General features: G+C 34.5%; 1 protein-coding gene and 1 long non-coding RNA gene across 3 annotated transcripts in view; one reads left to right on the top strand and one right to left on the bottom strand.

Moving 5' to 3' along the window:
• Nucleotides 1-50,990: 50,990 nt before the first annotated feature.
• LOC134472630 (uncharacterized) lies at nucleotides 50,991-64,575 on the bottom strand. 2 transcript variants are annotated; one of them, XR_010042519.1, is made up of 4 exons: nucleotides 63,778-64,575; nucleotides 62,804-63,003; nucleotides 62,349-62,407; nucleotides 50,992-51,550 (listed from the first exon to the last, which is right to left on the bottom strand). It is a non-coding gene; the product is annotated as an uncharacterized LOC134472630 (long non-coding RNA). The 2 variants fall into 2 exon arrangements; XR_010042518.1 differs by having other exon boundaries at nucleotides 50,991-51,550; nucleotides 62,349-63,003.
• Nucleotides 64,576-70,342: 5,767 nt separating this feature from the next.
• Nucleotides 70,343-72,089, top strand: part of Dgkb (diacylglycerol kinase beta) — a 645,864-nt gene continuing 644,117 nt past the window's right edge. Inside the window, exon 1 of the mRNA XM_063238955.1 lies at nucleotides 70,343-70,415. The gene's annotated coding sequence lies outside the window, so the exon portion shown is untranslated. The remainder of the gene's footprint in view (nucleotides 70,416-72,089) is intronic.

Raw genomic sequence — 72,089 nt, 5'->3', positions numbered from 1 at the left:
ATAAAGTTAAATAGTAAGTAAAATAAATAAAATAAAAAACATGGAATTAGTGCCATAACAAGTTAAGCCAGGGAAAGACTGAATGATAGGTACATTGAGCCGGGCCCTGTTTTACTGCCTTGTCAAGCTCGTAGACCACACCTGCATATTGGTTTATGCTTCTTTTTTCTATTTCTTCAACCGTGTATTTCTGAAGTCACATATCCTGCATCCTCTCTGATCTTCTGCTTCAATCCTACAAGAACTTTTGTGACCCCACTATGGCTTTCTGGGAAATCAAAGTGAGTCTGCTCACCTCAAGGTCTGGAAATAAATGACCTCTGCAGAGTCTCTTCTTCTTATAATGAGACAGTCAGAATTCCAGGGAATAGGATGTAGGTGTTAGGGGCCAGTATTCAGTGTACCATGTTTGTTTTGAGGATTAATTCAAACAAACTACATAGAGTACCTATCTTGATGTCTGCCACACACACATCAACACTTTGTATTTATTAAGTATCTGCCTCTTGCCTATTTAACCTGTTCACTAGTCTGTGAGACACTGTGGTTGTGCACTCATATACTAATGAGGCTTTGCTGTTTATCCGTAAGGCTAAGTGTAATTATAATATTCTCTCTAGAGATACAGTGATGAATGATATTGACTTATCTGTCCTCAATTCACATCTGAGGAAGCAATAAAACACACACATACACATGTAACCATTTTACAATTTTATATACAAAATAATGTTGACTATTATAAAATAATGAAGCAAATTTAGTCAGGAAATAAGAGTCATGCATGTCTTCTGTCTTGGTTTCTTTAGTATATGCTGAGAGATATCTTTGTAGAAAACATTTGATTGATCTAAAATTGTGCCCCTTTCACTGCACCTGTTGCTAGTAAAGGCAAGAAGAGTGATAATATCTTAGAATCCCCCCCCAGGGTGGGGGGGCTCCTTGATATAAGCTCAGTGAAACCAATGGGAGATTTCTAGATTCCCGAACTTGAAATGAATAAATTTGCATCTTGGCACATCACAAAATTAGGAGTAATTTCTTATGGCAACAGCTAAAACTTAATACAGCATCCCAGTTAGAGAATTCAGGAAAGGTTTAAATATCTTGCTCAATATTACAACTCCTCTGTAATGGAAAATGAGTTCTTTTTTCTTGTGCTCTCTGTCAAACCTTAAATGCTTAAAATATTAAAAAGAATTCACTTCCACACTTTGGAATGTTCAGGAGTCACCTTATTGTACTTAACACAATATAGATGCTAAATATTTTGAGCCAGGTGAATTTGTTGCATTTTCTACTTTGTTGAAAAATCTTTGGTAACCAGTGCTTCTCTTCTTTAAGATTTTCTGTAGTTTTAAGAAGAAAACACTGCATTTTATGCAGCAATCACCTGTAACACAATTAGCAGGAAGACTGAACAATATTGTGAAACGCTTATGAACCATAGAAATTCAAATACCTAGGGCCAAAGAAACTCACAGTCCTATCTTAGTGTTCTACTAATAACTTATGCAATTGAAGTTTTAGGTCAGGGTTTTCTGTAGCTGAGTCCACAGCTGAAACAGCCCACTACCTGAGAGAAAACCAAAGTCCAATGGATGAGGTGTTTAGCACTCTGTCAGAGAAAGTGGAACACATGCATGCACATGCAATCAAAGCAAATTCAGTATTCTTTAATGTAGCCTGTGAAAGAGGGAAGCCTGCCAGGAAGAGGGTACTCAGAGCGTGACAGCCAGACTACAATACTACACATTGTGTAAGCGCTGAAAAATTCACAGATAACCCTAAAATCATTTGATATGAATACTGCCACATGAAAGAAAGATCTGGGCATCTTTTACACCCACTCCCTTTATCTCCTGGAGGAAGCAGTAAAAAGAGATCAATAATGAAAAATGCAAGAAAAATCAGAACATCCTCACAAGAGGAGTTTAGGCCATTTGTCAGTCTCGAAATGTGAAGCAGAGAAGCTCTGAATGGAGTTAGAGATCAGAGCTCTGGTTTACACTGGAGTGGAGTTAGGGGCTACTGTGCTGCTTTACAGGGCAGTGGAGTTAGAGGTTGCAGCTCTGTTTTAGGCTGGAAGGAACAGCTAAATAACAGACGGTGAGTCATGCTGATTGAAAGGAAGTAGGAGTGACTTGGAAGTTATGAGATTTGCATGATGTGCTATTAGAAAGTGGAAAAGTTGACTAGTTGGAGAAAAATGAAGGTACTTCCTGCACACACTTCCATCACAGGTAGCCCACTCAATGAACTAGTCAACCTCTGAAGAGGTGGGATGTAACAGCATTCTTACAGAGTGATTGGGGAAGAGATCTACTGACTGCTGACCCTGCCCAGTGTTCCGTTCTCTCCCAACATCATTTTGTTCCTGTGCTCAAAAGCATGTAAAGACTTACACCCCAACTGATTCAAGACAGATTTTATAAAAAAATAAAACGTTTTCTTTTGAAATTTGAAATTGGAATTCTCAAACTTGTTGTTATGTGCGTGCCTTTTTTAAGCTCTATTTTTCTCTCGTATCTTTCATTATAATCTTTAATACTTTATTCATGCATTTGAGCATCTTTGTCTAGAAAATGTGGTGTGAGGGTGGAGGCCAGTTTTTAAAGAAATAGGGCAATCTGTAAGAAAAGAAAAAAATAATTAAAGAACTTGTATGATTTTACCCATTTTCCAATCACATGTGTATTACAAAGGCTTGTTCTATTTTATGACAAGTGAGGTGTTTAATCACTTTGATCCGCTTTCCATAATCACTTCTGAATTACACAGAGGAAAATAAAGTTCTTTGACAATGTAGTCAAATGTTATAACTTGGAAAAAATAAATGTTTCTATGGAAAAATGTAAATCAGAAGTTCCTAAATTACAGTCACTATAACAATAACATGGAAGTTGTTAAAAGTGGAAATTTTGGGCCTTACACTATATGTACAAAATCAATAACTCTGGTACTGTGGGCCAGGGACCCTCAGTATTAAACACATACCTCCTAGGTGATTCTGATACAAGCTAATATTTAGGTTCAGAGAGAAGTCTTTCAACCTAGGTTGTGTGTGTGTGTGTGTGTGTGTGTGTGTGTGTGTGTGTGTGTGCATATGTGTGTGTGTGCATATGTGTGTGTCTACATAGGAGTGGAGAGTCTGCATTTTTTGTGGCACTTAGTAATTCAGAAACCCCAGCCTGGGTAGCACTGAAATCCTCAACATGCATTAAAAGCAGGAAAGAGCACAAAATACTACATGTGAGAACTTTTACATGACAATTATAGTGCCTCTCACACATCTTTGGAAAGACATTCAATCCATGGTCATAAGCTACTTACAACAGAAGCTGAAAATATGATAAAGCTAAAGAAAAACATGCCCAGCTATACAAGCAGTGAGAAGGAATTTCACTGGACAGTTAATAGTCTCTGTAACAGTTAAATGATTATCTTTGCATGACCAAATGTACAATAGATATGTTTTATTTCTTTTTGTCTTATATTTCCATTGCTATAGCTTTAATTCAGTTACAAACTTTAATTCTGGCACTGGTCAGGAATACCACAGCATGGGAGGTCAGATAAGAGAATAATTAAAAAAGAGGAAATAACTGATGGTGTCATATGCTGATGAGAAAACATCTAAGGCGAATAACATGCTCTAGATTTAGTGAAAAGGAGACATTGCTCACTTTCGGAAAACTGTACCATAATATAATGTAGAGAATCTATGTTGATAAGGAGTATGTTAATAGGTACATGGGAGTTAAGAAAAGAGATAGCAAAATGTAAGTTTTTAACAGAAGAATGATTGTGAAGTAGAAGAGAGATAGAGCTATAAGTTGAGAAAGACATAAATAGTCAATGTTTACATTTTGCTCCAAAAGGTGTGTCTGAGATGGTGTATTAGTCACTTTTCAATCACGGGAATCAATACTAAGTAAAGGAGGACTTTCAAAGTAAAGGAGGTTAGGTTTGCTTTGGCTCACAGTTCCTATGAACTGAGTCTACGATTATGGCAGAATTGCCATGAGAGAAGGACAGGATAGAGCAAAACTTCTTAGAAGAGAGGAGCCACAGGCAAGATCACCTCCTTGCAGGTCTCACCCTCTAAGGACCTGCCTCTTCTTACAGGCACCTGGCTTCTAAAAGAATGTATATGAGTGTATTACCTTTGAGACCTAAGAGTTTTCAAACACATGAAACTTTGGAGGAGATACTTAGATCTGAGGCATAACAGATGGTATGTGCAAATATTCAGAAAATGAGTAATATTCCTGGGAAGATATAATGGGGTCCAAACAACAGATGGGGGGAGTGACAAAATGTAACAGGAAGCAGGTGATGCTTACAGATAGAGCAGACAGACTGGAAAATGGAAATCACCATTGGGAAATTGAAAAAGAAAGCTATACTATAACAAAACTAAACTGTCAAGTAGGGCTAAAGACCTACTTTAAGTCACATTGCAAAATCTATACAAAACCATCAAAAGCATGTATTATATTACATTGGGTTAACCTATTAATTTGGATTTTAAAAAGTCCTAGAAAATTTTATCTATGAGTTCCTCTAACTATATATTTTTAAATTTTAACAGTGTCTTCCTTTCCATGAGTAAATATCTAATGCTGTGATTTTTTCCCCTAAAACTATTCAATTAGTATAAGGAATTTCCTAGTCATAAGGTTTATAACAAATACAGAACTTTGTAAACTTTAGTGAATCTCCCAGAGCTTTAAAATATGCACTCATATGGAAGGTTTTAAAAGATTGACATCATTTTACTGGAATTAGAGATAATTCTAAAAATAAAATCATCAAATGAACCAATTCCTCATGTTTTTTTAAAAATAATTAAGAATATTGACTACAGGTTTTAACATTCAGTTTCTGTTTCAAGGAATGTAAAAACTATCCATTTCTCAATCGTGTAATATAATGGGTAACATATTTCTTTTAAAATTAAATTTCTTGATGTTTACAAATGTGGGGTGGCTTGGATGGTTTTCCAGTGTTAGGCCTAGCTCTTACAGTTTGAAGTTTTAAGCCTCCGAATGTGGTATGCACTTGAGAAAAGCTCATCATGCTGTTACAAAAACAGAGTCAAGATTAGGGCATCTCCGAGAGTCAATCAAGAGATTTTGATTCCTGTTTGAGTGTCAAGTTTAATATACTATGCAAATGCCAGAGTAATCGATGATGGGTCAATTCTCAAGCCACAGTATAGATGGTGCTTGACTTACAAATAGTTCCACTTACAAATTTTCAACTTTATGATACCATGGAAGAAAAGAAATTCAGAAAAACATACTTAATATTTTGAATTTCTATCTTTGTCTAAGCTATTGATATGTGGTATGATTCTTTCTAGATGCTGGGCAGCAGTATGGGGCTCAAGTCTGCAGTCAGCCTGATGGGACCAGGAGGAGAAACAACCAATATTCTACAGTACATTTCTGTTGCTAAGCTTTGATTTTCAAAGCCAAGTGAACGAGATGCATTCTCAATTCATACTGTCAGTATACAAGGGGTTTATCCAGCTGTAATCCCACTGCAATTCAGGAAGCATCTATAATTATTTATGTCACATGGACTTGTTCTTGAAAACCCTTGCCAATACCCTTACAATGTTGAACACTTCATACTTTATCTAAAATGCTTAATTTTATGTATGACACTATATTTCCATGTTCCTCATCCATCAAACTAAGCATATGGTCTGTCTTTGACAACAGTCTTTGAAACACTCTAGGAGGTGTGAGATGGTTAACAAAGTTTTCCAGATAACTGCTTGTGTTCCTCGAGTCATTACTGGTAAAGACATGGGAAATATTCTGCTACTTGAGATTTCTGTGATAGTTCTTTTTTTCCTTGGTCTCTACTTCTACAGATGAGTATCATATGAAGACTTCTTCACAGTTACACTTCTCAGAAACTTTTTATTTCTTTTGTAGACAGAGAACAAAAATGTTCTCTATCACATTACATTCTCAAAAGTTTTACAAATCAGTACTGGATTTGTTTGTTTGTTTATTTTGGTTTTCTTTTAGGGTCAAGGCTTGATGCCAGAACCTGATATGCATAAGGCAAGCGCTCTGTAACACTGAGCCACATTCCCAGCACCATATTGCTGGGAGCAAAACTGTCTGTCCCTCCAGTATCTAGGACAAGGTCACTGCTTCTCATGAGTTTGGCAGGGCCCCATGAGAAGTGTACACAGCTCAGAGAGCTCACACTCTAAGTGACCTGGCCTCTCCCTGAGATAATATAGACAACTCCTCTTTTGTTCCCTGTGTAACCACTAAGGCATAATGTTTTGTTGAAGATTAGGTGTTCTTCCTGTTCCAGATCTTACCCTCCTCTTCAAATTCTCTGTAAACAGCCTCTCATGCTGATTGTATGAGTAAATACACTGCAGTTGTTAGGCAGTCCCTTTCTCCCATCAGGAGAGTGGCCCCTCCTGACCTCAGCTTTCTGCATCTTGACTCTGGTCTTCATTTCTTTATCCTCCTCCATCCTTCGTCCAGAATTTCATGAGCTGTGCTGGACTAGACACTAAATGATTTCTCTCCACCACCCCCCGCCTCTTTCCTTTTTTTTTTTTTTTTTTTTTTTTTTTGAGACAGGGTCTTGCCATGCAGTTAAGGCTGGCCTTGGGCTCACTCTGTAGCCTGTGCTGGTCTCAAATTTTGATTCTCCTGCCTCAACATCCCAAGTACTAGGATAACAGTACCATCTCTAGGATAACAGTAACCATCTCTTCATGGTTTCTCTTTTAGTGAATGCAATGTAAAATTGCATCTCACAGACTGCATATATTGAAAAAAGTTTACAAATTTTCTAATATTTAGGTACAGTCTCAAGTATAATAAATCCCAGAAAAACCACAGAATATTACACGGAGTAATTCATGTAAATAGCTTACGTTTTTATAAGTAAATATTCTTTTGGAATGATTTTAACTCGCTTGTTTCTGGGGTTAAGAAATTAAATACATAATTCCCTCAAAAATATTAAATACAACAAGAGGAGAAAGTTATACACAGAGTAAAATTTAGCATAGTTTCATTTCATTTTTATGGGAACTGTGTTAAATGTTAGCTTGATTCTTGCATTGTTAAATTTCATTGAATTTGGATTATTTGATTTTTAGATCATGAATTTTTATTCTGCAATTTTACTTAAAGATTAGCTCTGTAAAGATTTTCTCCATTGATTATTTTTAGCTTTGTCTTTTAAAGAAGTTAAAACAGCCAAAATCCAGTTCAGAAAATCTGACTTGTTAATATAAATTTCATAAATATTTGGCATTCTTTATAACTTCTATGTCCAGTTACACATTTGACAAATATTTATGTAGCTCCACATTTTGTAGAAGGCATTTTTCTAAATATTGTTGCTACATAAAGGAAAAATTTAGACAAAGCCTTATCTTCATAAAACAAATATTATACTTGAAAGACACAGAATATATACAATTACATAATATTGGTAATAAAATAGGGAAGAAAACAAAGCAGAATAAGAGAACTGGGGGTTTATTGTAGATATGGTACTCAGATACAGTTGCTGATAGGAGACATTTAAGCAAATGCATGAGCAAGTATATTAATCAAGTTTCTGCAGTGAAAGAGAACTAATGGGATATGCATAGAAATGTATGAAAGGGAATTTACTGAGGGAATTGGCTCATGTGCTTATTGTAGCTGAGATGTTTTACAACAGGCCATCTGTTAGCTGGAGACATGGGTTTGCCAGGAGCATGTCTCAGTCCAAATCAAAGTCATCAGCTATAGAAGCCAATTGTATAATTCTCAGCCTAAGACCAAATCCCTGAGAACCTGCAGAGATGCTGCCATATGTCCTGAAGTCCAAAAGCTGTAGAGTCTAGCATGGTGGATTAACTAATGGTCAGCTTATAACACCCAACTGAACTGAATCAGCATGGTTCTGGGTGTGGAAGGCTTACCTGAGGATTGTTGTCAAAAGCTTAAAGAACTGGAGGAGAAGACGTTGTGCTATTGATTTTCCTGGAGAAGACGGTCATTCCAGTTTTCCTGATATGAATTCAGCTGTTCTCATGATAGAAGGAGTTCTGGTTTTAGCTGTTGCTGAGGATGGCTGTGGTTGTCTGCAGGAGAGCTCTTGTGCTTACCTTGAATGGCTCTTCCTGGCTCCAGTGCATATTTCTTAGCCTGCTGGCACAGATCCTTCACCCTCATAGCAGAGAAAATTTCTAGCTTGTACTCCTGCCTTTGGGCCTTCCCAGTGCAGATCCTTGATACAGATTTGCATGAGACATTGTTATAAGCTCTAGGTCTTCAGCTGAACTTATGTAGGACATTGCCATGGGATCCATGTCCTTAGCTAAATTGTTTGGGTCTCTAGAACAGATATGTTGCACTCTTCTGAATTTGACTTTTTGGATGAATATTATAAAATAATTCTATAAGTTATGTACTGTGAATTAAATCTATTCCCTTGAAAACCCTGACCTCAAAATTTAGAGTTCTACTGTTCAAGGCACCATGAAAGTTTAATCTGTTTTCCCTTCCTATAACAAAATACCTTACCCTAGACGATTTATAAATCATTACATGGTGAGATAAAAAATGTACTAACTGAAGAATCTCTTTTAATATAAAACCATAAATGCCATCATGGAGATGCCACCCTTTGGTTATAGCTTATCCTAGTTACTTCCTAAAGAATCTACCTCCAATTACTATTAATGTATACACTAGAGAGCTCAGTTTTTTGCAGTAAGACATAGTATTATTTAGTTGTAAAGCATTATTCTGGCTGCTGTGTGGAATATAGCCTTTTGAAGAATGAGTTAAAACAGAGAAACCAGTCAGAATATGTCAAGAACATTTGTGAAACATTTCCGTGACTTGGAGAAAGGAAAGAGGTGGGATAAGCATTCTATACATTTTGAGGTTGAATCAGCAGAATTTTATGATGTTTGCATATGGGGTAGGAGAGTAATACAGTAAGCAATGATGATATTACCCCGATTCCCCAGCAAATGATATTTATTTGTGTAAGTAAAATGTGAAAGTGGTTGGGAGTGGAGAAAGAACACTAGCTACATTATAGATATGATTAGTATGTAGAATGTACTTTGACATTGTTTAAAATTACACATATGTAAAATAGATAATTTGACATAGGACTCTGTAGTTTTGGATATGGACTAAATTAGAGATAAACATTTCAGAGATGTTAGTGTATTGATTTTTTTGGATGATTTTATTAGTATCTCCCAATCATCCCTACAGTAATAGTGGTAGGGACTAAGTCTCTTGACATTTGACATTAAAATGCTGAGAAAACAAGGGAACCTACTAAAAGAAACTGGAAGTGAAAATTAAGGAGTTACTAAAAGATTCTAAACAAGGTTATTGGGGGGGTCGTGGTACCAGGGATTGAACTCGCAATCTTGCATTCTCACGCTGAGCTAAATCTCCAACCCTTGAGAGTAATATTCTCAAAGTCAAAAGATCTACTACTATTAGGTTAAGAAAGTGAGACACGGAGTAGTGATCTTCAAAAAAAATGTGGAAATCACTACTTCTCTTGAAAAAAATTATAAAAAATCTACACTTTGATTTTTATTATGTGTCTGATGCAATCTTGATTTATTTCATCTAATTTTTCCTCAGATTTAATGTTCTTTCTGTATTGATGTTAAATTACATTCTATTAAAGAAGGAAACAAAATACTTAATACCCTTTACCAGATCTATTATTTTTGGTATTGCATTTTACTTTTGATTATAACATGCATAGCAGTACGTTAAATATTTCATATTTTCAACTCATATTAAAGTAGTGTTGTTAGCAAGTGACACCCCACTTATTGGAGCCACACATAAAGTTAATCATAGTAAGGAGTCATACTTATTCATTCATGCAGTCATTTATGGTTAAGTCCTTGGAATAAAATTGTATATTAGATTCTTTGTACCTAAGCAAATTATAAATTATAGCCTAGAGCAGAACATAGTAGTGCTATATTGCCAAGATATTTTTGGAGTAAAATCTCCTAAATATTATATCTTGTTACATATTTATACGATACACAACCAAATATTAGGTTTTATTCATAAAACAGTGCCAGCTTTTTTATATTCTGTCTTTAAAAATGATAATATCATGTATCTCTTGAGGTTTTACTATAGTGCAGCATGATTTTGTAGCTTGTATACATCATAGTGCTATTTTAATTTGCAAAATGTCATAATTATACCTGACTAGATTTGCATAGTTATATAAATTGTTACTAGGTCATATATTCATGGACTTCAAACCTATGCCTAACCTACTATCATCCAGTAATTTCTGTTCTATCTCCTCCTCTGACCTTCAATTACCATTATGGTTATTAATCCATTATTTTCATATTCTGTACACACTTTCATTTATTCTTATTTTACTTCTCTTTATGCACAAATGTGTTTTACATACACTAATCTGCACTTTATTTTACTGTGCAATATGCATGCTTATTCATTGTGCATTAACTATTATTGAACATTTACTGTATTTTGAATGCTGTTAAAGTATTTTGAGATACAGCATTGCACTCTAAGCATGAGCTCCAGAGTTTGCATGCTAGCATAATATACCTTGGAGGTTTGCTATTGCTTAAATTTTTGTATATTTTGGTATTTTTTGTTTGTTTTCTTTGTTTTTGAGTACATAGTGCTTCTTTTCATTTCTATAATTTTGGCATGGATTTAAAGATAACTGTAGAATAAATGTCCCACAATGAAATTCCTAGATAGGAGAAATTTGCACTTATAACTTCAGTATATTTTATCAAATTATAATCCATAGGTTATATAAAAATGTTTCCATTTATTCTTGATTTATTGAATATTTTTAAGAAGAAGTGTTGCAACAATTTTTTACAATTAAATTGGTATATGTCTGTCATACATAATGATTACATTTGTTTTGGGAAAATGGTGTATATATGTCATATTTTGACTATTTTTGGTATTTTTTCTTTCCCCTCCTCCTCTCCTCTCTGTCCTTCTACTGCTGCCCTTTCTCCATCTCTGACACATTGATGTCTTTGTTCCCTATTACCTCCAAATTTTTCACTTTCGATTTCTTTATATTTTGCATTTCTCATACAAGAAAACATGCGATAATTTATTTTCTGTATCTGACTTGTTTAACTTAACCTTAGAGTCTCAGATTCCATCTATTTTCCCACATATGTGTCAAATGTGACCTTCTGTATGAGTGAGTAATAGTCCATTGTATAAACATACATTTCTTTATCCATTCATCTGTTGTTGGTTATCTAAGCCACTTCTATGGTTTGGCAAGTGTGAATTTTGCTGCTATAAATAAACAGGCATGCACTTACCACTCTAATTTAATGTCTAAATTTATTTCTGGAAAATAACCAGCAGAGGTATAACTGGGTCAAATGCATTTTCTATTTTTAGTTTTCTGTGAAATCTCCTACTGATTTCCATAGTGATTGTACTTTTTTACATCCCCATCAACAATGTAGAACTATTCTTCTTCCCCACATCCTCAGCAGTATTTTCACATGAGTGTGCATATGAGTGTGTGTGGGCTCACTCTTGATGCCCGCCATTCTGACTGGAGGAAGATGGAACCTCAGCTGCTTTGATTTGCATTTTCCTGATGGCTAAACATGTTGAATATTATTTCTTGTACTTATTGCTCATTTGTGGAAATAAATGCTTCCTCTCAGCAACACCCTTGTATTAGTCACTTTCTTGCTTCTAGAGCAAAATACTTGACAGCAGCAAATTAAAGGAGGAGAATTTTATTTTGGCTCATAGTTTTAGAGTATCCATTTCATAGTTGATTGGCATCAAAGCATAAAACAGCATGATGGAAGGACATGGTGCAGGCAAGGTGCTCACGCCAGGAAGCCAAGAAAGACAAAGAAGGAGCCCAGGACTAGAGTGCTCTCTTCCAGGTAACACCCCCAGTGACCTTCCTCTTCCAACCAATTCCCACTCCTAACAGTATGGTCAGCTGTGAGCTCATCCAACAATGAATTAATCCAAGGATGATACAGGGCCCCCATGAAGCAGTCATTTTCCAAAAGCACCGCTTCCAAACACATGAAATATTTGAGAAATATTTTAGTTCTAAGCCATGAGAGCCCTCAGAATACCAACAACAGTTACCCAGTTGCTTAAGTAATGTAATATCAGTGCATGTGGTTGGTCCTTGATATGTGGTTCTATGTGGCAGTATGTGAAAGAACTGCCACTTTGGGGCTCTTCCAAGAAGCTGCTGTAGCTCTCAGGTGATACCCAAACCTTCTGAGATGAGCTGGAAATCTTAGAATAACAAGGAACTTCCTAAAAGCCATGCGACCAGCCACTTTCTCTATGCTTCTCCTGTAGGCTCTTAGATGGTCTGGACTATGACTTACTACATAGACAGAATCTGAAAACTCACAGCTTCAGGTGGCCAAAAGCCTGTAATTTTGGGCAGAGGGCCGTGCGTGGAATGAAAACATAAATCTAAGAGTCAGGAGGGAAAAATTACAAATGAAATGAATTACAAATGAAACAATAATTCAATACTACATGTAAAATGTGAGAATTTATATATATATATATATATATATATATATATCTAATTGCTCATAAAAGAAACTTATAAGTCATTCAAAATTTGACAAAATAGTTTTTGCTGCAACAGCAAACAGAAACACCAAAATGACGCCCAGGGTTTGGAGACAGATTTATTTATATTAACACACCGATCAGGATCATTCTCAATACAAGACACTGATCTCTGGTGGTCTAGGGCTTATATGAGATAAGCAAGGGGGCTGGGGATTTAGCTCAGCAGCATAAGCACCTGCCTTGTAAGCAGGCTGTTGTGAGTTTGATCCCTGGTACAGGTAAAAATGAAAAAGAAAAAAAAAAAAAATATATATATATATATATATATATATATATGAAAAAGAGTAAGCAAGCAGGAAGTACAGTGACTTGTCAGTTGGGATTGGTTTTTTACAATATGCATCACAGTGACTAGGTATGTATCACAGTTAACAGTCATTTCTAAGAGACAGAAGCAACCAGAACTGCAACAAGAACTATTATGTGGGCAACTCAGAAACTGAAGTATACTGGCTGGGGGCCTATTTTCTGATACACTGTAACAAAAAGAAAATGAATATTCTGGATATTTATACTCCTATGATGTGGGTTCTAAATAAATTTTGACATTTGCTAAAGTACACAGTGACAGAACTTAATAGATTTAATCTTACTAAATCTCAAATATGTCATGAGATCCAGCTGCACTGAAACATTATGGCATGTGATATTAACTAAACATCATATTTAGAAAGCAATTATTGCTCACTTTAACTATAGTCTATCCTCAATTTCCCAGAGCTATAGTATTTGTTGCCTTAAAATGTCCCATTCTGGGCATAGAAGTCTGAATATGATATGAAATAAGTTGAAACTAACTACAGATTTTGAAACAGAAAAATTAATTTGAGAAAAGGGATTCTATAGATTTTTCATGTTAAAATAGTTGAGATGGCTCAGTATAAATTGTAAAAATTATTTAAGAATTAAAACTAATTACATGAGATATTATTAATAAAGATGTAATTATACACGCTGAGTTTTAATTGGCCATTTTGCCTGTTAATAAATGTTTAAGAAGATAAAAAAGTAAAGAACAGCAGTTCAGGTGGTTAACTTAACTGAAATTTTGACACCACTATCCATGTCCCCATACTCAATTTCCAATGTTATGAAAACATTTTAACTTTATCCAGCCATACAGCAGTACATATCTTGTTATTATGAATCTTGCTCCTATGTTTTCAGTGGCTGCTTCAAAACCTTTTGAGCCATCACCTCTACCAATGGAGTAGCTCAGTGGCTTCGTTATTACACACCTGCTGCTGTACCCAGACAAGAGCTTCATTGGCATCCACCTTTCTCCAGATGTGCAGGTCTAATACCACACCCATGGCACCTTCTCGGGGAGTTTCATCTGGCACAGTCGCAGACATAACTGTCCATGATCTCTTAGCCCTTTTGGGCTCTGTGTCAGTGTATTTCTTATTTCCCAACTCTTCTTAACCTCTCTGGTACAGCTTCTTGCAAACCAGGCCACCTTAAATGTAGTTCCTCTAATAAAAAAGCTTCTAAAAATCTTTCCAAATTAAAATCAGATGGTCCTGAAGGGCATCGGGTAGAGTATCCACTGCTTTCACCTGGTTACCTCAGGGGACTGCACATCTTACTGCATGTGACTGTGATTCTAGTTCCTGACATCCTGGAACAGTGTTGTCTCTGTTCGCTGAGGAACGATAACCTGGGTGGGTAAGAGCTGAGTCACAGAACACACAGTGTGCACTTGTGTGATCATCACGTCGTGGGGAGATCACTTGCTTAGCATTATGACAAGTGTGGTGAAGACTTCACTAGGCGCTGCCATATGAATCATCACATCCTGATTGACACTGTGGAAATGCCTTTTATTTGTGCATTTAGCTGAAGTCATTTAAAAATTCAAAACAAAATTTAATTGGAAGAAAACTGTTGCATGTTAATGTGAAAGTCAGTGGAAGACACATGTAAATGATTTTGAAGGGTATAGAAGGAAAATGAAAAACACCAACACCTGAAAAGCCATCAGCGTCAATATAAAATGAATCACTATGCCAGTATAATCCTGAAGCATAAGGGAAATGCTTTGCCTCACCCTGCAGGCAGGAAAGACATGGCAGGATCCACAAGGGCAGTATATGTCAAGAGAGAAGCCCTTTGTGGCAAACCAAGGATGTATCATCCAAAATCCATGAGAGAAATTCATAAGAAGAGAATGATAAAAAGATGTCCTGAAAATTCAAATGCACAGTTATCTCCGACAGCCTATGAAAACTCTCAGCTCAGAAAAGGATGTATGCTAACATCTAAAAGAAGATAGTAGCAGAAATCACACAGCTGTGTTTAATCTCCAGAGCCATATTCTCTTTTCATGAAGGAAAGCACTCATTTATGTGTGAACGTGACAGCTGTGGCAAAAGGTTTGAGACAAAATAGTCTCACAAGGCGTGATTTCCACAGGAAGGGAAGGAAGATCCACATAAATCCTTCTCTTGATGATGCTGCAAGGCCTGCTGCTTAGATGAATATATTACTCCTAATAGAAAACAAGGACAGGAATTACCTTTGCCTAAAGGTAGTTATTGAACCCTGTTGATCTCAACGGTCACAATACTTTTTTTCAGCTAATGATCGAACTGCAGAACAATGAGCTCAGTCATTTTTTTCTCAAAACTACAGTTTTCTTTATTAAAATAATTGATTTAGAGGAAACTGCCCCCCCCTTCTGTTCTGTCTCAAACACCGCCTGTGAGGGCTTTGATCACCTCTTCACATGTCACTTAGAGTCTCCGGACCACCCGTAATGGCCTTAGGTTGTCATGGGCTGCTTACCTTCTGGCTCTTTGCTATGCACCAACAAAATAAGAAGTGCTGGCCACATACTGAGTTCTTCCAGACACAGAGACCCTCAAAGAGCCAAAGCCCATGACTCTCCATGCCCAGCTGTCGGTTCCTCCTTACATCTTAAAATCAGTACTCCGCAAGCTCAGAAGGGCTACAGAAACCTTGCTGATACAAGACAGAGATAAAGATCAACCTTCTGTCATATCCCCCCTGGAGGAGGGAGCGGCCTGTACTGTCCTAAGATGCCATGGTGCTGGAGGAAATCACCTTTACCCCAGGCACTTTAAGAATCTTGGGGAACTTTCTAAGGTCAACTGAGTGAGGAGCAACCACAGTTCAGACTACAATAGGTGGGTAACACTGCTAAGTACCGTAAGTGATTAGCCTTGGTGGAATGCTGTTACTTCCTACCCCTTTATCATGTCCCTCATGAGAGGTATGTTGTAGTTTATACCTAGATGTGTTCAAAGATGGGACTTTTGGAAGGTGGTTGGAATACAGAAATTTATACCTGACTTGTTAGGAGGTGGGGTGTTGTCTGAAGAAGCTTTTACTTGGTATGGCCTTCTCTCAGCTGCCTCTCTATGAGAGATGAACAGCCTTTCCTCCATCTTGCCCCCTACAATGCCATCCTGCCTTGGAGCCAGCTGACTTTGGACTGAAAATTGAGCCAAGATAAATATCTCCTCCCTTCAATTGGGGGTATTGAATATTTTGTCCTAGCAATGAAGAAAGTAACTAAGACGGGATAGGTCCTGAGCATCAGTAGAATTACCCCACCGGTTGTCCCAGCACTGTTTCTGCTCAGCATATCACCCCACCTGCACATTTGTAGAAATTCTTGCATAATTGCCTAAGAAGCATCACTTCATAGTAAAGAACTTCATGATGCTCTTGCTTTATGAATATCCAGAATTAAAGTTATACTCTATAGATCTCTACATGTACTAAGCCTACAAGAGCTCATTAAGAAACTCTTTAACCTCTCTGCACTTCCCAGCATCAGTGATAGTTAAAAGCACACATTCGACTTCTCAAATTTCCAAATCCTGTGACCTTGAAAACATAAAAGCCATTCAATGAAGCTTTTATTTCCCAAATAGGCCTCAGATAACTAGTTTAATTTAGAAGCCTAATGAACTTCTAGGAGAACCTTTCTTTAAGTTGTAGATTAACAAATCAATTCCTATACGGGCCTATGTCCTGCTCACATATTCATTATCTTTCAATTTTAGGCCCTTTATCTTACTCGAACCACATTACAATCTTAAAATCTGTTTCTCCTTCTTATATGCAAAGAAAGTGTGACGTTTCACTTCTGTGAATGGAAAGATTTATTATCTGTTTGGTTCTTCACTGTTTCCTTACAACTTTTACCCCATAAAGAAAAAAAAAGATAGATCTAAAATTTTTCTCTAGGAATGGTTAACCATATATCATTCTCATTGATATAGGAGCCACTAGATCCTAACTGCACCTTCTTCAATAGTTAGGTTCTAAAGGGTAGATGATGGATTCACTCTCTCCCTCTTATCCCTTTCAGGGACATAAAATTACTTTGCCAGGGCCATTTCCATTCCCTTAGTATAGACCACCAAGAAGACTGATAGAAAATGTCACTTAGTAAGTAAAATAAATATAATACTCACAAATAAAAATGAAATCAGCAACTTATCCCCCAATGTTGGAACCAATTTCCTCTTATTGATAATTTGTCATAAAGGAAAATTAACCTCAGACAGCTAAGCCCAGTCACAGGAAGCTATTTACCATCTGCTCACCGTTGGTCTCATTGGTATTGGTCTGGATGGTTTCACTGGTTTCCACTCCAGAGGCTCAAAACTCCAAGTGAACCATTGTCTCACCACGTCAAATACTGAGCAGGACAGTTCAGGGGATTCAGCTACAACTAAAGGACCAAGCTGACAAACCAGGAACTAACTCAGAGTGCCCATGATCTACTTTGGATGTTCTGGCTACTCTGACACTCCCAGCTCAGCCACAGGTATCAAATGTCCAAAAATGTGACACCCTATTAACAGTATGTACCTGAATAGGTTAAAGTATGCTTAGAGTAGAGATTTGTAGTGTCAGGAACTTTCAGGTTCAGCTGCGCTTATTGTGGCTTTGATGGTCCCAGTTGGCATTGCTTCAAGATTGTGTCACTCAGGGTCTGTCCTTTGGTCCAGTTGTAGCAGCATCTCCTTTTTCAGCTGTATATCCATCAAGTGTCAATTTAAAAGATATCTACAACCCAAACTTTCAGCCCCAACTTTGACTTCAAGTTTAACAAGAGACTTTGCTTCACTGCAGTTTCCACAGACAAGACACACATTGATGCAAATGGTAACTACTTAAAAAGGCTGGCTCACTCCCATATCCCAGGCTGCATTCTCTTGGCTCAGAAGCTGGCTCTTGAAGTAGACACCCCCTCAAATAACATCACATCACCCAAAGACCTCATAACTAGAGATGGCTTCATCTTCCATGCCAGAGTCAGCTTTGATCTGGACATGAGGACCATCAAGCCAACAGCACCCATGGCCTTCTTCTCCTAAAGAGCTTTTTTTTTCTTTCTGACATTAGCCATTCTATCACATTTCTTGAGCTACTTATTTACTTTATCTATGACTCTGGAGTCCCCCCACATCTAAAATAATTTTTTATAAAAGTTGCTATTATTTGCCTTAATTTTTAAAAATAGATAAAAAATGTCTCTGTTTTCTGGCTTTTAATTTTTTATTAATATACATTAGCAGTACACAATGATGACATACATTGTGGGGAGTGAATGCACATTTGTAGCTCATCTTGATTCTTTTTCCTTCCCTTGTCCCCTTCCTCCCTCACTTTGCCCCTCCAAGCGAGTAGACTTATTGCCAATGACTGGGCCACTCCCTCCTCATACCATTCTGCTTGCTACCAAGATGCCCAGCCTTACCTCTGATGATGACCAGCACAGTTCTTCGCTTGGGTTATTTAAAGAGATCACTAATGATTTTTTATAAAGTTCACTAATTCATTAGTTCATATCATCCAAAAATTAAAAAGTAAAAATGACTACCACCACGAGATTAGCGCAAAAATAGCACAATTCATACTTGAAACATATTTTACAATTCCATTCTGATATATTTTTCAGATTTATTTTGCCACTAGCATCTGACTTATGCTAATTGGCTGGCTATATACATGGTGCTGTAACCTACTTTTGAGCCCTATCTGGGACTAATCAGTTCACCTTTCTAAGAAATGTTTTGGTCTATTTAGCCTCAACTCATCACGCTGGGGCTTCTGTACACTCACTTTGTTCTTAGATTGTGTACTTAAAAGTAAGAGCCTCTAGTCCCACAGCTAGAGATTCCTCAGGACCTCTGGGAATCCAGCTTACTCGATCTCAGTCCGCTACAGCTGTAGTTCGCTCCTCCATGTTGGAGCTGGATATATAGCCCTGCCCGGCAATCGTCTCTTTGTGAAGCTATAAGGAACAAAAGTATGCGTTTATCTGTCTGTCAGTACACTTTGCATGCTCTTAAAAATTCTTTAAATCTTACATAATATGGGAGCCACTTGTGTTACACAGCAGTAAGAGGAATGTTCTACCTAAACCTGAAATTTTTTAAATTGTTAGTATTGACTCAACTGAAGAAAAGTCATGTTATTGAGAAAAATTGATGTGACATTTCTACCTCAATATGTTCACAAAATCTAAATGTCAGAAGAAGACTAAACTCACATTAATTCATCAAAAAGATTCTTTTTGGTCTTAGTATGTCTGTTGAAGTCAGTTTTTTTCCTTTTCTCCCAAACTCAATTTCTTTATTATTGATATTCTAAACTGCACTTTTGATAGAGTAGCTACTATATGCAATTAAATAAAATTAAAATATTTGAAAATTTTCATTAATAATTCCATTATTTTAAAAATCAACTAAAAATTAAAGAAGGACTGCATACACAACTTGGTGGTGGAGCATGGATGCATGAGACCTTCTTTAGCACACATGAGGCCCTGGGTTCCATCACCAGTACCACACAAATAAAATTAAAAAAGAAATAGAAAGGCAAGGAAAGGAAAAAGAAGAGAAGAAAAGAAAAAAAGAAGAATAGAATAGAGGACAGTATTCAACACGACTACTGTCATTGAAGTAGCTAAATGTGTGTGAAAATTGCAGAAATCATTGCTGCCCTAATGCTTCTGGTACTGTATAGCAAATATCTCTGTAATATACACTGCTTAGCCCAGATGTGTGACACAGTACAGGCTAGTCTTTGTGACTGCCTCTCTCATCTGTCTACTTTGCTTTAATTAGAGTCATGTTATGACATAGATATGGTTTGATTAGCTTTCTTTTATATTCTATGTGATGTTGGCAAGGTACAATCTGAATTTTGATTTCCTATCCATAAAGTTAATACACAGAACACTTAACACAAATGTGAAGATATCTAAAACTAGAATATTTAGAGGTCTAGGGCAAGTGTGCTCAGGAAATATTAATTTGTTTTTTTCCATATAAAAGACAGTGAACATAAGTAGCATGCTTACTATGTTATATTTTAAAAATGCATTTTCATAGGTATATCTGTTGCATATTAGTGGGGTGTATAATGATAAAATTCTGATTCATAGATCTGTACAGTCTGATGTACTTCTGATATATGTCTGATACATAAGTTTACTTACATATATAAATCTAATATATATATATATATATATATATGTTATATAGCTATTTCACTTTCTTTATCTCTCTATATTATGCAAACATTGCTACCATGCTGGTAATAAAGAATATCAAATACAAAGAAATCTGTGCTGAGCCCCAATCTGAAGGGACCTCTTCCCAGCCCATGCAAGCTGATGGGGTGGCACACAGTGGCACATCCCTGCAACAATGGCAGCTCCAAGAAGGATTAAGGTAGGATAAACAGACTCAGGAAGAGAGAGATTGGCAGGGATTGGAGCTACCATGGGGTGTGGGAACTATTAAGAAACATGTACTACATGGAAGCCAAACACTCATATCATATCTTGTTCTGCTTTCTGTGACCAAACCGCTCACATTAAACCAATCTGAGATGGTATCACATAAAATAAATACTTAAAGCTGCAACTATCAGATCTGTGACTTGATTAAATATTTTATGTGAAAATTCAACCTTTTATTAATAATACTGGAGCTAAAGTAGCTCTATGAAAGCTATCCTTATTAATGAAACCTGTAATTAACATAACAACTTTTTAATCAATCAAGAGTCTTTACTGTAGACTGCTATATATGATTGTACCTAAATTACTCCTTTTTACAGAGCTTAGAGGGAGAATACGCGTGAGACCTTGGGTTCAGTTCTAGTATCACAAAAAGAAAAAAAAATAAGTAAAGGAAGAAGAAAGAAAGAAAGAAAAAAAGACACACAGAAAGAGAGAGAGAGAGAGAGAGAGAGAGAGAGAGAGAGAGAGAGAGAGAGAGAGGACAGTGTTCAATGGTGGCTTTTGAGGCACCTGAAACTGCCTGAAAATTGCAGAAATCATCATCTCCCAACTTTTCAGAGTCCAGCTACAACGAAATGAGAGAAATTAATAAACTAAATAGCTATTTGAACACAATTCAGCTAAAATTTTCATCATTTATATTTGATGAATTGAGTTTTTGGACTAAAGTCAGCAAATGTTTATGAAAAGTCCTTTTGCTAGTCTAGAGTCTATGTATGATAAAATGTGCTTTGCCCAGGAAGCCTCTGATATTCCTTGATTTGAATTATAATTAATTACTCTCAGTAGATAAGGAACTGCTGCCTGGCCAGATTCACACATCCATGAAGAACATTATATTCTTCCCAGAAGGAGGCTGTACCATCAGCCTTGGACACGTGTCTAGAATTGATAAAAGGGACCAATTTTTCCCCAAACCGAATTTCAGAATGGGATCACATAATAACTGGCATTTGTGGTTCTTTGGGAATTATCATTTAAAAAAAAATAAATCCTCTAAAATTTTTTGTAAAGAGCTCAAATATGTTAAAATAACTAGATTTAAAAGGAAGTATTTTAAATCTGTAAAAATGACCATTATTTTGTATTTTTGATGCCTCCCTGGACTGAGAAGGTGGGGCTGTGCCCACGCCAGCCTCATTGTTTTTCATGATGGCAGACTACACAGCGCTGGAGTCCGTGGTAATTGAACCCTCACAAGAGCACAACATCCCAAGTTTCAGTAATAGTCTTTGGCAGGAGAGGCGATGACTGAAAGCGTTTTGCCAAGGTTGAGCAGGATGGAATCCAGAATTGGAGACTATCACCACGCTGTCGCTCTCGGAGTCCAAAAAAATTAAAAAGAATTTTAAAAAATAATTAAACTGAACTCTTGACTAGAGGAGCTTTAGTGTTTGGCAAAAGCACTTGATGGAAAATCCTTCCTTAGCAACCGGTTCATCATGATCCCTTGGCTGTGTTCACCCCATCCCCATCACCCTTCACACATTTGCGTTTCTATGGTACTTCACGTGAGATAGATACCTGAGTGCTTTTACTTCACTAACATTCACTGACTTGTAATACATAAAGTAGCATGTTTTACGGCATCTCTAAATGTGAAATACAAGGGGAATCAGAGCTGATATTTTTCTCAGATAAATAGCTGCACTGATTACCATGAAGTCCATTGATGTCACTATCACTATGACAACATTGTGACAAGAACTAGTCACTGTAAGCTACCTAGTAAAAGAAAATGTCATCTGGATTTCTGAATCAAATGTAGCACATAGGACCTGTGCTTTTTTACATAGCTTACCATCTGAATGGTTGAATCACCACTGAAAAAGAAAGAGTGGCTGTTCGTGTCTCTCCTGAGGTAAGATTTGAATATTTGCAGAACGTGTCCTCTAACTTTTTGCTGAATTAGGAAGTATTTTTAATCATTGCAATATAAGGAATTGTTGAGTTTAATAAACATCTTTTCTCATTATATACTTATTTATATTTTACATTCTTGAGAACACAACCTAGCAAGAGAAATAAATAGTCTACTGATGTAGTTCTGGAATCTATTTGAAGGTTATTATGTGAAGCAACATTTGAATCAGGCGTTGTATTTTTAGTCTTCTGTATCATTTTTAATTTGCAGCTTTTCAAGATAGAAGTGAGTCACCCACTTGTACTGTTCCTTTTTTTAATTAAGCAAGATTGAAACTCAATCTTTTCTTTGTTAACTTAAAAAAAATTACAGTCTCTGCTTCCCTCCCTTTATGGGCACCCTAAGGAAAAGCAGTGTAGGCTTGCTAGCACCTTAGTAAAGAATACTAGTCGTCATAAATACTATTCATGTGTAAATCTCCCCTGCCAATAGTTTTGGATCAGTTTTGCTCAATTTTGTACTTGTTTTAGTTTGTACAGTAGAGTGTCAGTATTCTGACATTTGCTGTTTAGGGAACTGTATCACCACATAATGTGCCATGGAACAGTTGACAAATGGCAATTTTCCCAGTAATGTTTGCCTTTTAATTTGATCTGAGCTAAATCTGAAACTCTTCTGAGGAATTCCATCCCTATACATCTTGGCTGATATATATTCTAGTAATTTTCCATAAACAATTAAGAAATGAGACTGTTGTGCACCATACAAAAAGGTGGGTGATGAACATGGAAGTGGTCACTTTGTCCCCTTATATCTCTTTAGTTACATAAACCTGATTAAAGGCTACTTTTTTCTGTAATGCATCAGTTGGTGCTAAATGTGCTGAAAGAAATATAAAATATTCTTGATGGGAGACTGTGTTATTTATATTATATTATCTAAAATGCAAAAACATATTTTAGCACATTCAAATACCGACTTATGACAAATGAGAGCAAATTAAACATGGGGAATTAGGAGCTTTCAATCTTTTTGAGAAATGATATGATTTACAACATACTTTTCTGTCCATATTTTACTGTGGAAAATCTGCTTTAAGACACAAATGAATATATTCTCATTTTATTAACAAAACAGTGTATATTTTCCTTTATCATACTAACTGTCTCTGAATTATATACCATGTAGGCAAGTGAGAAACACATAATATTCAGTGAAGAATTTTTATGAATATGCCTTAGCATTTTAAATGAAAATTAAATAAGGATAAGTGTGCTATAAAAAAGGTATATGATCAAAAGTGTATAAGTAATGTAGAAACTTTGGGAGGGGAACATTCTGGACTGGAATTTTTGTGTAAACACTTCAACATTGACTGTATTTGAGATTTATTTTCATAAATCGTACTTACCTTACAAGATATAGTTTTTATTTTTACATCATCTTTACCAGGGCATACCGTACAAGATGAAAGAAATTTGTTCAGCGTTATCAGTCTAACTTATTGTTCACAAATTAAAAGCATTAGATAGATTTCCTACAAGCTATGTAAAATTAAACTACCATGACTTCTACCCATAAACACTACACACGTGCTTTTTTGTTTAGAGAAGTAAGTTTAGTGTGTGCCATTTCTACTCTGTGATCTAACATATATTTCATCATAATTTTTTATTATCTTTCTTCAAAAAATCTTAAGAAAATAGATTTAAAATCCATTTCCTGAATAATTTTTCATTTGAAGATTTAAAAAATATATTTGAGCACCTTTTGAATAAAATGAAGACATCAATAATCAGATTTTTAATAAGAAACATCTTAATCTTAGGAAATGTATATAAGATTTATTCAGATACTGTTCAATGTCTAACTCTGCCACTTTTATTTAATATTACTCTTTAACCAAATTTTTTCATCACGTGTAAATTTAGTGATTTTATAGCAAATCAAAGAGAGAAGTTAACAAGGTAATATTTTTCTTTCTCTTCCTTTTGGATTTAAAAATGCCCATATGGCTGGATGTCATGGCACATGCCTGTAATCTCAGCAAATGGAAGGCTGAAGCAAGTGTGTCAGACAAGCCATTTCCAGGCAGAGTGAAGCACTATCTCAAAACAGAAACCAACAAACAAAAACCAAAAAAACTAAACATGTTACTGAATGGCTCTAGAATGTAACAACATTTTTTTATAAAAACGAAAAGATAAGCAAACTCTTTAGACATCTGATTCATTTGCCAGAATGTTATACAAAATAATTTTTATACTGCATAGAGATCCAAAATGTTTACAAAAGTGTTAAATCTAAAACAGAGACATTTTTGCTAGCCTTTGCTGCAGTGAGACTATCCATGAAGACAGGTGAAAATGGCCTTTGTGAGCAGAGTTAGGATTCTATACTGTGCCTTTCAGTATTCATACGTTCTCAAGAAAAATGGCTGTTATTGTTTTCTGTTGTAATATTATCTTGATTTTCCTTAAAATATATTCAACAGGATTTTATAGCAAGTTGAAACGTTGTGTGACTAAAAAAAAGAAATAAATAAAAGTGTTTACCCTAGTTTAGAATTCTTCACATATGGTACTGCATTTGATAATTTCAGTGTCTTTGGACTTGTTATTTTTTATTTCATTCTTTTTTCTGAATAAGCCTAATTGGCTTCACAAATGTTTGTTTTAAATAAAGTTGACTCTGTCTCACAGCTAGAATACAAACATTAGGTAGATAATTCTACTTAGCTACACATCTTGATCTAAATAGTCATTTGGAAGATACTATATTTAACACTCACAAAGACTTAGTTTGTGGCTAAAGTTTTATGCCAAGAATGCACTACAAGCCTTTTGTTAATATTATTCAGAAGTGGGAAGGAGGGAGGAAACTGCATTTCTTGCAACATAAATTAGGATTTTTCTTCTAATTTCCCAGAGTTCAGGGAACATGGGAACACCTTGAGGTGTATTTATTTATTTATTGCTATTGTTCTTTTCGTCTGCCTAGGCGTTCATCAACCTCAGTTACATGGGCCTTATTTACTTGCTATCACCATCTGGCAGAAAATATTTTGAGCTGAGCAGAAAAGCAAAAGAATAATCCCACCTGCAGATACCCCTCAGCGGAGAAATTAATCCTAGCAATGGAAATCATCATGGAGGCAGCACAGGCTTCCTTTTCATGGTCACACAATAGCTTTCTTGACTTAACTCCTTGGGAAAAGAAAAAAGAATTTTAATTAGTTCTCATTCAGATTTTCATTGGGAAGTTTCACTTTCAAGACTTTACAGTAAAGTAGTTAAAGAAGTCTTTAGCATTTGCACTCCATCAGCCTCCTCACGGCTCTCCTCCCGTCCTACTATGCCATGGCTCTTCATTGTAGCTGTCCATTCATAAATGATGTCCACAGCAAGGGAGGAATCGGGGACTAAACTTTGGGAGAGAGAGTCTAAGGCATGCTGCCAGTGTGACCTTACCTACCAGCTTGCAAAGGGATAAGCTTAAGGCAACCTGGGGGACTGAGCAGGGGAATGTGAAGGCAACTAGACCTGCTTTCCTTGTGTGATTCATAAAATGGTAGCATTTTGTGAATGATTCATTTCCTATCAGTATTTTCCTCCTTGAGTCATTAATTCAATAATTTTTCCTTCTTTGCCTTAAGCTACAATTTTTTTCCACTTATGCATTCAACTCACACTTACTGAGCATTCTGGCTTGATAAATCCCTTTATGTTTACTTTATTAGGTGCCAAACTTGTTCTTGTCATGGGCTTTCCATTTTTTATTACTTTGGTGTTTCTTCATAGCATTTCTCAGTATTTGAAGCTATTCTGTGTATTTGCTGCTTTATCCCTTTCCTTATTAGAAAGCATGGGTTTAACGAGAAAAACAAATGCTTTATGTTTTTCAAAGGTGGACTTCCCAGGGTAGGGTGAAAATAGCCTCACATACAGAAATATCAGTGCTGATGTTAATCCTCCGTCTCATCTTCATCTTCATCTTCATCTTCATCACTGACAGAAGTGAATGATTGCAGTCTTTAAATGTTGCTCAATAAATGGAAGAACAAATGCTTGAAATTATACATTAGGATCTATTATATTAATAGTACTTATATTGTATTACTACTATACAAAAGGACCACTGGTAGCATAAATTTTCACTTTCAAATAATTCAAATTTTTTTCCCTAAATTTGAAGGTATCTGCAATAGTTATTTAACAAGACAGTGGATTATGCATAATAAGAAATATGTGGACTAACATAAGGTAAAAAGAAAACACATCAGTATTTGTATGATGTAAATTATGTAAACATGATAAAAAGCCAGAGGTAGATATCTACAGTAGCTCCTCTTGATTACCACCTACCCTCTGGTATATTCATGTTAGGAATTAGATATTTATGGTATGCTAAGACTTAAAGAATTAACTGAAAACTTTGAGGCAGCCTTTACTTATTTATGTCTCTCCTCATTTGCTGCTGTGTAAATTGTTGCTATATTGTTGACTGTTTGTTGACAAACAGTGTAACTCTGGAGAGGGCTATCAAAACAATTTCGATAGACTTTAGATAGGTCAAAAGAAAGCGCTAGACGTTTACAAAAATTAAGGTAATCACTTCTATTTGTATTTAGCAAAATGGCTGATGCTGTATAATAAGAAATACATGGAATAATTGTATTAATAGAGAAAGAAAATACATCAATATTTAAATGATGCAAAGTATGGTAAATATGAGAAAAAACATAAAGTTTTATAGTTTCCATAAACTTAGGTTCAAATAAAGCATACCATGAACTACATTTCAAGAGAGACATTAAATTAGTTTAATTTGAGTGGGGTCATTTTTATTCTATGCTTTCTCTGTGTGAGGGGCCAAAGCCTGTGGCAGGAAATAGTGGGATGAAGAATGAGTAACTCTTTCTAGAAGTTATAGGGCGAGTCATGCAATAGATGTTAGCAAAGAAAAGATGATACTTAAGTCCCTTCCAAGTGCCCACATTAATGGAAAATGCAGCTAAGAGCTTTGCATTTCTAATCATCAAAAGAACATACAAAATATTTTTTTCATGAAGAGTTCTCTTGAGGAACTCTGAATTTCATTTCATCAGAAATCTTTAAAAGAGTTTGTTATGGTTTTGTTTGTATTGTTTTGTTTTAAGACAAGGAATTGTTTTGTAGTCCAGGATGGTCTCGAACTCATGATTCTGCCTCGGTGTCTTAAATGTTGGAATTAGAGGCATGTGTAAGATTTAAGTATTACTAACATCATTCTTCTTAAAAGGGTCAACCATTAGATTCTAATGTCAGAAAACACTTGTTTCCTTGAATATTTTGTGGATAAAATGAAGAGTTTTCTGCTTTCTTATGTCGCAGTTTTAAAGTCCTTATAGATTGTTCCTAGCATATATGAGTTTTTTTGCTTTAAAATATTAACATCTTTCAGGTAATAAAAAGTCTTGTAGCTAACCACATGAAATTTCATTCTAAAATATAACTAATCCAGACATTCATCTGAATAAATATATATCATCTATGTATCTCTAAATAGCTGTCTTTAGTTATAAAATTTGCATTACATGTACAATGAATAAAATGTGTTGGAACTTACTATAAAAAGAAATGTTTATGAATTGTATCATATCTTCTTAAGATAAAATTCTTAAGGATTTCAAATAGTAAGACTGTTATCATTTCCCTTCAACACTCTATATTTTATATACTCTGTTTTAAACAAATTTTCCTAATAGTTTCAAGGTCATACTTTCTTCTCTAATTCACAATGATTTGTATTTACATCTCTATACTTGAGTTTACAAAAATAGAAAAGAATAGAGGAAAAAAGAATTCCAAAAATTAATTAGACTGTCTAGGGTTATTATGGAATTCGGCCAAGAAGAAAATCTAAACAGGTCTCTTAGCTGCTCAGCCTGATTCAACAGAGGCAGTAAAAGCTCAAGCTCAAGCTGTAAACAACATTGATTGAGTGCTGCCTGAAAAGTTCTACCATTCTTATTTAGCTCAAATATTTCTTGAAATATTCTAGTTAATGCAAGTCCATTTTGATATTAACAGCACAAAACACTAGAAGTTATTCAGTAGGTCTCTGTCTCTGTGTTATGTCGTGGGTTAGTAAAAAATTTTTAGTACTTAAGTCCATCAAGTCAGTACATGTTTAATTAGAGAGACAAATCTAAAAGCTAACTTGTGTTTTACTCAACCTTTTCTAAGACATTGGAGTGGGTAGCATGGAATATCATGGATGAAAGCTGGCTACACCTCAGAATTAGGAAGATAATTTTGTGACATAGTTTGGAAAGTATATCAGAATGAGAAAAAATATAAACCAACAGAGTGGAAGTGGCTATTTGGAGTATGTTTATGTGTGCACTGAAAATGATTTTCAGTACATAGGATTGCTGTCAGATAGGTACACAGCAGGGTAATATACTGTTTTAGAAATGACTTACAGCATTCTTTATTCTTTTGATGTCAGACCTATATAAATTTAGCAGACCAAGTATAAGGTTTTAATAATTATCACTCACTTCTATTTCATTTCTATGACAAATAAAAACCAGCTCTAATCCACAATGAAAGAGATAAATGCTTTGCTTTATTTAATGTTTGCTCTAAAATTTGGAATGCAAAGAAATCATGCCATAAATGATGCTCAAGTATCTATCAGCAATATTGGTAAGAACTTTCCAACAAAAAACACTTAGAAGTTGTTCACGTGAAAAATATGCTCAGAATTCTAATTTGCTATATTAGAAACTGTTCTGCTCAGAGTTAAATGTTGATTTTCACAATTTTCTCACTTAATTATTTATTTATTACAACAGATTTGTTCTCAAAATACTACTGCATCCTAAATCTTTACATTTAAAGTCTTAATCACATTCAACTGTTATCCAATATAAACTACTGCTTTAGGAAATCTCTAATTCCCACATATCTAAAACCAGTTGACCTCCTTCCAACTGTACCTTCACTTGGTATCATGATGATCTTCCCAGATAAAATTTGTGTAAACATCATAAAATCAAACATCAGAAAGGCATTCCCTACACTCCTGCTTTTCAAAGGACTTACACTGAATCAGTCCATATCCTCTGTTATCTTATGATATTCAAAATGTGTCTGTCCATCCTTCCATTATATGAACCAACACTAAATGTTGCTTAAATTGGTTTTAGTTGGGTCTCCTACTCTCACTACTGTCACAGTTCTAATTAAGATAAAACCTATGATTTCAATCTTAAGGGTCTCTACCTGGTTCAAGAAATCATACCTCTTGCTTCTTAAGTGATTCCATAGATATCAGGTTCTTCTTTCCTCCACATTCTGGGCAGAAAAATATCTTAAAATTCTTTCAGATCTTTTCATTTTCCTTAGCTCATCCAACCTCTATTCACAAACTTTCAATTGTGTTAGGATAAATTATTGTATCCTGTACATAACATGCTCTTTCTTTTTCTATTCTTGGATATAGACTTTCTAAAACTTTCTGTATGCTTTATTCTTTATTTGGCCACATTTATAATTCTTCAAAATATCATATTGCTTTGAAACTCTATGTCTTATGATTTAACATACACACACACACACACATATATATATATATATATATATATATATATACATACATACATATTCCTTATTCTTATTCAAAACTCACTGGTAAACACAATAATTCATCCAGATGTTTTATAATTATTAACTCCAATTTAAAATCTCTTCCCAGCTTTATATCTTTATATATTTTTTCACTTTTTTCCTCTTAATTTTATATTTACTTTTTTCCTCTTAATTTTATCATGTAATAGTGCAGGGCAAATTTGTACTAATATCTATTGTCAATTTCAGACTGCTTACAGCATAATAGATCTTTTTAATATTATATAAATTAGTGTATTATAAAAGGATCTAAAAGTTACTGTAAATGTTAGCTCTTAAATATAAATATAACAAGTATATAAAACCAGGAGCTTTTGAATAAACCTACCTGGAAATCAAATCTTTTTATATCAGTACCTAGCATGTCAGGCTGTTGTCCAAAAATCATTTTTGCATTTTAGCACACAGATTGATTTTCAAAAGTGAGTTATAATACTTTTTGACTTATTCAAATTTGCATTCGGTTTTTAAGGATATCGTGTTACTATCCCATAAAGGAATTAAGCATACTTTGAAATTCTTAAGTACTGATTTTGCATTTATGGACTAAAAATGTTAAATTCCAGCTATTCTACTAACATGTATTGTAGCTGACTGATTGATTACTTCAATCAATACTTAGCAGAAACTTACACTGAATCGAATTAGATTAAAGTAACAAAAATGGGTGTCAAATGATTTTCTTTGACTTATTCCCTTCTTTTGCTAGGAAAAAAAAAAGCACATTTGTGCACTTATGTATTTACTGGACCCTCCCAAAACCCTTTTGCAGAAACATCTTCCATTTCTATGTGGAGCTTTTTCTATCACAAATGTCAACTGAGACCCCAATAGGAAACATTAAATAAGAGAAATAATCAAGGATCACCATGTGAATTTTTAAAGTTACAGTTATGGAAAAAGAGTCCATTTTCATGGAATGTGAACCTAAAAGATGAGATTCTGCAACCTGATTTGGTCAGTGATTTCAGATTTCTCATAACTTAAGGGAATGAAACTAGCAGGACAAAAGAAATCTACCTGCGAAGAGGAGAGAACAAGAACACGAATGGGCAGGTGGTCATTTCTTAGTTCCAGGAACCCTGAGACCTGGTTTGCTTAATGAGATAGTACAGAGCACATCTTGCCAAAGCTATTTTAGTGGAATTTCTGTCACTTGCAATCATTAGTAATAGCGTGTTCAATAGCTTACAAATGAATATTTATATTTTGCATTCAATGAAAACTAATAAATAGAAAGGAAAATTAATTATTATTGAATTAATTTAGGAACATTTATTGCTCTTTCTGCTGCTATTGTGTTTTCTACTTTTCTATATCACACACACACACACACACACACACACACACACACCTAGAACTGCATTTATTTTCAAGGACAATATCAATAAATGCTTCTTTTTTATTTTCAATGCTCAAAAAAGAGATAATACTTTGGCATAGCAGAATCTTTAGGGAAAGGTTCTGTTCATCAGTACAAATATGTACTGTCTACCCCAGAGAAATCATTTTATTCAAAACACAAAAATATGATATTTATTTTTGAAAGGGCAAAAAAAAAAAGGTTTTGCTGTTGTTGCTATTATTTTAATCCTTACTCAAAGAGAAGGAGAATTGCAGTGCTGCTAAAATTCTGCTGTGTAAGTACAGAATGCAATGAAGGAAGTCATTCGGAAATTAAAAAGTGACTTATTCATGTCTGAAATTGGAGAAATATGAGCGTTCAAGCTGTAGATGTATAATACTTTTTGTCTTTTTGAGAATGTGGAAGTGGTTCATAAAAGCGCATAATCCATAAACACTCGGTAATAAATTAAAGTGATGGTGATTGAGGTTATAGACATGCCATCTCATACAGATTTATATTTTTTCTCAAATAAAGTCTTTCAGGTTTGTGACATTGCGATTATAAAGAACTCATAAACCTATCATCCTATATAATGTCAAAATTAAGAGAATCTATTTTTACTTAGTGAATAGGTATTACACCTAATCAGACTGCAGTACTGTGGTTTATATAGGAGAAAATTTCTGTGTTATGTGAATACTGGATGCTTTGAAAAGCAAAGATTAGATAGTTTTATTCCAGACAAACACAATTTAAATATTAATGCAGAGTGAGGAAGAAACAGGGTTTTTCAGGAGAAGCTTTCAGACTGTACTTTGGGTTTGATGAGATCTGTCATCCTAACCAGAAGTCTGGAAGAAAGTTTCGCTATAAACTTCCTGTTTCATAAAAATGGCCTGAAACTTTCTAGCCATAGTTTGTTCAGTTATGAGTTGTAGCCACATCAAGAGCAGTGGGCTTTGTGTAAACTCTGTGGTAACCTAGTGGTTCTAGTGAAAACTGTCTAATTCTCCAGTCATTCTCATCAGAGCTGGCAGGGGTTCCTTCCATAATTCTGCATGATGCACCTCCAGGACTGGCATACTCAGTACACATAAGACAAATGAGAAAGGGGACACTTTTCAACTTGATGAAAAATATTGGTACCAAATCATAAGTAATGTCACAAATTATGCGTTATGAGATTAGGAAAATTATTCTCACTAAAACATTTCAGGGTTACCACCCAGACTTGCTTTCGTGGAAAAGAAAGTAAAGTCAACATTCTGTTCTAAAAATTTCCTGATAAAACAAAAGGCCAGACTTCATGCACATATAAAATGATGCAAAAGCAGGGTCAGATAGTTTCAATATATGGAAAATGTTCAGAGAAAACAAGAAAAAAGCCAAAAAAAAAAAAAAAATCAACTGGACATATGCCAAAGACAGAATAAAAAAGTAGGAAAGGTGATTTCTAACCTAGAATACATATCAAAATAACCAGTACAGTCTTTAAAGACCTGCATTTTACTTTACTCTGGGAAATTAAGCATGCTAATCCCACTCCTGCAATAACCAGTTTTCACAAAAATAGGAACATTTACATATGCAAGAGAGTTTAATGAATTGCACCTTGTCTCATAAATCTTTTAATTGGGATATCACACTCTCCAATGTTTTTTCCAAGCCCTTTTGCCTGGGAGCTTAGGAAATAAGACACTTATTGATGACTTGCATTTGACTTAGATTGACAACAAGAGAAGCATTTGTTATTATAAGTTATGAAATCTGAAAGAGAAGATAAATGGATTTGTAGAACTAAGTAAATAATATTCGGATGACATCAGGATGGATGAAAAATTACCTTTCTGGGATACTGGTATCAGTATCACAGGTTAACATTTGTTTGTATAAATGAAGTTTCAGAAAAAAATTGTAAATTTCATTGTCAATCTACTCATTAACCTAATTGGTTCTGACTTCATTGTATAAAGTGCCATTTAATAACATGAATTTGTATTTGAATTCTTCTTCTGTTACTTAATTATGAACACTACAGTAATGTTTCTGAAGATATTTTTGAAATATATTTTATATAAAATTAATACAGTTCTTAGGTCAATTTTACAAACAGAAAAATTCAAGTCAAAAATTATTTGTAGGTTTACTAATCATGTAAGTACTACTATTTAGTTCATTTAAAAATGTTGCAAGAAAAATATTGCTTTAGAATCAAATATCACATAAAATCTAAGGTCCTTTGTTCTGATTTAGGATATTGCAATGTGCCATACTATTATTTAAACATTACGTATTTTGAATAATTACATAATATTCTATCAAGTGAAACAAATGAATTCATTACATCTCGGTATTTGAATCTTATGTTTTCACTGGCTGAACTTTAAGCCATACGATGAACAGATGAAAGAAGCTCATTTAAGTTATCACATGTTTACAGGTTAGTAGGAAAATTAGTCTCTGAAATATGAACGGAAGGAGATCTCCAACTTGTAACCCAGATCCTTCATCAGAAATGACTGATGAAAAATTTCAGCTTCACTGAAAATACAGTAAACTATAATTTCTTTGTGATCAGGATTAGATACCAATCATTTTGCTTAAAGAAAAACATGAATGCTTTCAGACATTTAATAATTATATATGGATTACAGATATTCCTAATTGCATAGTTATTTTCAATGTGAGTGACACTCTTTGGGTAAATTTATTTAATGTGAGGAAGAAATGCTAGAGAAAACTACCATTATTCTTTTTTATTTTATTTTATTTTTTTACTTTCAGTGAAAAATCTAATACCATGTGGCTTTCCACATTTCTCCACAATTATTTTAGAAGAATTACTGTCACCTCTACAGACCTGAAGTGTTTAAATTACTGAGCTTTCCTGTGACCTCTCTTAGGTTGACATGTTGGAGCAGTTATTTAGCTAGCATGGTTATATGTAATTCAGTGACAAATATGGTTACTAGGTTCAAATGAGTTATGATGTCCTCAGTGAACTTTAGGACTGTGAATACCTAAATTACTTTCCTCTTCCAAATCCCAAATTCAACATTATTGAGTTCAAGAAACTAAGGCTGTGGTCAGGGATGTATCACAGTGGTAGAGTATTTGTCTGCAGTGTATAAGGTTTTGGGTCTCTCTCTGTCTCTCTGTCTCTGTCAGTCTGTCTCTGTCTATCTCTGTCTCTCTGTGTCTCTGTCTCTGTCTCTGTCTCTCTGTCTCTCTGTCTCTCTCTCTTTCGCTCTCTCTCTCTCTCTCTCTCATACACGCAAGAGTGAAAGAAAAAAAAAAAGAAAAAAAAATGTAGAAAAGAGAAAATAAAAAGATGGGTCATAAAGACCAATTGAGTGAACCAAATCCCCACATACAATGCTTTAAATGAATAAAAAAATATTTTAAAATCTCTACTCCATTAGCACACACAGGTATAAAATCAGTGAGCCAGGTAAAAAATCAATCTGTCCAAATCATTGCTTTTCATAGGAAGCAATTATAATCAATGAGAAATTTGAAAAATAATTCCTAGGAAAAAGTATCAACAAATGTATACTAGTTCTAGGAATAAATGTGAATTTTTATTGAGGAATATAAAAAATTTAAGAAAACAGAAAAATAATCATTATTCCTAAATGAGAAGCCACATGTAAAAATGAAAGTTTCAACTAATTTTCAAGTTTTAAATATGTAATTAAATGCAATTCCAAACAAAATGGAAAATAATGAGGTTAAAATAATAATAATAATAATAATAATAATAATAATAATAATAATAATACCAGATTAACACAAGATCAATTGCAACAACAATGTTCAGACTAAAACTGTAGAAGTATGCTGTTAGGTTATTCCTTACTTTCTGACATAAAGTCTTGGTCACTTCTTCAGAGAGGCACTGGGCATTTCTTTAGCACAGAATTGTAACCCATTCAAGAGTTTCTTCTGACAAGTGGCTTCCAGGGCCAGGAGGAGGGAAGTGCTCCTAAAAATCACATAGATATGCGCCCATCAGGTGGCCACGATTTTACTTCCTGAAAATGGTTAGATTTGTAAATGAGAAGATGATGAAAACATGGCCATGGATGTGGATAATATACCTGTGGAGAGGTTGGGGATTTAGCTCAGCAACATTAGTGCTTGCCTTGCAAGCACGGGGGTTGTGAGTTCGATCCCTGGTACCAATTAAAAAAACAAATACTCCTGTGGAAATATACAAAGAAGCTGGAAAAATCAAAAACATTGCTCATTTTAATTTTAAAAAAGCTTTGGCACACTTGGTAATAAAGTTATTAGTGGAAGAAAATCAGATCGTTTTTTGGCTTAAAATACTAAAAAGTGATTTCCTAAAGTTCAGACTCCTTCTCCCCCTTGCTGTTCCCTTCCTGCCTCCCCTTTTTTTAACTTTGAGTGTTGTGTCTGTCTGTGTTTGGGTTCGGGGGCGGGGAGGAGTTGGGTTTAAAAATTTTGGAAACCTACATGAATTCAGTTTTACAAGTTCTCTGTGGGCCATCTCCTCCTTCAGTTCTCTCATAGATTCACATAGTTTCACATAGATTTCACTAGGCTCCAGAGCCTGTCTTTTGCAGTTCAAGAGAACCCAGTCCTACAGAAAATGGGACAACTCAAAGGAAAATAAATCATATGGGCAGTGCTGATGTGTATAGTGATATGGGCATCAGGGCTGACTGGGAGAACCATGCTCCAAAATTCTTTGAATGTTATAAGCAAATGTAGATTTATTAGAGTGAAATAAATGTATGCATTTAAATTATACATCTGAAATTTAATATTCTACATGTGTGCAAGTTTTTATCAAGTAACTACTAAGTAAATATATATTTCTAATAAAATATTTTAAAACAATACTTCTAACACTCGTGGTTTACAGTACTGTGAATTTTGCAGTTTCACTATATTTTTGTGTTCACATGCATTGTGGCTTAAAGCTCCATACATGAGACTGTTCGTTGTAATTAAGACACATAACATCAGGCACCTCACATAATAATATTTAAAAAACTGCAGTATAATCTCTAAAAGGCATGATAATATAATATGTCAGTTTTATGTAAAAAATAAGTGCTTTCAAAGCAAGACGTGCTGGCAGGATGCAGTATAAGAAAAAGTTTCAAAACCTTTGTAAGCTGGACAGTAGCTAGTTTCAGGGAAAATATTTGTATGTACTTCAGCCATCTTTTGAGGCTGTATGAACTCTTCCTCATTCTTCCCAGCTAGAATTAATGTATTTCTTATCTTTTCATGCTCTTTTGAAACATAATTACTATGTTCTACTTTGTTCTATAAGTGGATACATGAGAGTGTCTCCAATACTGGGTCTTGTTATTTCATCCCTCCCCCTGGCATCGCAGAATAAATAATTCTTTGCATGGATCAAATCAGCATTCTAAACCTTTCTGTTGGGTTATGCCCAACAGAAATGCCATAAAAATGTAAATTTAGAAAGAAAAGAGTGTCAGGCATTTTCAAATTCTATCTGGAATTTTACTTTTGGATGCACGGAATCAGGCTAAAGATTTTCCAAAATGTTTTTCGGTTCTTTTTGTTCTAAACAAAATGGAGCAAAATACTGCATGTGACACTATAGTTTGAAATAGAAAATTTCAACCATGAAAGTAAAAAAACTAAAAACTCCCAAAAAATTTAGGTCTGAGGCTTTCATAACCTCCAAAAAAATGTTAGTGTATGGTTGAGAGGTTTTAAGTTTGTAATGAATTTCTGAAGGTAAGATTAGGAGGTAGAAGCCAGACAGACAGACAGAAACCAGACAGAGGGCGAAAGAAGGACAGCAGATAGAATGTTTAACTTTATATAAGTGATCTTTGGCTCCGTGTGTATGTGTGCGTGTGTATATGTGTGCGCATGCGCGCGCGTGCACACACAAACATGCATGTGTATAATTGGGAGAGGGGCTTTTAACCCCTTTGTACCTAAGAGATCTACAGTATCATGACTCCAGTATTCAGACTCAGGAAAATCTACTTTAATGTTCTTACATCCTACTTTTTGCATCTTCCCTGTTGCGTTCATAGGTTTAATTTTGCTGCTTTTCCTCAACTGCCAATATATTTTTAAACAACTGTATTCATCTGTTATGTTATAATATTTCCCAAATAAACAATGGAGATTTGCTCAGTCTTAACGGCTTTAAAGCCTGCAAAGTTGCTTTTCTCATTCATGCAGCCTCTAGTACAAACAGAACTTGTCTTAATTGTTGGGTAAATGCAGCTATTTTAGTAGTCCATCTTTACATTCCCTAAAATGTGGGCTTATTGTAAGTTAGAATTCTGCAACATGTTTTTCATTTTGTAAAAGTTTTCAAAAATCCTTATGAAATATTGAGTAAAACTTACTAAGCATGTTTCATTCAATTTTGCCTAGTAATATCACTTAGTAAGAGCACTTAGTACTCAGTAATAGGTCTAGGTTTTTGACACAATTAAAGAGTCATTTCATGGCCAGTAAGTAGAGTCACAGCAGGTTGGCAAGACACAGGTTTAGGAGAACATCTACTACATAATGCCTTGTGTTTAAAATTCTTTGAAATGGATCAAGTATTCCACACATGAATATCAAAGGCAATTATTTTAATCTCTCCTATATTGAATTTTGCAATTCTGTCAAAATTACTTTCTTTTCCCTTCTAATCATATATTTACTTAAAAACAATAATGTATTTGGGCAGAGGGGGAAAATGGAGAAACTAACAGTGTCTATCTTTGGAAATTTATTGTTCAGTAAATATTTATTGAGTACTTTGTGCTTGTCAAATTGGATTGGGAACACAGCTGTAAGGGGATTAAAAAACCTCTAGAGACCTTATATTTCAGAAATTTAAGAGATAATCAAAATATAGGATTTCAACATATGTTAGATTCTAAGAGGTATAACGGGAAAGGTGGTGGTTGGGGGGTGTAATTTTTCAAAATTTTATTTTAAAGAGGATAAAATTAACCATAACAAAATAGATGAAACATAAAAAAAAAAAAAAACAATGTAAGAGACACAGATTTCAGAGCAAAGCAACAGGAGATCTTCACTGTCTATTATATTGTCTCTTGTTTTCTTCCAAATAGTTGTCCATATCTTCACATACAATGAATTCATACAAAACAAAATAGTATTAAACTGATCAGGACAGGACGATGAAAGCATTTTACACCTTCAAAACCAGACAATAAAGAGGTCAACAATGGCTGCCATAATGTCTGTCATTCTCCTCAAAATAGCTGTCCGTACCTTCACGTATGTTGAAATGAAACAATACAAAACAGGCTAAAATCACTCTGAACAGAGAATAAAAGTATTGCTGGTTTTCACATCATGACACTATGGAATCTGCACTGGGTACCTTAGTGTCCCTTTTTCTTCAAAATAGCTGCTTATTTCATCGTGCATTATATAATTGATTCTCATAAACCCTTTAGGAGAGGTTCTACACCTGCATGAGTTTCTTATATGTATACTTATCCTTTCTGTATTCGAGGGAAAAATGAAACAAAACAAGACAAAACAAAACAAATTCCTAGAAAAACATAAAACAAACAAACAAAAAAAAAAACAAACAACAATAGCAAAGATCTCAGAACACGGACAATATCGGCCTTCAAAACAAGGTGGTAAGATCATGACTAGGGTTGTTACTTTACATAATGATCTTTAAGGGTTCCTCAGATCACCTTACAATACTATTCACAATAGTTCCAATCCTATGAATGTTAACTATTTTGTTCCAAGAACGTACAGAATTTGTACGTTCATCTTAGCTATCCTTGTATGAATTCATTGTATGTGAAGATATGGACAACTATTTGGAAGAAAACAAGAGACAATATGATAGACAGTGAAGATCCTCTGTTGTTTTGCTTTGCATTTATATAATTTTAAACATTTTTCTTTTCCTTCATTTTCCCTGAGATATTATTTTTCCCCTTTAAGCAGATTCTTATCCTTTCACTGTATTTATTGAGTGTTTTGTATCTTATTTACTCTTACCATTTCTTACACTAGAGAGACTATTCAATATTTACAATGTTTAATGGATTATATATTTTAGGGCATTTTTAGATTTAAAGAAAAATTAAGAACTGTATAGTGAGTTCCTCCAAACTCTTCCTCCTACACACAGCTTTTCCTATTATTGACAAAATAAATTTGATATGTCACCACACATTTAGTTGCTATTTGTCTGTATGCATCTTGGGATCTCTTGAGTTTTTCTCACCTTGTTTTTATGACCTGGTAGGGGAATCACATTTTCATGATCATTATCATCTCTGGTATTATCTTTGGGATCATCATTCTAGACCCAATATACGGCCTTCCTACCTCTCTGTGTAATTCTGTAAGTTCTAAGTGTTTATACTTTAATAGTTTAAGATAAGATTAGAGTCTACTCATCTTTCAGATATGCCTCTGCTAACATTAGTTATCAAGAAACAATTATGGTCACTAATCACATACTGACAATGATGTATTTTCTATGAAATATTCTTTAAAGAGAGAAAGTAGGTTTATCAACATCCACAGTTTCAGTGAAACACTTCAACTGGCTTAGCCATCACCTTTTTGTCTCTTGTATGTGTAGAAGTTTTCAAGCATTTCTCTTTGTTCCTTTGAGTTTTGGCTTCTTTCTTTTCAGTACTTTTTGGGGCAAGCAATTTAAGTCTTCGCTAAAGTGGAACGTTGACATGGGTACCATTAGCTATTTCCCTGGATGCCTACATTCTTTTGAGTCACTTTTGTGGTGCTTTTATCCTCATTTAGGTGGAACTTCCAGAAAAAAATTAGATGAATACAAAGAAGTAGCTCTGAGGGCAAAGTTTTGTGTAAAGGAAGGGATACAGTGAGATCATTTAGGAGTGCACAGAATAAGGGGAAATGGGAGGAATCTTAGTAATTAAGAAATTAAATATGAATAAGATGCACATGCAAAAGGTTAAAAAGCATTAACTTACAGTGTCCATGCTGACACTGGAAAAGTGATTTTGTATCTGTCCCATCTTACCCATTAGCTACATATGTACTCATATTTTGGTTGCACAACAGAATCATCTGGGGGAGCTGTAAAAAATAAAAAATAACCAGTGCGTAAGCACCTGCCTGACAAGTACAAGGTCCTGTATTCAGTTTCCTATATAGAGACTTGTAGAATTCTCTGTACAAAACAAAACAAAACAAAACAAAAACCCTTGATACCTACAACATGACCAATTTTATCAGAATTTTTGGGAGTAGGACTTGAGCATGGGCAATTTGTAGATTACTTGAGACCATCTCTACTACATAGCAGCCATGTTTAAAATGTAACACTATAATATAAAAAATTAGGTTTACATTTATTCAACCCTATTCCTATCATGGGCTCATTAGCTTGTGACTACCTAGGTAACTGTTGGCTGCCTGATGCTTGTGGTTACTCCAGAGTTGTAAGTCTCATGACTACCAGAACACATCAACTGATTTTCTAACCTGATACAAGTTAGGCACTCCATACATATATTTAAATAAATTAACAGAAAAATAAAATGTGAAGATGAGACACTTGAAAACTATCACAAAATCAAATATTTACCTTTCACAAACCAAGGGCTTGTTAGCCTTAGAAAGTCATTTTATTGAAATCATAAGTGTGGGATACCTATTACTGAGTAGTAATTAAATGAATGGCAGAAAATCATGAGGAAGATTAAGACTGAAGTACAGTCAGAGAAATAAATAAGCCAAAATAATAATATTACTTATATTTAAGTTTTCCTTTTAGAAGTTCGGTACTTTAAACCCTGCAGCATGCTGATCGGAAAAGAATAGAATAAAAGGGGAATATAAGCTGAAAACACTGCAAGCTATATAATTAATATTGTAGCATGAAACAACCAAGAACAGAAGATTGGCTCTGAAAAGCTGAGGAGCTGGATGGTATTCTGTGTTCAAAGTCTAGCTGTAGGAGGCGCAGGTAATGCTAAGATGGACTGGTTTCTGAAATGAAACAGCTGCTGCAATTCCAGGGTACCTTATTTCTCTCATAATTTCCAAAATAGTACGCAACAGGCCCTAGATGCAATGAATTTTTCCCCTACGTAAAGCATATAATTAGTATAATGCCATAATAAGCAAGCTGGCAGTTCTAATACAAAACAAAACCCCTAATATTTTGGTTGTCTCTCACACTGTCTCTGACTGTGGTCCTATCTTGTGTCCTTTTTCTGCCCTTTCCTTTATGAAGAGTTAGCCATACTCTTAATTTTGTGTTTGATATCTATTCATCGCAGGTACGATTTCTATTGTTGGCTTTAACTGATTTTTGAATTTCATTAAAATATTAAGTACTGTTCTGTGACATCATTTTAGCCATTAACACATTTCCCATTCATGTTGTTTTGCTGTCCAGTTCTTTTAGTTGGCCAGTTTTTTTTTTTTTTTCTTTTTTCAGAAGAGTAGTACTTGGATATAACTGTCCTATCAAACATTTGGCTCGTTTAACATTTGTGTAGTGTGCTTACAGAGTTGTTTGATTTTCGTGGAAATTCAGTTTAGAACATATTTACAAAAGAAACTATAACTGCTAAGATTTCACCTTCCATTTCTCCCCAAACATTACCTATCCTTAGAAAATATGAATTGGCCTATCCTTGGAAAATATGATTTGCCTCTTCTAGAAATTACATTTGAATACAATTATATAACACTTGAGTATCTTTTTCTTTGAGGATTTCTATAACTTAGAATAATATTTTCATGGTTAATATACATTACAGCATGGATCAGTATTTCATTTCCTCTTCTGGCTGAACAATGTTTTATTATGTGGGAAAACCATATTTTTATTTTGTTGTGGTATAAACACATCTGGGTTGAATTTTGTTTTTTTTTTTTTCAGCATGAATAATGCTATTAGGAACATTCATATACAAATTTAAGTACATGATTTTGTTTTTCATGGGTCTGAAGAATAAAGTTGCTGGGTCAAATGATAACTCAAGCCTTCATACTTAGAGGACTTGTTGGGCTATTTTCTCATGTATTAGCATCATTATACAACCCCACCATCCGTGTGCAAATTTTCTGCTTTCTTCATCTTCATGAAAATATCTGTCTCAGGATGCATCCATTTACTAAAAAGTGATACTAATATGCCCTTTTTTTATGCCAGAGTAATTCTCCATGATACATAAATACCATACATGTCTAATATAAGAAACCCAAAATGTGAATAAATTAAATGACAAAATGAAAGATAAATAACAGGAAATTAGAAGACAGAAGTTTTGTAGAAGACAAGGGAACCAGGAGATGGGAGAATGGGCATGAAAGGGGAAGGTCAGGGAAAGGGGGAAAAAAAAGAATTAAGGTGGGCTATGTACTGGGCCAACTGCTCACAGTGAATGTAGTAATTATGTACCACAAACAGGGACCAATAATATAATTTTTAAAACCTATTATCTGTTGTTTTTATTATATCATCTTAGCATGTGAAATGTATGTGGATTCCACTGTAAATTAAATTTGCATTTCCCTGTGATTTGGAGCACATTTAATGTTTATTTTTTATTTGTGTGTATTCTTTGGAGAATATCTACTGGCATTTTTCCCCTTTTAAACTGGATTTTTAATCTATTATTGAATTTTAAGTGCTCCTTCCATGTCCTTGGTACAATTCTTTGCCTTATACATGATTTTTCAAATATTTTCTTCAATTCAATGGATTATGTTTCAATTTGTTGATGGTATTCTTTGAGGGGAAAAACTTTTTAACTTTAAAGTTCAATTTACTCTTTCTTTTATTGTTTGAGTTTGGCTAACTTGGAAGTCATTGGCAAATTTAAGATTTTAATGTTTACTCTGATGATAACTACTAATACACAGTCTTATGGTTTTTAACTCTTACATTTAGGCCTATAGTAAATGTTTTGAAAATTTTTGTAATGGGACTTTGCATATAGATAATACGTTATCCCAGAACCATTTCTTGAAATAACTACTTTCATCATTGAATTGTTTTGTTAATGTTGTTGAAGCAAATTGACTGTAAATATAATAGGTCAACTTCTAATTCTAGGCATGGATTTCTAATTCTGTTTCGTAGGTCTATATATGTATATTTTATGCTTGAAATACACTGTCTTGATCACTTCATGGCATGCTTTTAATTCAGGAAGTGTGAGTCCTCCAAGTTTAGTCTTTCTAAATATTATTTTGGCTATCCTAGCACCTAAGACTATATGAATTATAGATGCAAACTGTCAATTCCTTTAAAGTCATAAAGATGTTACGGAAGACTGGAACATGTAACTCAGAGCAGAGTACTGCTTATCATGTATGAGAATCTGGAATTGATCCTCAGCAACACTAAGGTGAAAAAAATATTATGGAATCTGTGTATTAGCTTGGGGAGTACCGCTTACCATCCTAGAAATAATAAATCATATAATCATGTTATATTTGTTTTCTAAAACATCCATATCAAAATCGCAGAAATTGTGTAGTTTAGGCAATAGAAATTTGTTTCACAGTATTTCAGGCTACAAATCCTATACTAGGTTGCCAGCAGTGTGACGCGCTTTTTGAAGGTGATAAGGATGATTCCATGTCAGGAACTTGTTCTGCTAGTTCCTCATACATAATAGTCACCTGGACATCTCCTACATGCATGTGTGTGTTCGAATCCCCCTGTCCTTAGGACACCAGTGGTCCTGGATTTAACGCAGTTTTTATTCTAGTGCACTTCATCTTAAATAATTACTTCTGCCATTGACCTTATTTCTAAGTATAAAATTATCTTGTGTGGTTCTGATGATTAGGACTTCAACATACTGGTTTTAAGAGATATAACATACTGTATCTCTTTCCTTCTTTTTAGATCACCTTTGTTTTCAAAAGTGTTTATGAATGGTTTATATTAATTCTTTTTTACTATTTGATGGAACCTACCAGTAAGCTTTATGTGCTTGGTCTTTTCTTTGTAGGTAATTTTTTACTTATTTAATCTGTAGCACATTGATGTTTCCTTAATTTGCATTCTGTTAGAAATGAATGTCTTTTATATATTTGTTTTCTTTTGTGAAAGACATTTTTAAAACTTTCTGATGTTTTTAAAAGTTGTTTAATTGATAAAATTTCCATAAAAATATTAATTACATTTTGTGTTGCTAGTATGAATTTCGGCCAAATCTCATTTGTTTTAAACTTGAGATTTGTTTCATCACTATTCCATTTTGTACCTCAACTCTTTCATCTGGATTTATTTTGCTGCATCTTGAAGTTTAATATTTGGCTTTCATTTCAATTTAGTATAGGTGTGTTGTGTTGTTTCTCTCTTGTTTTATCTATGAAGAGCCTTTCATTTGCACTCAGTTTGGAAAAAAAAAACTGTCCTCCTAAATATATGATTTATATGAATCTGAGGTTAAATTGAAAGTTATTTTCCTTGCTTTATATTATGCTATCCATTCACTGTTGAAGCTATTACTCAGCTCTCTTGAAAATGCTAATATTGCTATTGAAAAGTCTGATATCAACTGGTTATTTTTTCCTAGACTCTTCTAACATACATTTCTTATTTTTATTGTGTGTGTGTTCAACAATTTTAGTATATAAGTCTACTTATCCTTATTGCCATATGTTTTCCATGATAACTTGATATTTCTAATTCTGGAAATATCTGTGCATGAATTCTTCTATCTTTCTATATTCCCTGTGAGAAATAAAACTAAATATAAGTTCTATTTTTCTTGTTTTAAAATATGTTTTTCATTATCTTTTCATCACCAAACTATTTCTGTGAGTAATCTTTTCAGATTTATTATGGAGTATGCTAAATTTCTCTTTATCTAAGTCTGTTTTGTTGTTTGAGATATGCATTAATTCATCCAATTCAATGGATATATTCCTAAAATTTAATTCTTCTAATATTTACATAATCCATTTTCCTTTCTTATTTCAGAATTCCATATTACCCATAAATATTTTATAAAAAACTTACTTCACCTCATATAATAATTATAACATGGGGTTTATTCTGCATTGTGTATGTGTTATCATTTATGTTTAGATCCCCCTCCCCAAGCATCATGAAGTCCTAGAGATGGCCAAATCTAGTATTTGTGGTTGATTCATTGTCTAGCGGTTGGATTGGTGGTTTGAGTGTTACACCTGCTCAGGGGTAGAGCCAGCATACAGTGTTATGGCAGGAAGAAGGCATGTCATCTCTCTCTTTTGCCTGGTTCATACTTTGCAACAGGGGTGATCTGAACCACTGCCCTTCAGCAATGTCATTTTGCCTTGGAGCCAACTGGGTATGGACTGAAACCTCCAACCTGTAAGAAATAAAACTTCTCTTACCTAACTTTGGACATCAGGTACTTTGTCTCAGCAATGAGAGAGAAAAGTAACTAAGACAGTGTGTGAAATATTTTGACTCATATTGAGTGTTTTTATTATGGTACATATTTAATTAAATTAAATGAATGAAGCATTCCATATTCTAAGTTTGAAATATCAACTTTTAGGCAGAATTTCAGTTTTGTTCTGATGATTATCAAAGGTATAACTAATAACTTTAATATTTTAAGCTTTTAGGTTAGTGTGAGAGTTTTAAATTCAACTTCTTCACATTCCTCAGGGACTTGTTACTAGTATGCTGATTTTTGAATAACACTTAAATGAAAAATCTTTTTGTTTTATGGTTTCCTTTTCTTTTATATCTGCTAGAATTTAAGCCCTCTACCTGTTTGTAGTTCTAAACATAGGAAATAGGTTTTTCATTCTCCTGAGGGCAGTACTTCATTAAAGTTCTTGTATGTTTTATTTTGTGCACAGGCTCAAAATATGCTAATGGAATGAGGAAAATGTTTGAATATTGCATCTCCCATGATACAACCTTAATCCTACATTGTATATGCAAAAGTTTTATAAATTTTAGCAGAATTAAAATGGAAAATATATTAAGATTTTCATACTAAATGAATTGAAAGTAAAGAAACCTTTAGTCTGTTTTAGAAAAGCAGAAAGTTAGTAAAGAAAAAATGAAGTCACTAAGATTTGAAAGTTCTTGGCCTCAGGATTGTTCTTCTATTTGAGAACCTACAATGTGCTTTGATACTCCTGAATTCCATTTTCAAAGTACCATTACATTATTTAACTCTGTGACAAGTTCCTCTTTGGATAAAAAGAAACATGATTGAAAATATACTATGCTAAGTTTATGATGGTGTAGTGATTCCTTTTCAACCAGTCTCTTTAAGAGTAACTCTTCAAGTGTGCTCGCCAACAGATGTTTTCCTTCATCCTTTATTCTTTGAACTTGAGTATACAGAAGGAGGATTGTTTTATTTTCACCTTTTATTCATAAATATATTTTGTTTTAATATATAAACTCATGAATTGAGAAGAGTGAGAAATACAGTGAATAGAAATTTTACAGTGGAAAGAGTAGTTTAAAGAGAATGAACTGTGAGCTATTTGTGAACCTATTGCTATGGGATAGAACAATTGATGCTCTCAATAAAAAGTTTCTGGTGATGTAAAAATATGTAACTTGTTATGGTCTCTGTCTAGAGGTCCCCTCAAAGCCTCATGCAATCATAGACCTTTTTCAGAGGTAGCTGGATCTAGAGTATGTGATTGATTGCTAGTGAAATGCTGATTTTAAAGGTGCTCATTTAGATTAAGGGTGGGTAATTGTTGGATGTGTTCACTGGTTGGATTGGCACCACCCTAATCCCAGTAGACTAGATACAATAAGAAACAGAAGAGGATTGTCTCTCTTTCCCTTTTTGCTTTGCTACAGTCTTCCTGCCATGAACTGTCTCCTTTGCCAAGTCATCTTGTCTTGGAACTGGCTGATTATGGACTGGAACTTCTACAAACTGTGAGCTGCATAAATCTTTCTTTCCTTAATGTTGGGAGTCAGATATTTTGTCTAATCAATGAGAAAAGTAACTAAGACAGAATTTGATATCGAGAGTGGGTTGTTGTAGTGACTATATTTCACTATGTAATTTTAGAGCTTTTGGCAATGTCTTATGGCAAGAATTTGGGAAGGCTCAGAGGTGCCTGATGAACCAGCAGAGCTGCAGTGCCTTATGCTGTTCTGAAAGGGAGATTCTGGTTAGAATTCAGAAAAGCAGGAGAGTAACAAAAGTCCTACTGGTAAAGACCAGGTTCAGAAGGTTTCTGATGGGAAGGAGGACTGCATTGGCTCTTGTACTCAAGACTGTGTGTGTTATAAATTTGCAGAAAGTTTGTCGGCTTTTTTTCTCATATTCAGAGACCTTGTCTAAGACGAAGTTTAAGTTTGGCAGACTAATTAAATTGCTGGAAGAAATTTCAAGATGATCAAATATTGAGGCAATGAAAGGGCTACTATGCTGAACTATTTCCAGATTAATGTTGAGAATCAAGACCAAAAGTCCAACAGAATGATTTAAAATATTACAAGTTTGGCCAGAAAGTAAGCTCAAGTAAAGCTGTGGAATGCAAAGATAGAGCTGAAATGTCCATTGTTGTAAAAGAACAGGAGAATTAAAAAATGTGGTCTGAAAATATCACAAAAAGCAGCAAGTCTCAAATTTTTTACCCTCATGACTTCAAAAGTGAAACGCTTTGAGACAAAAGCCACACATCGTCCATGTTCTAGAATGACACCAGCTGCACCATGTTCCAGAATGGTTGCATCATAAAACATTTGTTCCTCAGAAATGAATTCAAAGTGCCCAGTAATCCAGATGCTTGAGCCCCTACTGCCAAGAGAAAATAAATCTGCCTACTACTTGACCTGGCAACAGACCTAGGCATCTTCCATGTGGAGCTGGTTTTACATATATATACAACACAAGAGTCCTGAGATTGAAAAGACTTCAACTGCAATTTCGGACGGTCTAGGAGGCCAGGCAGTGCGCCTGTGAGAGATCATCATGTGAAGCTGTGAATGTGAAGCTGAAGGAGCAGTGGGGATCCCAACAGTTTGGAAACGCCAGAAACATACATCATATAAGGAAATCTGCAAGAAGTAAGCAAAGCCAACCCAAGAAAGAATCCATGGGAGCCACAACCATTACAAGTGCCATAGGTATGGAGTCACTCAAATCCTTTGGAGCTCACAGCCATATTGCTTCAAATCCTGGATGTGGACCTGTAGGACTTAATGTTTGCCCCACTGGATTTTGGACTTGCTTTGGTCCCAATTCTTTGTATTCCCTTATTTATAACCTTTGAAATGAAAAGTATATCTTGTGCCACTGTATGTTGGAAGTTTTTAACTTTGTTTTCATTTGTTCAGGGTTTTGCAGCTAAGAGTTTGCCTTTATTTTTGGAGGAGACTTGGGGCTTGAAGTTTTCAGCATTTATGGATCTATTAGGACTTTGGAAACACTTCCAGATGGACAAAATGCCTTTTTTCATAAAGGGCTATGCATGAGTCTTTGGAAGGGGTGGCAAAGGCAAGATGTTATGGTTCCAATGTAATATAATGTTAATAGACTTAATACTGGTTCTTAAGGATTGTAAACTTGTGTTATAATATTCAAGTTAGAAAATGTTAAAAATGAGCATATCTTGGTTAAAGAATGACTGCCTCATTTACAAAGTGTAGATTGTTATGGTTGATATGTCAATTTGAGAAGTTTAGAAGTATAACTAAGAGACTCCTCAGGAAACCAGGATCCTTATTTTGTAAATATTCTCATCCTGTGCAAGAGGAAGGTACAAGAGCTTTTATGAGTGCTACATTTGCCCTGGAGGATGGAGTGGTCTATGTAAAATATAAGGGAGAAATATAGGCTTGTTCTTCCTCATTTTTGTTCTTGTTACTTTGCTGTCTTCTGCCCTGGAAGTGTTGCCAACGTGCCATGCCACTCTGCCTTGGAGCCAGCTGATTATAGACTGAAACCTCCACAAACTGTGAGCTAAGTAACCTTTCCTTCCTTAGTTTTGAGTGTCTGATGTTTTGTCTTAACAATGAGAGAAAAGTAACCAAGACATCTATCTTGTGCCATTGAATGTTGGAAGTGTTTAATTTTTTTGTTTTCATTTGTGGAGAGGCACACAGATAAGAGTTTGCCTTAAATCTCAGAGGAGAACTAGGACTGGAACTTTTCAGCAATGATGAAACTGTCAGGATTTATGGGGTTGGGGGTGGCTAGGACAGAATGTTACGGTTTGCGTCAGTACCCCATAGGTGAATAAAGTTTTTCAGAGATAACTGAATCTGCAGTCTGTGATTGATTGGTGGTGCAATGCTGGGATTAAGAGTAGATGATTGCTGGATCAGTCTGCTGCTTGGATTGGCATTGCCCTAATCCTAGTATGCTGAATACAAAAAAGGGATAGAAAGAAGCCTGTCTCTCTCTCCTTTGTTGCTTTGCTACAGTTTGCTGGCCATGAACTCTCTGCTATGCCAAGCCACTTACTTGCCCCAGCAGATTATGAACTGAAGCTTCAAAATCTATGAGGTAAATAAATATTTCACCCTTTAACTTTGGGTGCTGGATATTTTGTGTCAATAATGAAAGAACAGTAACTAAGACACCGTTTTATCTAATAAATTCAGTGTTCACCTTTCACCTACTTCTTTTCATTCATATTAAAATACGTCATATAGCAGTCTCCCTCACCATTGTGGTTTTGCTTCCCACTATTTTAGTGACTTCTCATCTATGATGTGAAAATACTGACTGGAAAATTTCAGAATTAAGCAATTTACATGCTATGATCGTCATGCCGTCTTCAGCAGCAAGATACAATCTTGTAATATTCCACTCCATCCTACTTAGGGATGAATGACTCTTCCGGAATACCTATATTGTATGTGCTGCCAACCCATTCATCCACTTAGTACGCATCAGGGTTTTCCAATTGTCTAATCTGGAATTACAGTACTTGTTAAACAACCCCTAGTTTACTTTCTGCCAAAGAATAAGCGTTGCAGTGTGGACAATCACATAGGTCAAAGGCGAGCTGCACAGTATTTTCTTTAATAAAAAGATGAGAATTCTCAGCTTAATAAAAGAAAGACAATTTAGGCTGGAGTTGCTAAAATCTACAATAAATTATTGTTGGTCTCTTATTATTTTCTTATTTTGATGTAAGGTCTTGATTTATAGTTCAGGCTAACCTTGAACTTGCTATATAGTTCATGCTGGCATTGAATTTGTAGCGATCCTCTTACCTCGGCCTCTTGAGTGCTGACATTAAAGCCATGTACCACCATGACTGGCAATTAGTCTCCTATTGTGTCTAGTTTATAAATTAAATTTTGTTGTAGGTCTGGGTCGAAAATATATAACAATATAGTGTTTGGTACTTTTCTTTGTTTTAGTATCCACTGGGGTCTTAAAACATAACCCCAGTAAGAGCAGAATACTGGAAAATAACACACATGCACACATATAAACTCTTCAATTTTATTTGTTTTGCATGTGCTTCAAACCTGGAGGAATGCTTATATGGGTATTATTCAGAATATACTATTTTACATTTTATAATTATATTAAATTGACTCCCAAGTTCTCAGTTTAATGTCATTATTTTAAAACAAGAGTTCAGTTTAATATATGCATACTTTCTATATAGGTTCCACAAAGTTAAGGATGCAAGAATAAATCATCTTAAGTAAAAGTTCACATGCTAACAATAATTCAACCAGAAACAAGTAAAATGCCAGAAACATAAATTAAAGGATTCATAAGAGAACAGTTTTGTTTTTCTATTTCTATATAAAGGAGTTTGTTTTACAAGCAAAGTAACAAATGGCTTAAAACAATCCTCTTGTTGCTAGGATCTTAGATACCTAAACAGACCTTATGCTTTTAAGGTTTAAGCATAACAAACTGAAACATTATAAAGATGCTTAGTAAAGCATAAGGTGACTCTTTACAAAAATTACAACATCTTTTTTCTTGTAGAAGATTCTTGTGTATAATAAATGACAGTTTTCTTCTTAGATTTCTTTTCCATTTACTCCTTTTAAGTAACAAAAGTCTAAAAATTTTAATGAACATCTTTTAAAATATAACCCTTTAATGCTGGGTGTGGGGGAACATGCCTGGAACCTCAGCACTAGAGAGGCTGTCGCAGGAGGATCTTCGTGAGTTCCAGGCCAGACTGAACTCCTTATAGGTTCAAGGCTTGGCTAAACTTCATAGTGAGACCATGTCTCTAAAAAACAAAACAAAACAAACAAAAAAACCTTAGTGTATTACTTAGAAGATAGCATATCATCTCTAGTTGTTAAAATAAGTTGTTTTATTTTGAAATATGTCTCACTACCAGATAAAATAGGTAGATCCTCTTGCTGAATTACACAATCAGTGGAGCAGAATGAATAATCACTTTAAGGAACTCTTTTCAAATGTTGCAGAAAACTTCCCAAAGTGGAAGATACTTGGCAAACAATATGACTAGGGTAAACAAGCTTAGAAATGAACCGTAAAAATACCTGCAGGATATCACCGTTATGAGTATTCAGTAGCTTGGTGCTTTTTGGCAATTCCTAGTCATTTTGAAGAATTCTTACATTCACCATTTATATAACCAAAGGGATTCCTTTGTTACGCAGCGGGTTGCATTAAAAAGCATGAAGATCTGTTATTTGTATCTTTGTATCTGTGCATTTTTGAAGTGGTGATGACGATACTATTGAACCACATTACCTCAAAATGTGCAGGTTGAAATATACTGAAAAATGTAAATTTTATTTTACTTTCTAGGCACTGTATCAGTGTATAACATAAAAGGGTTCAGTCTGGTCCAAAGATGAGCGTGATCAGCATGCACAGAAATGTAGTAGGCTAGTGTAAGGGCAGGTGGGTTTCTGGCCTACACAAGGGTCAGAGTTAAAGAAATGGAGTGCTGATCGATTTTTCTCTGAAAACATTTGTCTATGATTTTTTTCTCAAAACTGTGTCAAAAGTCAAGATTAAATTCCATGGGAAGTGTTACTTAGATGATGAAAAAAAACCAAATGCTGTCGATCCTAGGTGGAATAAAAGTACCAAATCGAATGAGAAAAAATGCATAGAAAACATACAAAAACAAAATATTAAATAGTATATAAATTATTAACATATCAAATTTCAGAACAGAATGCCTACATATTAACATTTTAATAATTATCAACTCAGCCAAATATCAAGTGCTCATTCATATTCTTATGTATGTATAATGAAAAGTATTTGATTATATAGCAGCATAGTAATATTACTAATAAAATATTTTCACCATTCAAACTTTTAGTTTCTGGTAATTACAGGCATCCAAATCTGCAGGAAAAAGTTTAGTTCACTACTACAAATTTTGTCATTTTCCTTATATTGATATATTGCATGTGATATTGATGAGTCATTAAAGAATAGGTAAGAAATGTGTTAATTCTAAGTGGCGCCAAATGAGCACTAACAAAGGGGATACTGATGTTAGACAGCCCCTTGCTGTTTCATTTATCTTGATATCTAAAGCAGCTGTTTTTATATTCAATTGACAATCCAGCACCTTATTATACTCTGAAATTACCATTTTTACTATGTAACTCTTTAATCCTGTATCCTATTTAGAACATCTATGCTGACAGTAGATGTTTCTTTGTTTCTATAATAGCTTGGTGGAGGTACTGCTTATCCTTATTTGAAATGTTATGGCCAATCCTCAAGGTTAATGTTGCCCCAAGATACAGCCTGAGGGTGCATGAGCAAAGAAATCTCACCTCAAAGTATCTTGAGAACAATAGGAATATTCATTCATTTTTCCCCTCCTACCACAGGCCTAGGAGTTAGGCAATTCTAAAAGTGCTTCACAGACTGAGGCTGCCAGGAAAGCCCTGGAACAATGTCTATGCATGATCAGCTCTTCTCGGATACCATGGATTTTGGTATATTTTGTTCTACATTTATCATGTCTCTTATTAGACTTCCTGCCTGTTTTTTTTTTTTTTTTTTTTTTTCCCCCTTCGGAGGAGGAAGAAAGACTTCCCTTTAGGTCTAGTAGTATTTTAGTTACAGGTTACTTATTTACTTTATGCGTGATACAAGCTAAGAAAAAAAAAATAAAAAACCTAAAGAAATTACTTTACCTATTCTATTTTTTTTAATTAAAGGCTAGAGTTCTCTCAAAAGAAAATAGAGACATAATAGCTACACACTGGAAAAACGATGTTAACGGTTTTTTTTCTATTTCTCAGGGCATTTGAGATGGTAAGTCATTCAGTAAAAAGACCACCCTATGAACAGATAAATGCAGGTGAACACAGCAGCACACAAGAAAAGATGCTCTTAATTCTAAAGTTAACTCTCATTACATCTGCAGTCTGGGGGACTGAGGCAGGCGGATTACAATGCTTCAAAGTTACAACACTGAATAAATTAAAAGGGCTGGGATATAGCTCAGTGTGAAGGCCTTGAGTTCAATCCCTAGTACTACATAAATAAATAAATACTATTCTAAGATCAGAGCTATCAGTAATGGTTTAATAGGTTTGAAAACTCTCTATATTTATACTGCTTCTGTTTATTTTTATTAATATATACTCTTACTGTTGTCTCTTCCTTTCGGTATGCTTTCAGTCCTCTCAATCCGAAAATTTAGTGTGATTTTTAAACTTTTATGTGATACGATTGTGTGATTAAGGTTTTAGCCCTTTTGCTAATTACTGACATGTTTCTCTGATGAAGTAGAGTCGTGAGTAAAAAATAAGTTAATTTGTTGTTATGTTTCAATATTTAAATCATTATTAATTATTTAAGGACCACTTCAATAATTTATATAAAATATACATTAATCTCTACAGGTAATTGTATCTGTTTAAAGTTATACATAGCATTTCTGTTGTGAGCATTCTTCATGAAACAGTGCATGTATATTCAGTAACATACAATAGAATTTCTGTTTCAAAATAACACTTGTAAAGATCAACTCTTTTATACTTAGTTTATTCAACTAATTTTGATTAGCCTGATCCTGTAGTGATAGGGATCTATATAAAATACAATGTCAAATAATTTTACCAATATAGCAATCTCTTCATAAGAGCCGCCCTTATACTTTTTCAGACTAAGATTCTTTCTCATTGCACAGAATACTACTGTTTGAATAAATATATTGCAAATTCTCAAAAATATGTGATATCTGTATGATACATTTCAGTTTGTAATCATTCTTTCCGTCCATATCCTACTAAAGTTAATTGGCCTTTGCTTTGGGCAAAAATAAATGTCATAAATTTTTATGAAACTGTTTTCATCACATCTACTGTTTAAATCTTTCTTTTCATACGTAAAAAGTATGATTTGTACACTGAATGTGCAATCATGCATACATTTATATTCCTAAAATATTATTTCAGACATCTTACATGAGAGAAATTAAGGAACTGTTAAAAAATCAAGTATATCATGCTATCTTAGTTACTCTTCTCAATGCTAAAGCAAAATACCCAACACCGAAAGTTAAGGGAGGGAAGGTTTACTTAGCTCATAGCTCACAGAGGTTTTAGCTCTTAGTTGGCTGGTGCTAAGTCAGGGTGGCATGGCAGTGGGGCATAGCAGAGGAGATATAGTCTATGGCAAGAAGGCAGGAAAGAGCAACCAAGGGACAAGCATAGCTGTTCCTAACCCTTATATATTACCCAGGCTACTAAGAGTGGATAGCACTCACTCCTTTAATACTAGTGCCTTTGATCCATGCATTGCATCATGAATGAATTACAGCCTCACAAACTCCAGACCCAGCCACTTCTGAAAAATCCCCATTAATGACCCCATGAGGTTTTGAGGGGACATCTAGACACAAGCCATAACACATGCTGTATCACCGCAAAATAAAATACCTAGAATCTCTAGCAGGGCATGGTGGACCAAACCTGTAGTCCCAGCACTCAGCAGGCCCAGGTTAGATGGTCGCTGCAAGTTCAAAGCCAGCCTGAGCTACACTGCAAGTTCTATGCCAACCTAAACTACAAGATGAAACTCTTCCTCAAAAATAAACAAATATCTTGAATGTTATCTTAGTGTTTGCACATATTTATCTAAATTTAAATAAGCCTTATCAATGCTTTTAGTTTTTACGTACTAACAACTTACAGATTGTTATATTTTAATAAAGATTTTGTGTGCTTAGCAAAATGTAACTATAGACACATGTGCCTTATGAAAAATACTTGCATAATTTCAAAAAGATGTTTGTCTTTGTCTCAATAGATGCATTTACATATTTGCTTATGTCAGGAAATAAATACAACCAAAATATTTGCTTATTTATTTTGGTTATGAGTAAAACTCATAAAGGTAATCATGTGCTTGCCTATTATAATCAGCATGTCTCACATACTAACTAATGACACTTCTAAAGCTGTCTTTCATCACTGTATATTCTACATTATCTCCTAGATACCATTTCTGAAAATTATATTCCAGAGCTCTCTCAAGAGCTTTTCAAAATAGATAACATACGCACATTTCAAAGCAATTTGATACTTTGTGTTTCTAAAGATTTAGAGACCACATGCAGAATGTTCAGCGTTTTATAACTCACTGTTTGTGTTCATGTGTAAGCAAATACATGTGTCAATTTGAGTATTTGTGTGTTTTTATGTGAATGCTCATATGTAGTAGAGCAGGAATTGGGGACGCTATAAAAACACAGAAAAAGACAGACGTTATATACATATTACACTTAATGTTTGCAGCAGTGCTTTGATACAGATATGAAAAATCTTCCAATTATACCAATTATATATGCTTGCAAAATTGTTATAAAAGGATGGACAATGAACATGTAGTCTAAAAAATCTACACCTACATATTGAAAGTAATCTATTGTAAAAACCCACTGATACATATATTATCTGGATAATAAAAGGTATATATAGTTATGTATGTGAATGCATGTGTGTGTGCATGTGTGTATGTGTGCATGTATATCAAATGTACAGTAACTAGATCAAGATTTGGTTTTATAATACTTAAGGAAGTCATTATAGGGCACATTCAACTGGTATGTAGTTTAAAATATGGATTTCTGTAAAAGTGAAATCTTATTTTTTACTAATTCCCTACAAATACTTCAGAAGCAATATTGATCATGAAGTCAAACTAACACAGTGACCAATCATTTTCTTTCTGTCATTACTGAACAAATGTATATAATAAATAATCATGCATCTTGTCTTTATTTAATGATCATGAGCATCATACCAGCTAAGTGATTTCTAATATACATAAATGTAGATTGTTTCAAAATACCCTTGAACATTCTATGTCGGTTCTACTATTTATAGTGCATTTTTTGGCTTTACAGAATTTTAATATTGAATGCAAAGGATTTTGAATACAGAAAAAAATTCTTGATGCCAAAGTTAAAGGTAAAATAGTGTAGAGGTGTTCTGATTATTTGATAGACCACAGAATATTTGCATATTATCAAAACTATAGAAAGTGACTATTCTAATGTTAACATAGTTTTAGAATATACAGAAAAATAATCTGATATATTACTAAATCTTTAATACTGTGAAACAATACATATTTACTCAGTCCGTGCTTGTGGATTAGCACAGAATAAAATGCATAAACTGCAAATATTCAAGCATAGTTTGACTTTGAAGAGCTTAATACACTTCATGAGGATGATATACTATATATATATATATATATGATGTTATAAGGTTTCCACACAGAATGTGGAGCATTGGTTTTGTCTGCAAGTTTGAACTTGTGTTCTCAGAAGGATATGCAAAAATGAACTTTGTATATTAAGTGTAATCTCAAATTGTTTCTTGTGCGAAGTGAGTAGAGCAGTGAGTCAAATTGTCCCTTTTGATAGCTAATGCTGTGGTGGTTGATTCTTTTAATTGTAAAATTTATTTTGTTCCACTTATGATAAAAATAGAAGCAGTAAATAAGAAAAATCAAAGCTAAGGATGCACACCATGGGGGGAAACAAAGATAAGGGAAACGGCCTGTGTGATGTGAATTACAGGACCACTGGAATGATTTCACTCTAACCTTTCTTGTCTAATACTGAGCAAGCAGGAAAGGCAGGTTCTACCGGCTCAGAAATGTAGAGATCAGAGTTACAGTTTTAGTAAGACCATATGGGAAATGAAGAAGAATCATTTACCAAATCACAAGCTATGTCTGATGGAAAACTAGGTAGAACAGATACTGTACAGACACTCCGGGCTCTTCCACTCCCCAGTTCTTTTTTTCTTTTTTCTTTTTTCCCCTTTCTGTTTCCCTTGGAAACATATGAAAGCTCTTTATAGGCAAATGAAATGTAAGTAAGCCTTTAATAATGAGAAAGGGATGGGAAATTTACAACACAAAAAGCATTTGCTACTTTCCTGTACCATCTAGAAACTTCCATAACCTTTATCTTCATCCTCCTCCTATTCTCTTCCTGAAATAAGCCTCATCTTCATTCAGATCTGATGCTTTCACTGGTGATTTTGATCCAATTTAGTCTATTTTTCTCCAAGACTGTTCTCCATCAATTTTGTCCATTCTTGTTTGTACATTCAGTCTCTTCCTGTCTGGTGACCTCACCTGCCTCTCACAACATATCCAAGCTTGTCTCTTTCAGAGAAAACAAAGCAAAATAAATCAACCTTGTTATTGTCTCAACCAGACTGTCTCTATTTCTCCTTGTTGCTTTTTATTAAAAATTCTACTCAATGTCTGCTACATTCATTTTCTCTTCCCTGTTTGTTAGTTGTATCTTGCTGTTTGATCTTGCAAATTCCACACTTGTTGAATAATTGTTTAGATAACAAGCAAAATAATTTTATTTATGTGCTTATACCTGTCATATTATCTGCAGTTGCTGACGGACTCCTCTCTAATTATTCATGCACTTGGTTTCTGATCAATGTATTCTTCTAATGCAATCCTCTATGACTTCTGTGGCATTTCTTTATTGCCTACTCCCAAAATATAGATGGTTTCTCTGCTCTGTTCCTCCAACATTTCCATTTTAAGCCACATTTACCATAAGATGAACTGAAAGTATAGGGATATGTGAGAAACTGTTTTCAGTAATGAGTTAGAGACTCTCACGTAATGGCATGCTGAAATGAAACTCATAATCCCTATAAAATTCATGAAACTGACATCTTTATTTCCACTAATAACTCAGTTTTATTTTTCAGCCATGCTAAAAATCCATACTTATAGCCCTGAAAAAGTACTCATTTTAATTTTTTTTCTTTCTCAGTCTCATAGTCAAAATCCCTAGATTAGCTTCTTATTATCTTTTATCTAGAGGAGCATCTTTCAAACTAAACTCTATAATAATACTACTCTAAGTGCGGTTGACACACCTGCAACACAGACATCCCCAGGGAAATTTTTGGAAATGAGAAATTCCCAGGCCCTCTTCAATCAGGATGACTTTCAGGGAGCAGTTTTGAAAAGCACTTCTCTACAGAATACCAGTTACATATTGTGAAGAAAGAAAGGGAAGAAGAGAGAGAGAGAGGAGAAAGAGAGAAAGAAAGGAATGCACAGTGGAAATTCTTCTTTACATGATTTTATTCAAAAATGCATGTAATAATCTCATTAAATTGTGTGTATGTAAACTTCTTTGACAGATGTTATCTTGCAGTGTATTTTTAGAAGAAAAAAGAATCCATGGTAGACTATGTGTTATTGAAGTTTGATGAGGCTTGTAATGCCTTCAAAATCTAGAATTTACCTCTGTTTTGCAGTGGGTGAAATTTTGGTTCTCTTCAATAAATGCATCAGGATGCCACACCCACATGTTTTACACATTTTCGCAAAAATACAGTCTTTTTAGTTAGTGATTCGTTTTAGAGCCATCCAGCTTGCAGATCGATAAATACTGCCAAAGGGATTGTAAATGTGGATGCCGTTTGCAGGCTCATTAGCACACACTAAGAGACAGGACTGGGTATCACTGATTTGTCAGCTGATATTTTCAGAAAGAAACAGACACTTGAATGCTTTCATGTCCAATAATGCTCAAATTGGCTGTAAGGCTTATTACTGTTTGCAATGTGCTTTCAGAATCAAAGACTCCAAATGCAACATGAGGCTCTCAGTAAAATTATGACCTCAAAGAAATTCAGTAATGTGGGTTTGCTTGAGTTTGCATCACTCACTGATGAAAAAAGTATTGAATTTAAAAGGTTGGGCACATGTCAAGGACAAATCAATATACCACATAGAGTTTTAAACCAAGTTAAGGATTGATTGAAATATATCTTCCTTATTGCTATTGCTTGGCTTGTACTGTTTTTAATCTGCTTACGTATTAATTTTTAAATGTATATCTCTTTGCATATTAATTTTACATGGTGAAATTTATTATATTAGATATTAATATATTAAATATTATTTTAGATATTGAAAGAGGATCAGATATTGGTGGCATATATATAAAACAATTACTTGACATTCTTAAAATTAGCACTTAATCCTTTCTTATTATTCAAATCTTCTCTAATAATGTCTTCAAATGGCATATAGATGAATCTCAAAAAAATAATTGAAGAATTAACTAAGTGAATACTAATTTTTAATTCAGTGAGATTGTGGTTTGGCAACGTAGTTTGCAAAATTTCTCTCCCTTGCATGATTGAATATGCAGTTGTTTATCACAATGCCTTGTGTTTATTTATAGCACATTTTGGATTTATATTTTGAATGCTTATTGGAAATATCATCATGCAAATAGGTTAGTTTTATCTTGATTTTTTGTGTGTATTACTGTGGATTTTTCGTTTTGCATTCCATAGCCCTTTTTATTTTAAGGCAAGTTGGCCCCACCTCAGCCTCCCTAGTACCTGAGATTACTGCTGTGAGCTATTGCCCCTGGTTCATTAAAATTTTATTAAAAGTGGATTTTCTATGAGAAATACGCTAAATGAAGAATTTTCAATATTGGTGATATCAGAAGAAAAATAAACTGAATTTTCTACTCATTAAATAGTAGTTAAAATTATTTATGAGGTTGAAACTTTGGAAAACCTATTTATTGAATACAGAATGAACAGGCAATTAAAACACTCTCTTTTCTGGAGGACACTGACCATCTGCAGAAACAAAACAGTTGGAAAGGGGTAAGGCCTTAGTGTTTTGCTGTTATGGGGAAAACAAAGTAGCACTGATAGGGTACTCTTTATGTGTCCAGACTGTGGATTCTAAAGAAGAACACGATGGAATGCCATGGTTGGGAAACAAGCATTCACAGTTATTGGATAATGTGCAAAAATTAACCAAGAAAAGAAATGTAGACAGATAGGGTAATTCCTTGTAATTTTCATATATCAGCTGAACCGAGAAATGTCAGGGTCTACAGAAAATTAGACATTTTTTTCTTTTAAAGATTAAACGTCAGTGAGGAGCAGAACACAAAGTACAAAAACTAGAAAATTCATATCTGAAGAAGCTCAACTTCTGGCCTTTCTAAAATTAGACTTCATATATTCATGGTACTTCTTCTGCTTTTCTCTTTGTGTATATTCAATCTGGAAATTGTATCAATTAGTGAGCACTTAACATCTGTGGACTGCAGACAACAGTAAGACATCATTTGTACCCTGAAGGAAAGGAAATATAGAGTGATATATTTAGCGCAACAATAATTATTTAAAGAAAGAAGCATAATATAATAATCTTGAAAGAGATACAAATTTAGGTGAAAGCTCTGCTTTATCCATTCAATGCATAGTTTCCCGAGACCATGTGCCAAGCACTATGAAGTGAATGAGTTTAACGAGGGGTATGCACAAAATCTTCCAGGGCAAGCAGATTTAAGAAAGAGGCTGAAGGACTGATGGATAATTGTCCGTAATGGAAAAGGGAAAGGCCAGTATCCTGGAGACACAAACTTATTATGATAAAATGAGCATAATGGGAAGGTTGAAATGGGTTCTGGTGATAGCAAATGAGCTGGCGCTTTAGCAGAACACTGAAGAAGCAAAGGTTTATCACATGGGCTGAATGATTTGGGGAGTTCTGTCTGTGCCAGGCTCATCACTCCCTGACATGCCCTGTGATACCGGGGATGGAGGTCTGCAAACTCCATTTTGAACCTTTCCATATCATCTGGGTGCAGACTCTGATAGTGAGGGTGAGGAACGGACTCACTCATCCTTTTTGCATAAGCAAACAATCACAGCTCTAGAGCCATGGAGTTTTTTTTTTTGGTTTTTTTTTTTTTTTTTTTTTTTTTTTTTTTTTTTTTTTTTTTTTTTTTTTGGTCTTTTTCGTTTTTATCGGTACCAGGGATTGAACTCACAACTGCCTGCTTGCAAGGCAGGCGCTTATGGCGCTGAGCTAAATCCCCAGCCCAAGCCATGGAATTCTAACTCAAGCACATACATAGCATGTTCCAGAAGAAACAACATACAGAGTTCTAACCACTCACACTCCCCACTGCTTCTTCCTCCCTTCCTGTACCTAGAGAGCAACACCAGCCACTGCTTGTGAGCACAGTAGCTTTTGATGATTTCCTATGTTTTGGTGATGCTTCTGGTTCTGAAACCTCAGGGGTTTTACTAACTTTGCATAGGTCTCACTTTTTCATTACTTCGCTAATGCTAATTATCTATACATGAGTTCAATGATCTGTGACTGAAATTCTTGGCTTTTTTTCTATTTTTAAAACGGAGGGACTTTGACCATGGGAATAGTTTAAAGTAATATATGTCAACAAGTATAGGCTTATGGTTTGGGAGGGATAATAAAATGTACAGTAATCTGGAAGAATAATTCTATTTGGAAGGGCTGTTGGTAATTCAGGTAACAGAAACAGTGCACCTTGGTTTTAACAACAGAGAGGTCACTGGTGACATATTTCAGTGACACTGAGCAAAATACAGGTAGCAATGACTTGAGTGTCGCATGAGGAAGTTTACTCAGCAGGTCTACATACTATTTAGAAAAAAAGTAGCTTAGAAAAAATAGAGAAAATTGAGAATGCAGCACAGTGACACAATGCTTACCTAGCAAGTACAAGGATCATGGTTCGATCTCTGGCAACAATAGTCAGAACAAAGGAATCCTGTAACATAACAGAAGTGTAATCAATGAGATTTATCGCAATGTCACAATAAAAAGAACGTATGTGTTACTATTTTAAAAAGCTAATGTCTTAACTAAAACTCTGACAGAAATCTTTGAAGAGCAGAATATATTTATTCAGAGAAAGAAAGCTTCTTTTCAACAAAGAAACAAAAGAGGTTCCAAGTGGTTTGCTCACAAGATTTTGATTAGAGTATCAGTAAGTGTTTTACATAGTACTGACTAGAGAAACAGATTTAAAGTTAGATACATAAATACATAAGGATTCACAAGATAGGCTTAGAATGGGCACTGGCAGAGTCAGAGGTGGGAGACTATACAAGGCCTGTCTGGGTGCTGAAGACCTAAAATCAGCGGTCAGAGGCCTGGAGTTTACCGCAATGTCCCGTGCAAGTCCATATCAGCAGGCTGAAGGGGCTGCACTGGAAGCCAGGAGATGACATCAAGAGCAGAGTAAAGACTACAGCTCCTCTGAGAAGACAGAAGCAAGCCATGTTCCTTTTATTCCAGTCAGGCAACAGATCTGTTTTTTGGTACCACTCACATCTAGGGGTGTCTTCTGTCTTCAGTAAATCCCTTGAGTCACACAGAATGATGCTGATCCAATCAAATGTCCATTTCTTATTCAATGTGATATAATAGTTAACTATCATACTAGGATAACTAGGCATTTAGGTGGTTAATATTTTGAATAATTATTAACTTTATGTGTGATTGTTATTAAATAATTTTATGTAAAATCACCAACTATGATGCAAGCTCTGTTATTTCTGAGCTGTATGTCTAACATATCAGGGCTTGCCAAGTAACAGTTATCACTACATATTTGTTGAAAAGTTAACCCATGTATTAGTGTACCATTTTATTAACTGTTACATGTAAGTGTTATTTTAAGTAGACTTTTGCTCCCAAGTTGAAGGTATATTTGCAAGAACATTTTCTTTAATCAGATTTTCAAATTCTCAAAGTGTTCCAGTTATTATGCTTGTCATATCATCTAGGCATAGCGTTCTGAGGGATATAATTTTTGGAGCAATCGTGTTTTTACCACACTGGCTCAAAATTTGTCTATAATTGCTTCCAAACAAACTAGTCGATAATGTAATTCTTATAAAATGAACATGTACTGGATTTCAAAATCAAGGATTTTAAAGCAAAATGCACATATAAATATTTAGGAAAGAAAAAGATGCAAACTTGTTTGTATTTCTGAAAATTTATTTTGGAGTTTCTGGGTATGTTCTCTGAATTTATAAACATGAATGTAGCTTGAGGAGAAAATGGGACAGTTCATTGAAAGAGGTAATATTTCCTTTCATAGTAAGGAGGAAAAAATAAATATAATCTTACCGTTAAATGTTTATTTCTGTATTTCTTGACCATGGAGTCTGAGTTAAATACTTCAGGTTTTGTGGAGGAGGATACACCGAAGATGCAGTTTTAAAATTTTGTCATTTACAGTGTTGAAACAAAACAAAGAAAAACAAAATAAAACCTACTTAGTAACCTCGTAGGTCAGAATAGATTTTTTTTTTTTTTTTTTTTATGTAAGGATACTATATGGTGGAACACATGTTCTGCTAGCCCTGCTTTTGGAAAACAAACCAAGAAGTTAGAAAAAATGCTTTCAATTTAAATAAAATGGAAATAAAATTATTGCTTAAAAATCCAAATGAATATAAAGGAAGCAGATAGGTGAGCACAGACTGAAGGCACTTTCTCTGTCAAGTGCATTTGCTGAAACACACGTGAGCTTCTTGTCACTAGGAAACCGCCTATAATAGAGAGGACCACTTGTCTTTTCCACAGCTGCGTAAAATTAGAGCCCCAAATTTAAATCATTATCTTAACAAAAAAAGTGGAAATATATACCACTGCGACAGCAAGCAGCATTAAGAGAATTAGCAGATTTTCAAATTTGATGTTTGCTGTAAGAAGAAAGGAGACACACTCCTCTTTTAATAGTTGTTACACATAAATGTGATTTTAAGCAGATGTTTGTTCCCGAGTCAAAGTTACATCTGCAAGAAAACTAGAAATATGAGTGTGGAGAGTAAGAAAGAGAATTTAATTTAATGAGGAGCAAAAACCTTCCACTTATGAATATAGCTAAGGCTGAATGACTAGGGGATCAGAATCAGGAAAAGATTTCTATTCTTTTCACTCTTAACCAAATACCAAAATTTTAGCCATGTTGTAAAACAAGGGAAAGAATTAAAATACATAAAAGTGGGAAAGGGGAAAGTTATTCCTCTTACAGAAGCCATTATCTACATAGAAAGTGTGACAGACTAAAAATTCAAACATAGAATAGTGACTTTTGCAAGTCTGTGTAATACAATTAAGCATCCAATTTTGTTTGTACTAACCATAAACATACAAAAAGTTGGAATTAAATATACAATATCACAAGTACTTTAAAAAATTATTGTAAAAGGAAAAGTTTGGCTGTGTTTTGTGATCTTAGCAATACAAGAAGTTTAACCACATATCCAAAACAGTCAGGCTTATTTATTAAGAGCCTATCACACAGCAAATTGAAAAGGGCTGGAGACATAGCATTGTGACATAGTGTCTTTGACTTCAACCTCCAGTATGACAAAGGTAAATAAAAACATAAATAAAGCTAAAGAATATAATTCTCAATTCCTCTTCCATTTTGACCTTTCTTCCAAATGTCTATCCTACATCATTAGTCATGAGCAAGCTTCTATCTCTACTGAAACATCATGACCACGACTACCACTTGGGAAAGATACTTCTTGTTTTAGTCTCTGAAATTTTTCTGATTAGGCACAGCTTACTGCAAGTGAACAGATTAATATCACGACACACTAACTTTTAACTTACATATGATGCTTATTTATATTTTAAAGTTCTTATTAAGGTATTTCTAACAATTTGCAACACACTTCTTAATGAAAACATGTTAGAAGTCAAAATACTAAGGTTAGGAACAACTATTCCATGTTGCTACCAAAGTCAATTTTTTTAGAAATGTAAATTTCAATAATAAAACTTATTTAAGATATCTGCACAGTATTTGCAACAAATTTCAGTCTGAGAAATTACAATATTTTTTAGTATGATTATGGTTTACTTTTTTGGTTTTTGTTCCTGACCTCCTGAAATCACTCTCCCTGAAGGTTCTACGCATCCCAGTATCTAAAATTCTAATCATTTCACTTAATTTGAATATCTGTGACCAGACAATCCTTTCTTGTGAAAAGAACTCCAAGACATGTGTAGTACAACCTGTGGTCCTTTGTCACTGTACACAGGCGTCATCCCGTGGACCTTGGTCATGACAATCTAAAACATCTACAGACCTGCCAAATACGCCCTGTAGACTAAAACAACACTGCGGGAAACCAGTATGTTATGAAAGCTACTTCCATTTCTCACATAAACCCTACTATTTTCCAATTCAGTTCTCAGTTTGATGTAGACATCAGCTTTGCTTTTCCTGTCAATCACCCCCTTTTTTTGGAACAGAATAAATTTCACAGAAAAATTTGAGCAAACAGTACAGACAGTAGCAACATACCCAGTTCTCTCCCCACTGTTCCAAACCCCATCTTGCAAGAGTGGCTTATATTTCTTACAGAGAATGGATTGGTTGGCATCATTGTTATTAAAGTCCATTGTTTACATTTCGGTTCACATTGTGTTGCTGTGTTCTACGGAATCTACTAAATGAATAATGTGTACCCATTGTGAGAGCATCATGAGACAATTTTCTCTCTCTTGTTAGTACATTTTTGCAGGATACAGTGTTTACATTCATCTGGAGGAGTGAGCACAGGAACATGAAACAACATTCCTTTTTTTAGTGCCCTTTAGATTCCCACGACATTCCCTCCCTCCGCCCCTAAATCCTTTCTTCTCATTATTATTCTTGTTATTATTCTTAGCTCATGTTTATGATGCATAATGTTTACACATATTGAGGTGATCATGTTCCCTTATATGGACTATCTTCATTCTGTTTCTCGTACTCTAGCAGAAAATACTGTTAGTTGCCCAGGTAACCTCTAATTGACTTCAGTCTCTGTTACAGTTGTTACTTCTATTTCTTAGAAATGGCTGGTCACTGTGATGCATATTGTATAAAGTAACCGAAGACAGTCAAGTACTCTGATTCTTGCTTGCAAACCTCATAAAAACCTCCCTTCCTGCGCGTTTAAAGGCTGACATTTCTTGATTTCAATGTCTGTCAACATTAAATATATCTGCCTTCAGTCCTGGGTGATGTGTCATATTTCTGCTCACCTTTGAACTTTCCCTACCCTTCTCCCCAGACCCTAGATCTCCTGGCTCCTTTTCCATTTCTAAGAGATCTATCCTGTCCTTCATGCATGCCTGTAAACCCAGCGCTCTACAGTCTGAGGACCACCATGAGTTTGAAGCTGTAGAAAACTACATAATGACACCTTATCTCAAAAACAAAACAAAACAAAGAATCCTAGAGCTCTCTTTGTTGTTTGTCTATTTATCCTTTAGTATTCTCTTTGTACTTCACCTTACTCAAATAGTGGATACTATAAGATATTTAAGATTGTGTGACTGTTTTATTTCAGTCAATATTGTATTTTCCAATGTATCCATTTTCTTACAAATGCCTTAAATGTACCCTCCTTTATACCTAACGAGTGTTTATTAATACCACATTTTCTTTATCTATTCGTGTGTTGATGGGTACACTGAATACTTCCAGGATTCAATAGGGTCACAGAGAATTTCTAATTTTAGCTCTTAGAGAAATCCCCATGCTGATTTCCATACTGTGTACTAGTTGGCATTTCTACCAAAAAAGTAGGCGAGTTCTTTCATCACTACAGACATACCACACCATGACTTCTTTCCCTGTGGCAGATGGAATCTAAGTGCTGCTTTAATTTGTATTTTATTAATGGCCATACAAGTTGAAAATCTTTATACATTTCTTGGCCATTTGTACACCTGAAAAATGTTTATTCATTTCACTAGCCCATTTCTTGATTGGGTCTTTTGTTTTAGGTGATCTAATTTTCTTGAGTTCTAGGTAGTATTATTCAGGAATAACTGGCAAATAGGTTTTATTTATTTATTTATTTATTTTTTTTTTTTTTTTTATTCTGTAGATGTTTCTTCACTCCACTAATTGAATTCTTTGCTGACATTCTGAGGATTGTTAGAAAATATTTTGAAAACTCATACTACTATAAATTGAAGTGTCTAGAGGAATTAGACATATTTTTAGAAAAATGCAACCTTCTAAGTATAAACAAATGATATAAAACTCTAAGTTGATTAATGACAAACAGTGAGATTGAAAGAATAAGAAACAAGGATACATAAAGGACCTGATGAATTCACAGCTAAATTTTACCAGATCTTTAGAATTATTACCAGTTACCTGAAAAATTTTCATTAAACAAAATTGGAATAATACTTCTTAATTCACTCTATGAAGCCACTCTGATTTGAAAAGTAGACAAGGACCTAACAACAAGAACAAAAGAAAATGACAAGCCAATATCATCAATAAACATATTTGCAAAATCTTCAATAAGATTCCCTCAAACAAAATTCAATAACACATTACAAAGATCATAAGCAAAGGAATTCAGAGATGGTTCAAGATATGTACACCAATAAATATACTACATACATATAATAAAAGATAAAAATTACCAAATCTCAACTGATTTTCAGAAAAATCATTCCCACAAATTCAGCATCCTCTCATTATAAACCCCGAAGGAAACAGTGAAAAAAAATCCCTTTGTTCAAAGTAATAAAAGCCATGTACAACAAACCCTTGACCAACATTATAATGACCAGGGGAAAAAATGAATGGTTATTATAAAATCAGGACCAAGAAAATGGAATTCATTTTCATGACTCTTATTCGTATAGTACTTAAGATGTTAGAGAAATTAGGCAAGCAGAAGAGAAATGCAAGGTATAAATGGGAAAAGATACAGTCAGATTACCCCATATGCAGATGATACAACTCTTTTTGGAAGACCTAGAAACTACTCCAGAACATGGTTCTGCCCAAGACAGTGATGCACACAGTACAGACTCAAACCCATGCATATACAGCCATCTTGGCAACAGGACCAAAATATACACTGGAGAAAAAAACAGCACTGTTAATAGACAATGCTAAGAAATCTGCATATCCACATGCGGAAGGCTAAAAACTAGATCAGCATCCCTCATTTGTACTGAGCTCAAATCAAAACTGACTAAAAACTGAGGTGAAAATAATAGAAACTGAAATTACTAGAAGAGAGCACAGAAACACCTTGAAGATATAAACATAGGGAAGTGCTCCATGCAAAGGACCCTAATTAGCAAGAATCAAGAAATTGAAGAGCTTCTGTGCAGCAAAGTACCATCAATAGAGTAAAGGGACAGTTCTAGAGAGTGAAAGAAAATTTTTGTGAGTTACTCTTTTTTTGAGGTTTAATATCTAGAACACATAAAGAACTAGTAAAAATTAACTCCACAAAACAAATAACCAAGAAATAAATGGGTAAATGAATTGAACAGACACTTTTTAAAGAAGTACAAATGACTAATAAATATGTCAAAAATGTTGAGCAAATTTAGGAAAATTAATCGTTAGAATTTAGGAAAATGCAATTGAGATTTCATCTCACTGCAGTCAGCATGGCTATCATAAAACATACAAGAAAACATATAAACTGGAGAATATACATGGTGGGAAAAGATAAGGAATTCTTGTACACAATGGATACTAACATGAACTAGTAGAACTATGATGGCAAATAGTATGGAGATTCCCCAAGAATGTCAAAGTATACATAACAATGTGATGTAGCTATAGCACTCATTGGCATATGTCTGTTCTAAGGATCTTCCTCCTAAGTTAGACACAGTACCTGCCACCCTACAATTTAAAGGAAAAAAGGTTTGTTTTGATTCACACTTCAGTCCATCATGGACTGGTTTCATGGCAGGATAGCCATGAAGTCTTGTTCATCTCATGGTGAACAGGAAGTTGAGATTTTAGAGAGGAGCTAGGCAGTGAGATAAACCCATTAGTGCCATGCTTCTGAGCACATGTGTCTCATGAATCAGAACTAGACATGAATTATTACAATTCAACCCAAATTCAGACCAGCATACTGTAGGACCCTTGCGTACACACATGTATTGCAGTGTAATCACTATAGACAAGCTATGAAAACAGAATATTGAGAGATATATGGAGAAATGGTGTGGTATCACATGGAATGTAATTACACCATAAAGAAGAATGTAACCACATTATTTACAGAAAAATTGATGCAAGTGGAGATTGTTTGGTTAGTTGAAATACGTCAGTCACAAAGTAAAATATCACTTTTTCTCTTATATGAGCAATCCAGGAAAAAAAAGTGAGTACATTAATATAGAAGGTAGATTTCTATAGAAGTAGAAGGTAGATTATTGGTAAATTATTGGAGCTGTGGAAAGGGGCAGAGGGAGTGAAGAGGAGGAAACAGGATAAAAATATTCAAAGTAAGTTATATAAAAATACAATATAATAATACCAGTCAATATTCTATTATTCTATATTGTTAACTGGTAAATAAATTTCAGAGTTTGAGGACATAGAAATGTTATTTATCCTGACCTGATCTTTACGTATTATATATATATATATATATATATATATATATATATGTATATATATATGCAAAATTATTACAAGGTATGCCATAAATTATACAATTAAAATAATAATAGTATATTATAATAAAGAAGATACTTTTTTAAAAATTTGCTTTCAGTTTTCACTTATCTGATAAATCAGTTTCCAAATACTTTTATTTCATCTGAATCAATTATGTAAGAATTTTTTAATAGGTGGGATTAGCACAAAGGTGATAGATTCTTGATGTTTTTCTTTTTGAAAAGGTATTTCAGCGGGGTGTGACAGTGCATACCTGTAATCCGAGCACTCGGGAGGCTGAGGCAGGAGGATTATGGTGAGTTCAAGATCAACCTGTTCTACGAAATGAGCTCAAGGCCAGCCTGAACTGCATAGGGAGAACCTGTATCAAGAGATTAAAAAAAAAAAAAATCTACTCCTTTACTTTTGCCTTGAATATAAAATTTGAGTTTAGTGAACTTTTTTTTACACTTAATAATATTCCATATTCTTATTCTTTTACTTCCAGAGACCAGCCACTTTTTTCTGCTGACTTCTTTGAAAATTTTGTCTGACTTTGCTTTTTCTTCAGTTTGAATTTTATGGGCCTGGCTCTGGTTTCTTTTGTTTTTGGTTTTGGATTTTTTTTTTTTCCTTCCTGGTATTCTCAAAGCTTTTGTTAATTTTGGAGAATTCCCAGCTGCACAATATCTCTTCACGTTCTTTCTTAGTCTTTTCCTTGTCCTTAAGATAATCTCCATTATGTTACATTTATATTATACCCATTTTTAATCACTTCATAATTCTTGTATATCCCGTTCTAATTTTCCTTTATTTTTCTGCTGCATTTAATTTTCAGTAAACACGTTGGGCATATTTTTAAGACGCTAGGTTCTCCTCTCAGCTCTGTTCAGTCTGTTAATAAGGCCATTTTAAAACTTGAATATCTTTATTACCATGCTAGAGGTTTTGGCTTTCTTGCATTCCCATTTGATTTTTTCATAAAATATTTGTCTCACAGTGTTACCTGTCTCTGTTGAACGTTGTCTGTATTCAACAAAAATTAATATTAATCACTGTTGGACTGGTGATGTAGCTCAGAGGTAGAGTGATGGCCTAGCAAGCGTATGGCCCTGAGTTCAATTCCAGGTACTACCAAAAATAAATTTAAAAAAAAAACAAGAAAAATTAATCATTGCTTTATTTCCTACTTAAATAATTTTTGTTGTAAGACAAACATGTTGTTTTGCAATAAAACTAAGTAATGATGCTTTATTGGGATGATTTTCATTGATAAGGCTGAGAACCCATTCAATGTTTGCTGTACTGTAGATGACACAGCGGGGATTAAACTTCCTCTGGTTTCTTTTTCTTCCCATTAATTGTTGTTTTCTTTGAGGACTCCATTTAAATCATGGTCCGCATCTTGCATGTTCTCAGTTGTGACTGAGTGGTGCATGTTACTGATAGGAAACTCATAGAATTCTGTGGATAAATATTGGTGTTTTGGGTGGCTCTGAACCCTTTGGTGGTGTCCTTAGATAAATATATTGTTTTTCGTCATTTGACCCTTTGCTTTTCATCTCTATATAAAATAAGAATAGAAGCTGCACCTTGAGTTGTAGCTGGCCTTCCCCAGATCAGAGTACTGTCACTGAGAGCTGTCTTATTATAGGGAACATATGAGCTTGATGCAAACTGCATGCTTTCCCCTATTGTATGGCAAACGAGTTACCTTTTCCTTTTCTCTCCCAAAGTGGAAGGGGAAGGGATTTTTCTCCTGCCTTCTCTGTGAGTATTTGGAGGACCAGGCTTAAATGTCATTACCATTCCCTGCCTCCACTGACTTGTGTGGGAAACTGACTTCAGCTGTGATTTTAGGCATGGTTTGCTGATCTTTTCATCTTTGGGGTGATCCCCTGCTTCAGTTTTCTGATGAATCTGATGGACACTGATTTTCATTTTGTTCTTACTCTGAAAGTGAGACTAATGACTTTCAGGCTTTTTGAAT

The sequence above is a fragment of the Cavia porcellus genome, unplaced genomic scaffold (genome assembly GCF_034190915.1).
Source record: "Cavia porcellus strain 051 isolate PalLab524CR breed Dunkin Hartley unplaced genomic scaffold, mCavPor4.1 scaffold_2, whole genome shotgun sequence".
NCBI classification, from domain to species: domain Eukaryota; kingdom Metazoa; phylum Chordata; class Mammalia; order Rodentia; family Caviidae; genus Cavia; species Cavia porcellus.
The sequence above is the reverse complement of the archived record's forward strand: the minus strand, read 5'-3'. Positions and strand labels throughout refer to the sequence as shown.